This window comes from Aegilops tauschii, chromosome 2 (assembly GCF_002575655.3).
Source record: "Aegilops tauschii subsp. strangulata cultivar AL8/78 chromosome 2, Aet v6.0, whole genome shotgun sequence".
In the NCBI taxonomy this organism is placed as follows: Eukaryota; Viridiplantae; Streptophyta; class Magnoliopsida; order Poales; family Poaceae; genus Aegilops; species Aegilops tauschii.
In genome coordinates this window covers 304,376,837-304,447,169 of record NC_053036.3, presented here as the reverse complement: position 1 = coordinate 304,447,169, position 70,333 = coordinate 304,376,837, and the positions used below count along the sequence as shown (strand labels likewise).

Sequence of the window (70,333 nt, the reverse complement as noted above, 5' to 3'; positions counted from 1 at the left end):
GTACACACCTTTTGGAGAGACACACATGAATCGGAATTTATTAGAATACTCTATGTGCTTCACTTATATCTTTTGAGCTAGATAATTTTGCTCTAGTGCTTCACTTATATCTTTTAGAGCACGGTGGTGGTTTTATTTTATAGAAATTATTGATCTCTCATGCTTCACTTATATTATTTTGAGAATCCTTTAGAACAGCATGGTAATTTTCTTTGGCTATAAAATTAGTCTTAATATGATAGGCATCCAAGATGGGTATAATAAAAACTTCCATTTAAAGTGCATTGAATACTATGAGAAGTTTGATACTTGATGATTGTTTTGAGATATGAAGATGGTAATATTAGAGTCATGCCAGTTGAGTAATTGTGAATTTGCGAAATACTTGTGTTAGAGTTTGCAAGTCCCGTAGCATGCACGTATGGTAAACGTTGTGTGACAAATTTGAAGCATGAGGTGTTTCTTTAATTGTCCTCCTTACGAGTGGCGGTCGGGGACGAGCGATGGTCTTTTCCTACCAATCCATCCCCCTATGAGCATGCGCGTAGTGCTTGGTTTTTGATGACTTGTAGATTTTTGCAATAAGTATGTGAGTTCTTTATGACTAATGTTGAGTCCATGGATTATACGCACTCTCACCTTTCCATCATTGCTAGCCTCTTTGGTACCGTGCATTGCCCTTTCTCACCTTGAGAGTTGGTGCAAACTTCGCCGGTGCATCCAACCCCCGTGATACGATACGCTCTATAACACATAAACCTCCTTATATCTTCCTCAAAACAGCCACCATACCTACCTATTATGGCATTTCCATAGCCATTCCGAGATATATTGACATGCAACTTTCCACCGTTCCGTTTATTATGACACACTTCATCATTGTCATATTGCCTTGCATGATCATGTAGTTGACGTCGTATATGTGGCAAAGCCACCATGCATAATTTCATACATGTCCCTCTTGTTTCATTACCCATCCCGGTACACCGCCGGAGGCATTCATATAGAGTCATACTTTGTTCTAGTATCAAGTTGTAATCTTTGAGTTGTAAATAAATAGAAGTGTGATGATCATCATTAATAGAGCATTGTCCCGAAAAAAAGAAAAAAAAGGAAGGCCAAATAAAAAAAGAAAGGCCAAAAAAAGAGAAATAAAAGGGACAATGCTACTATCCTTTTTTCCACACTTATGCTTCAAAGTAGCACCATGATCTTCATGATAGAGAGTCTCTTATATTATCACTTTCATATACTAGTGGGAATTTTTCATTATAGAACTTGGCTTGTATATTCCAACAATGGGCTTCCTAAAATGCCCTAGGTCTTCGTGAGCAAGCGCGTTGGATGCACACCCACTTAGTTTCTTTTGTTAAGCTTTCATACATTTATAGCTCTAGTGCATCCGTTGCATGGCAATCCCTACTCCTCGCATTGACATCAATTGATGGGCATCTCCATAGCCCGTTGATTAGTCGCGTCAATGTGAGACTTTCTCCTTTTTTGTCTTCTCCACACAACCCCCATCATTATATTCTATTCCACCCATAGTGCTATGTCCATGGCTCATGCTCATGTATTGCGTGAAAGTTGAAAAAATTTTGAGAATACTAAAGTACGAAACAATTGCTTGGCTTGTCATCGGGGTTGTGCATGATGAGAGCATTTTTGTGTGAGGAAAATGAAGCATAGCCAAACTATATGATTTTGTAGGGATAAGCTTTCTTTGGCCATGTTATTTTGAGAAGACATAATTGCTTAGTTAGTATGCTTGAAGTATTATTATTTTTATGTCAATATTAAACTTTTGTCTTGAATCTTTTGGATCTGAACATTCATGCCACAATAAAGAAAGATACATTGGAAATTATGCTAGGTAGCATTCCACATCAAAAATTCTGTTTTTATCATTTACCTACTCGAGGACGAGCAGGAATTAAGCTTGGGGATGCTTGATACGTCTCCAACGTATCTATAATTTTTGATTGTTCCATGCTATTATATTATCTGTTTTGGATGTTTAATGGGCTTTAATATACATTTTTATATTATTTTTGGGACTAACCTATTAATCGAAGGCCCAGTGCAAATTGCTGTTTTTTTTGCCTATTTCAGTGTTTCGCAGAAAAGGAATATCAAACGGAATCCAAATAGAATGAAACCTTCGCGAGGATCTTTTTTGGAACAAACGCAATCCAGGAGACTTGGAGTGGAGGTCAAGAAAGCCACGAGGCAGCCACGAGGTAGGAGGGCGCGCCCCCAACCCTCGTGGGCCCCTCGTAGCTCCACCGACCTACTTCTTTCGCCTATATATACTCTTATAGCCTGAAAACATCGGGGGGGCCATGAAACCACATTTCCACCGCCGCAACCTTCTGTACCCGTGAGATCCCATCTTGGGGCCTTTTTCGGCGCTCCGCCGGAGGGGGATTCGATCACGGAGGGCTTCTACATCAACACCATAGCCTCTCCGATGATGTGTGAGTAGTTTACCACAGACCTTCGGGTCCATAGTTATTAGCTATATGGCTTCTTCTCTCTCTTTGGATCTCAATACAAAGTTCTCCTCGATCTTCTTGGAGATCTATTCAATGTAATCCTTTTTGCGGTGTTTTTGTCGAGATCCGATGAATTGTGGGTTTATGATCAAGATTGTCTTTGAACAATATTTGATTCTTCTCTAAATTCTTATATGCATGATTTAATATCTTTGCAAGTCTCTTCGAATTATCAGTTTGGTTTGCCTACTAGATTGATCTTTCTTGCAATGGGAGAAGTGCTTAGCTTTGGGTTCAATCTTGCAGTGTCCTTTCCCAGTGACAGCAGGGGTAGCAAGGCACGTATTGTATTGTTGCCATCGAGGATAAAAAGATGGGGTTTATATCATATTACTTGAGTTTATCCCTCTACATCATGTCATCTTGCCTAATGCGTTACTCTGTTCTTATGAACTTAATATTCTAGATGCATGCTGGATAGCGGTCGATCTGTGGAGTAATAGTAGTAGATGCAGAATCGTTTCGGTCTACCTGTCACGGACGTGATACCTATGTTCATGATCATGCCTAGATATTCTCATAACTATGCTCTTTTCTATCAATTGCTCGGCAGTAATTTGTTCACCCACCGTAAGATATGCTATCTCGAGAGAAGCCACTAGTGAAACCTATGCCCCGGGTCTATTTTACATCATATTAGTTTCCCGTCAACTAGTTATTTCTGTCGCCGTTTATTTTGCAATCTTTACTTTCCAATCTATACAACAAAAATACCAAAAATATTTATCTTATTATGTTTATCAGATCTCACTTTTGCAAGTGGCCGTGAAGAGATTGACAACCCCTTTATCATGTTGGTTGCAAGGTTCTTGATTGTTTGTGCAGGTACTAGGCGATTTGCTTATAGTCTCCTACTGGATTGATACCTTGGTTCTCAAAAACTGAGGGAAATACTTACGCTACTTTGCTGCGTCACCCTTTCCTATTCAAGGGACAACCAACGCATGCTCAAGAGGTAGCAATGCGGTCCGATGAGTGTTGAGGCTCGCGGCGGGTATCATTATTTTCTAACCTTCACAAATGATTTGAGGAGATATGGGTATATCTACTTAATGTAACACAAGTCTGAAACATTTGAAAAGTTCAAAGAATTTCAGAGTGAAGTGGAGAATCATCATAACAATAAAATAAAGTTTCTACGATCTGATCGCAGAGGCGAATATTTGAGTTACGAGTTTGGCCTTCATTTAAAACAATGTGGAATAGTTTCACAACTCACACCACCAGGAACACCACAGCATAATGGTGTGTCCGAACATCATAATCGTACTTTATTAGATATGGTGCGATCTATGATGTCTCTTACCGATTTACCACTATCGTTTTGGGGTTATGCATTAGAGACAGATGCATTCACGTTAAATAGGTCACCATCTAAATCCGTTGAGATGACACCGTATGAACTGTGGTTTGGCAAGAAACCTAATTTGCCGTTTCTTAAAGTTTGGGGTTGCGATGCTTATGTGAAAAAGCTTCAGCCTGACAACCTCGAAGCCAAAAATCGGAGAAATGTGTCTTCATAGGATACCCAAAAGAAACTGTTGGGTACACCTTCTACCACAGATCCGAAGGCAAGATCTTTGTTGCTAAGAATGGATCCTTTCTAGAGAAGGAGTTTCTCTCGAAAGAAGTGAGTGGGAGGAAAGTAGAACTTGATGAGGTAATTGTACCTTCTCTCGAATTGGAAAGTAGTGTTGGGGAATGTAGTAATTTCAAAAAATTTGCTACGCACACGCAAGATCATGGTGATGCATAGCAACGAGAGGGGAGAGTGTGTCCACGTACCCTCGTAGACCGAAAGCGGAAGCATTAGCACAACGCGGTTTATGTAGTCGTACGTCTTCACGATCCGACCGATCAAGTACCGAACGCACGACACCTCCGAGTTCAGCACACGTTCAACTCGATGACGTCCCTCGAACTTCGATCCAGCCGAGCTTTGAGGAAGAGTTTCGTCAGCACGACGGCGTGGTGATGATGATGTTCTACTGACGCAGGGCTTCGCCTAAGCACCGCTACGATATGACTGAGGTGGATTATGGTGGAGGGGGGCACCGCACACGGCTAAGAGATCCAAGGGATCAATTGTTGTGTCTCCAAGGGGTTCCCCCCTCCCCGTATATAAAGGAGTGGAGGAGGGGGAGGGCCGGCCCTCTCTATGGCGCGCCCTAGGGGAGTCCTACTCCCACCGGGAGTAGGATTCCCCCCTTCCAAGTAGTAAGAGTAGGAGTCAAGGAAAGGGGAGAGAGAAGAGAAGGAAGGAGGGGGCACAGCCCCTCCCCCTAGTCCAATTCGGACTAGGCCTTGGGCGGCGGCCAGCCTCTCCTCTCTCTTTCCCCTAAAGCCCAATAAGGCCCATATACTCCCCGGCGAATTCCCGTAACTCTCGGGTACTCCGAAAAATACCCGAATCACTCGGAACCTTTCCGATGTTCGAATATAGTCGTCCAATATATCGATCTTGACGTCTCGACCATTTCGAGACTCCTCGTCATGTCCCCGATCTCATCCGGGACTCCGAACTACCTTCGGTACATCAAAATACATAAACTCATAATATAACTGTCATCAAACTTTAAGCGTGCGGACCCTACGAGTTCGAGAACAATGTAGACATGACCGAGACACGTCTCCGGTCAATAACCAATAGAGGAACCTGGATGCTCATATTGGCTCCCACATATTCTACGAAGATCTTTATCGGTCAAACCGCATAACAACATACGTTGTTCCCTTTGTCATCGGTATGTTACTTGCCCGAGATTCGATCGTCGGTATCTCAATACCTAGTTCAATCTCGTTACCGGCAAGTCTCTTTACTCGTTCTGTAATACATCATCCCGCAACTAACTCATTAGTTGCAATGCTTGCAAGGCTTATAGTGATGTGCATTACCGAGTGGGCCCAGAGATACCTCTCCGACAATCGGAGTGACAAATCCTAATCTCGAAATACGCCAACCCAACAAGTACCTTCGGAGACACCTGTAGAGCACCTTTATAATCACCCAGTTATGTTGTGACGTTTGGTAGCACACAAAGTGTTCCTCCGGTAAACGGGAGTTGCATAATCTCATAGTCATAGGAACATGTATAAGTCATGAAGAAAGCAATAGCGGAATACTAAACGATCGTGTGCTAAGCTAATGGAATGGGTCAAGTCAATCACATCATTCTCCTAATGATATGATCCCGTTAATCAAATGACAACTCATGTCTATGGCTAGGAAACATAACCATCTTTGATCAACGAGCTAGTCAAGTAGAGGCACACTAGTGATACTCTGTTTGTCTATGTATTCACACATGTATCATGTTTCCGGTTAATACAATTCTAGCATGAATAATAAACATTTATCATGATATAAGGAAATAAATAATAACTTTATTATTGCCTCTAGGGCATATTTCCTTCAGTCTCCCACTTGCACTAGAGTCAATAATCTAGATCACATCGCCATGTGATTTAACATCAATAGTTCAAATCTTTATGTGGTTAGCACCCATAGTTCACATCGATATGTGACCAACACCCAAAGGGTTTACTAGAGTCAATAATCTAGTTCACATCGCTATGTGATTAACACCCAAAGAGTACTAAGGTGTGATCATGTTTTGCTTGTGAGATAATTTTAGTCAACGGGTCTGTCACATTCAGATCCGTAAGTATTTTGCAAATTCTATGTCTACAATGCTCTGCACGGAGCTACTCTCGCTAATAGCTCCCACTTTCAATATGTATCCAGATTGAGACTTAGAGTCATCTGGATCAGTGTCAAAAACTTGCATCGACGTAACACTTTACGACGAACCTTTTTTCACCTCCATAATCGAGAAACATATCCTTATTCCACTAAGGATAATTTTAACCGCTGTCCAGTGATCTACTCCTAGATCACTATTGTACTCCCTTGCCAAACTCAGTGGTAGGGTATACAATAGATCTGGTACACATCATGGCATACTTTGTAGAACCTATGGCATAGGGAACGACTTTCATTCTCTTTCTATCTTCTGTCGTGGTCGGGCTTTGAGTCTTACTCAATTTCACACCTTGTAACACAGGCAAGAACTCTTTCTTTGACTGTTCCATTTTGAACTACTTCAAAATCTTGTTAAGGTATGTACTCATTGAAAAAACTTATCAAGCGTCTTGATCTATCTCTATAGATCTTGATGCTCAATATGTAAGCAGCTTCACCGAGGTCTTTCTTTGAAAAACTCCTTTCAAATACTCCTTTATGCTTTGCAGAATAATTCTACATTATTTTCGATCAACAATATGTCATTCACATATACTTATCAGAAATGTTGTAGTGCTCCCACTCATTTTCTTGTAAATACAGGCTTCACCGCAAGTCTGTATAAAACTATATCCTTTGATCAACTTATCAAAGCGTATATTCCAACTCCGAGATGCGTGCACCAGTCCATAGATGGATCGCTGGAGCTTGCATATTTTGTTAGCACCTTTAGGATTGACAAAACCTTCTGGTTGCATCATATACAACTCTTCTTTAATAAATCCATTAAGGAATGCAGTTTTGTTTATCCATTTGCCAGATTTCATAAAATGCGGCAATTGCTAACATGATTCAGACAGACTTAAGCATAGATACGAGTGAGAAACTCTCATCGTAGTCAACACCTTGAAGTTGTCGAAAACCTTTTTGCGACAATTCTAGCTTTGTAGATAGTAACACTACTATCAACGTCCGTCTTCCTCTTGAAGATCCATTTAATCTCAATGGCTCGCCAATCATCAGGCAAGTCAATCAAAGTCCATACTTTGTTCTCATACATGGATCCCATCTCAGATTTCATTTCAGATCAAGTTACTACTGAACTTAGTAGGTCAACCAGAACACGATTCGCACCAGAGTGGTACGGTAATCCTGTCCTGGAAGTCATGTTACTAGACCAAGGCGAACCTACGAACTATGAAGAAGCTATCATGAGCCCAGGTTTTGACAGATGGCTTGAGGCCATGAAATCTGATATATGATCCATATATGAGAACAAAGTGTGGACTTTGGTGGACTTGCCCGATGATCGGCAGGCCATTGAAAAAAATGGATCTTCAAGAGGAAGACTGATGCTAATAGTAATATCACTATCTACAAAGCTTGACTTGTCGCAAAAGGTTTTCGACAAGTTCAAGGAGTTGACTACGATGAGACTTTCTCACCTGTAGCGATGTTTAAGTCTGTCCGAATCATGTTAGCAATTGCCACATTTTATGAAATTTGGCAAATGGATGTCAAAACTGCATTCCCTATTGGATTTGTATATGATGCAATCAGAAGCTTTTGTCGATCCGAAAGGTGCTAACAAAGTGTGCAAGCTCTAGCGATCCATCTATGGACTGGTGCAAGCATCTCGGAGTTGGAATGTACGCCTTGATGAGGTGATCAAAGCATATGGTTTTATACATACTTACGGTGAAGCCTGTATTTACAAGAAAGAGAGTGGGAGCTATGTAGCATTTCTGATAGTATATGTGGATGACATATTGTTGATTGGAAATGATACAGAATTTGGATAGCATAAAAGGATACTTGAATAAGAATTTTTCAATGAAATACCTCGGTGAAGCTACTTATATATTGGGCATCAAGATCTATAGGGATAGATCGAGACGCTTAATAGGACTTTCACAAAGCACATACCTTGACAAAATTTTGAATAAGTTCAAAATGGATCAGTCAAAGAAAGGGGTCTTGCCTGTGTTGCAAGGTGTGAAGTTGAGTAAGACTCAAAGCCCGACCACAATAGAAGATAGAGAGAGAATGAAAGTCATTCCCTATGCCTCAGCCACAGGTTCTATAAAGTATGCCATGTTGTGTGCGAGACATATTGTGTTCCTTGCCATGAGTTTGGAAAGGGGGTACAATAGTGATCCAGGAAAAGATCACTAGACAGCAGTCAAAATTATCCTTAAAGGACTAAGGAAATATTTCTCGGTTATGGAGGTGATAAAGAGTTCGCCGTAAAGAGTTACATCGATGCAAGCTTTGACACTAATCTAGATGACTATGAGTCTCGATCTGGATACATATTAAAAGTGGGAGCAATTAGCTAGAGTAGCTCCAGGCAGAGCATTGTAGACATAGAAATTTGCAAAATACATACGGATCTGAATGTGGCAGACCCGTTGAGTAAACTTCTCTCACAAGCAAAACATGATCACACCTTAGTACTCTTTGGGTGTTAATCACATAAGCGATGTGAACTAGATTATTGACTCTAGTAAACCCTTTGGGTACTGGTCACATGGCGATGTGAACTATGGGTGTTAATCACATAAAGATGTGAACTATTGGTGTTAAATCACATGGCGATGTGAACTAGATTATTGACTCTAGTGCAAGTGGGAGACTGAAGGAAATATGCCCTAGAGGCAATAATAAAGTTGTTATTTTATATTTCCGTATATCATGATAAATGTTTATTATTCATGCTAGAATTGTATTAACCGGAAACTTGATACATGTGTGGATGCATAGACAAAACACCGTGTCCCTAGTAAGCCTCTACTAGACTAGCTCATTAATCAAAGATGGTTAAGTTTCCTAACCATAGACATGTGTTGTCATTTGATGAACGGGATCACATCATTAGGAGAATGATGTGATGGACGAGATCCATCCGTTAGCTTAGCATATTGATCGTTCAGTTTAATTGCTATTGCTTTCTTCATGTCAAATACATATTCCTTCGACTATGAGATTATGCAACTCCCGGATAAGGAAGAAATACCTTGTGTGCTATCAAACGTCACAACGTAACTAGGTGATTATAAAGATGCTCTACAGGTATCTCCGAAGGTGTTTGTTGGGTTGGCATAGATCGAGATTAGGATTTGTCACTCCGAGTATCGGACAGGTATCTCTGGGCCCTCTTGGTAATGCACATCATAAGAAGCCTTGCAAGCAATGTGACTATCGAGTTATTTCCCGGATGATGCATTACGGTACGAGTAAAGAGACTTGCCGGTAACGAGATTGAACTAGGTATGAAGATACCACGATTGAATCTTAGGAAAGTAACATACCGATGACAAAGGGAATAACGTATGTTGTCATAACGGTCCGACTGATAAAGATCTTCGTAGAATATGTAGGAGCCAATATGAGCATCTAGTTTCTGCTATTGGTTATTGACCGGAGAGGTGTCTCGGTCATGTCTACATAGTTCTCGAACCCATAGGGTCCGCACGCTTAACATTTGATGACGATTTAGTATTATATGAGTTATGTGATTTGGTGGCCGAATGTTGTCCGGAGTCCCGGATGAGATCACGGACATGACGAGGAGTCTCGAAATGGTTGAAAGGTAATGATTGATATATAGGACGATGGTATTCATACACCGGAAGTGTTCTGGTGGGTATCGTCTACTTATCGGGTCACCGGAAGGTGTTTCGGGTACCCCGGCAATCCTATGGGCCATATGGGCCTTGTGAAGGAACACACCAGCCCACAAGGGGCTGGTGCGCCCTATAAGGCTATAGGAGGAGGAGAAGGAAAGGGGGGAAGGGAAAGGAAAGTGTGGATTAGGATTCCCACTTCCTTCCCTCACCCCCCCTGTTTCCTTCCCCTTCATGCATACATGGAAAGGGGGCATAGGGCAAGGCAGGGACCCTAGGGGACGGCGGCCAACCCTAGGGCGCCCCTGGCTACCTCCCCTCCCCTCCCACCTATATATATGTGGGGAGGGGGCGCCTCACAAACACACAACAACATCTGTTAGCCGTGTGCGACGCTTGCCTCCATAGATTACACCCTCGGTCATATTCTCGCGGTGCTTAGGCGAAGCCCTGCGCGGATCACTTCACCATCACCGTCACCACGCCGTCGTGCTGACGAAACTCATATACTTCCTCGACACTTTGCTGGATCAAGAGTTCGAGGGACGTCATCGAGCTGAACGTGTGCAGAACTCGGAGGTGTCGTGCGTTCGGTGCTTGATCGGTTGGAACGAGAAGAAGTTCGACTACATCAACCGTGTTGTCAAACCCTTCCGCTTTCGGTCTATGAGGGTATGTGGACACACTCTCCCCCTCTCGTTGCTATGCATCTCCTAGATAGATCTTGCATGAGCGTAGGAGATATTTTGAAATTGCATGCTACGTTTCCCAACATATAGCTCATGCAGGTCCCTCGTCTACGCATGCCCGGTGCTGGCAACACCGATGTGTGCATTCATCCATGATGTGTCCCCGAGTCTGGCAAGCCTGATGCGGCGCTTCGTCAACTTTGTCTTCGTCCGTCTATGCATGCCTTATGCTGGCAACACCGATGCATGTCTACGTCCATGATGTGTCCCCGTGCGTGGCAAACCCGGCGCTATGTGTCATCAACAACGTCCTCTTCCTGGCGCACCACTACTTCGACACCACTGCGCCCTTGACTAAATCGGTGCCTCCTTGCATCCGCGGCGACTTCCTCGACACCGGCAACCTCGACTTGGCATCGATCACAACGTTCTTCGCACGGATACCTCGACCACGACTACACCACCCCACGCTCTCGGCTATCTCGACAACGGCACAATGGGTTATCACCTAGCTTGAGCAACTCGTCGGCATCCTCTACAGTCAACGCGACCACAACGTGACACCGTCCACGACGCTCCCGCTGCGACTGCGAGGGGATGTCAGCCCGTCGGCTGCTATTCTCTCCAGTCTGACCGTCCGCGCCACTCCTGTTGTCTGCGACGCTACCGCTACGACTACGGGTGGATGTTAGAGATATATTTGGGTTACATGTATTTGGTAGTCTAGGATTTGTAATCTGTCTCCTACCTTATCTCCCGAAGAGGCTTCTTGCCCTCCAAGTCTTGTATTCAATATATACGCACCCTCGAGGCTCAATAATACATCCATCATAATCCGCCAATCCTCTCTATCCTTTATAACAGTATAATAAATTGAGCTATTGTTGACTTATGTTTTATGTGTTTGATCTTCTTGGTTTTATTTTGAGTGTGAAATGTTGTTTGTGCTGGGCACGAGTGAGGGAGTCCTGGATTAGGGGGTCCTCGGGTGTCCGGGCTATTTGATGTGGGCCGGACTGATGGGTCGTGAAGATACAAAGCGGAAGACTTTCCCCCGTGTCCGGGTAGGACTCCCCTATGCGCGGATGGCAAGATTGGTGTCCGGATATGTAATTGCCTTCCTTTACAAATCGACTCTGTACAACCCTAGGCCCCTTCGGTGTGTATATAAACTGGAGGGTTTAGTCCGTAGAGGCTATGGGAATTCTCATAGGCTAGACAACTAGGGTTTAGCCATTACGATCTCGAGGTAGATCAACTCTTGTAACCCCTATACTCATTCAATACAATCAAGCGGGACATAGGGTTTTACCTCCATTAAGAGGGCCCGAACCTGGGTAAACATTGTGTCCCACTTGTCCTTTGTTACCATTGATCCTCAGACGCACAGTTCGGGACCCCCTACCCGAGATCGGCCGGTTTTGACACCGACATTGGTGCTTTCATTGAGAGTTCAACTATGTCGTCGACAGAAGGTTTGATGGCTCGTTCGATCATCGACAATGATGTTGTTTCCGGGGAAACTTTCCTCCCTGGTCAACTTTTCGTGTTTGGCAGCTTCGCTCTGCGTGCCAATTCAACTGGTCACCTTGAACAGATCAACAACTACGTGCCTGGTCACCAGATCAGGTTCGGAAGCCTGAATTATATTGCTGATATCCGAGGAGACTGGATCTTCGAAGGGTTCTCGGCCTCGACCGCCGCTCCTCATCTACATGAAGGAAGCCCGTCGGATCCACCACCACGCTCCGTTCAAAGATCAACTATCATTCCTGCCCTGGCCTTAGGTCCAAGGCGGACCACCCAGTCCGAACAGGAGTATGAACACCGCCGGACCCTCTCCTACTACGGGGCTCCCTGCCGAAGACCCAGAGGTAACCATATTGATGGCAGTCCTGGAATCAAACAGGGCCCTCCCTGTCATCGGGAAGCCGGACTCACCTATGTTAACTCCGAACTCTTGAGGTCTGCATCCATTGAGCATGGTCAAGTGGCGATTTTCAGACCCAGCTCCGCAGGCCGTCAGTCACTTGTCCAGCTATCGCTCCTAAACGAGGCTCTGGACTTAATGCGGTCTCTCGCTATCACGGAAGTGTCACTTCTGAACTACGCCCAGCTTGCACAAGGGGCTGAGCACGGGAAATTTTGCGTTCCACCCACCACCCACTTAATAGCCACTGTCGAGGACTTGACTGACATGCTAGACTATGCCTCCGAAGACATCGACGGTATGGACGACAATGTTGGAGTCGAACCCCGCCCGATCTTCCTCTTCCTGCCCGACTCATTTTGAAAACACTGGAAGCTGCTGATCCCAGCGTAGCATTCAACAAAACCCGCCTATCATTGGGCGTTGGACGGGCACTTCTACTTACGACGTGTACATGGTGGATACCCCTGAAAAGAAGGACGGCGATAGCGCTCAAGACCCGATTAAGGACAAGCCTGTCGAGGCACCACCAAAACGCCGACGTCAGCGGCGCCGCTCACGATCACATCGTGAAAGGGAAAGCAATACCGGCAACAGAGACAATGACACTCCAAAAAATGCCGAAGACTCCGAGCACACCATCGAGCCTGCTGATGAGCAGGATAAGTGGGAGTATGGACAAGTCAATCCGGACAAACTTGTCGAGCATGAGGATTTGGAAGATAGTAACTATCTACCGGCCTCCGAGGAGGATGTCAGCCTCGGCAACGAAGATTTCATCGTGCCAGAGGAACCCCTCGAGCAAGAGCGCTTCCAGCGACAGCTCATCGCCACAGCGAGGAGCCTCAAAAAGAAACAACAACAGCTGCAAGCCGAATGGGATACACTCAATGACAGATGGACCAAGGTCCTGGCTACCGAAGAATACGGCTTCGAGCGCCCAACAAAAAACTAGCCGAAGCGTAGGCTACTACCACAATTTGACGACGAGGCCCTTGAGCCAATTTTGTCAAGATATAATCATGCTGACGAACCAGACCGGCCACCACGTGGACGGGACAAAGCGACCACTTACGCCGAACACCAGCCCATGCCACCTCGCCGTCAAGGCAAAGAGGTAGCGGCTCCGGGCTATACCTACAACTTACGTTAGGACTTGGACAATAGAGCCGGTCAGACTAGATCAATCTACGGATCAAGGGGACACGCTCCAACATGAGACGACGGCCATCAAGCTTGGCGCGATAAGCATAACCACACTCGGGCCGAACACCGAACACAGATGTCATCCGAACTCCATCGTGACATTGCCCGATACAGAGGCGCCGCACACCCCTTGTGCTTTACGGATGAGGTAATGCAGCACCAGTTTCCAGAAGGGTTTAAACCCGTAAACATTGAAGCATATGATGGAACGTCAGATCCCGCTGTATGGATTGAAGATTTTTTTTCTCCATATTCACATGGCTCGCGGTGACGATCTCCATGACTTTAAATACCTCCCCCTAAAGCTAAAAGGACCAGCACGGCACTAGTTGAACAGCCTCCCAGAGAACTCTATTGGCAGCTGGGAAGACTTGGAGGATGCTTTTCGAGACAACTTCCAAGGTACTTATGTCCGGCCACCAGACGCTGATGACCTTAGCCACATAGTCCAGCAACTTGGAGAGTCAGCCCACAAACTCTGGACTCGGTTCTTAATTAAAAAGAACCAAATCGTCGACTGTCCAGACGTCGAAGCCTTAGTGGCCTTTAAACACAACGTCCGTGATGAATGGCTCGCCCGACACCTCGGTCAGGAAAAGCCGAAGACTATGGCAGCTCTTACTGCACTTATGACCAGCTTCTGCGTAGGCGAAGATAGCTGGTTGGCTCGTAGAAGCAACAGTACCAGCGACCCTGGCACCTCCGAAGCCAGGGATGGCAATGGAAGGCCATGACGTAACAAAAACAAGCATCGGAACAACAATGAAGAAACTGAAGATACAACGGTCAACGCTGGATTCAATGGCTCTAAACCTGGTCAGCGGAAGAAACCATTCAAAGGAAATAGAGACGGTCCATCTAATTTGGATAAGATACTAGACAGGCCTTGCTAGATTCACGGCACCCCCGACAAGCCTGCCAACCACTCCAACAGAAACTGCTGGGTTTTTAAACAGGCCGGTAAGTTAAATACCGAACACAAGGGGAAAGATCCTCAAAGCAAGGACGATGACGAGCCCCGTCCACCGAACACAGGGGGACAGAAGAAATTTCCCCTTGAGGTAAAAACAGTGAACATGATATATGTCACACATATCCCCAAGAAGGAGCGCAAGTGCGCACTAACGGACGTCTATGCCGTAGAGCCTGTCGCCCCAAAATTCAACCCATGGTCGGCTTGTCCGATCACCTTCGATCGCAGGGACCACCCAACTAGTATCCTTCATGGAGGTTCGGCGGCCCTAGTACCCGACCCAATAATTGATGGATACCATCTCACTCGAGTCCTTATGGATGGCGGCAGCAGTCTTAACCTGATTTATCAAGACACTGTCCATAAGATGGGCATTGACCCGTCAAGAATCAAGCCCAGTAACACTACCTTTAAAGGAGTGATTCCCGGCGTAGAGGCCCACTGCACGGGCTCCTTAACATTGGAAGTAGTCTTCGGTTCGCCGGATAACTTCCGAAGCGAAGACTTGATCTTCGACATTGTCCCTTTTCGCAGTGGTTATCACGCGCTGCTCGGACAAACTACTTTCGCCCGTTTCAATGCAGTCCCGCACTATGCTTACTTAAAGCTCAAAATGCCCGGGCCGCGCGGCGTTATCACAGCCAATGGAAATATGGAGTGCTCCTTCCGTACTGAGGAGCACATTGCGTCCCTTGCAGCCGAGGTACAGAACGGCCTCATCAAGCTGAACAATTCTTCAATCATTAAGACCCCTGACACTGCCAAGCGAGTCTGGACTACTCCGCAGAACTACAGCTTGGTGGATCCAGAGCTTGAATAGCAGTTTCGTCTCCGCCGATCGCCCCATAAAACCGTGGCATATGTACCGTGTGTGCATAATTACGCACTTAAAATACCTTGGGCAACAACGGAGGCACACTGCAAAAAAGGTCTATAGTTCGGCTTGACCCTATTCGGACCATAACCTTTTCCCCTTCTTCATTTTTTCTCTCGTCCTACAGGTTCATTAAAAAACTACCTACCCTACGGTCGTGCAAGGGCCCTTTTGAGGCCCCCCTTTTGTATAGACGACCATCGACTTCTCCTCTCAAAGGATTTTTTACCGAGGAGAAACGGCGCAGACATGCGGCAGGGCACCACTGGGATCTTCAAGACTACCTTTTCTTTTAGGCCATGTATAAAGCTTCCCCTCATTTATAAATTCTCGGCATGTCAAATAGCCTTGATGTTCATGGCATTATCTGTAATAGCATGTCTTGACGTATTAATCAGGGTATAAAGGAAACAGTTGACCACCAACTTCTGTTCGGTATTGGTTTATTTTACCGTCTGTATTCCCTCCTTGCTTCAGATTGCGACATATACTTTGGTCCGCCCTAAATGTCGGGGGCTCTATCCAGCTTTTCATATTTTCACAAGTCCGAACACCCATAGGGTACTCTTCGGCGTCCCGAATATTGCATTATATGCATCAGCTCCGAATCATGTCTTTGGTCTATAGTTGGGTTGCCCGGCTCCTGTGGTTACCACCTTACGCTCTGCCAGTTCGGCTAAGGTAGTAAAGGGAGAACTACTGTGATTGTGTTTCTGGTTTGTCCGGTCAAATACCTCAGTAGAGAAAGCCGAAAACTGACTGTCATGATATGGCGAGAGCTGGTCGGCGATTCGGCGACTTACTACAAATCATTAGTGATTTACTCCGTGTTATACGAAGGGCTGGTCTTCGACCAGTCATGCGACAAAGGCATCCTAGTCAGGATTGCCGCATACGCACCAGGGGCTAGTACTTAGCCCCACTGTCAAACTCCTATGGCTAAGTGAAAGTAATAAAGCCGCATAGTCTGATTGCCTGAATCACTGCGCGGACACCTCCTTTACAGACCAAGACGTTGCATAAAGTGTGATCATGCGCTATACCTAACACCCCCGTAGCATCTATGTGGGGGCTGAAGCCGACGACTGGCAAACTTTCAGAATTAAAACGGCCGCACAGGAGGAAAATAACTCAAGATAAAGGCATAAATATATTACAAGCCTTGGTTCACAAAACAAAGTTCTGATAGCCCAGATACATTTACTCAAACATAATGTCCTTTGAGCATTGGCCCTCTACTATTTGGGCACCTGCTAGGACATCTTCAAAGTATCTCTCCGGCTTGCGGTGGTCCTTGCCTTTAGGCGCGCCTGCGATCGCCACGTCAGTGGCCTTCATCTTTGCCCAGTGCATCTTGACACGGGCAAAGGCCATCCGCGCACCCTCTATGCACGTGGAGCGCTTCACAGCTTCAACTCGAGGCAGCGCATCGACGAGTCGCCTCACCAAGCCGAAGTAGCTGCTAGGAATTGGTTTGGCTGGCCAAAGCCGGACTATGAGATCATTCATGGCCAAGCCGGACATCCTATGCAGCTTCGACAGCTGCTTCATGTGGTTGTTCAGAAGCGTTGGATGCTCCGGCGCCAGGAACTGTGACCAGAACAACTTCTCTGTCGAGTTCTCCTCCTGGGCTCGGAAGAACTATGCGGCGTCAGCGGCACTCCTCGGAAGATCCGCAAAGGCATTTGGAGAACTCCACAGTCGAGTGAGCAAGGCATATCTTTGACCCCCAAATATACTCTGCAAGAGAAAGGGCTTACCACCCGCTATCTGTTCGGCCTGCCGGATCTCTTCACGAGCACTTTGGGACTCGATCCGCGCCTCTTTTGCCTCCTGGAGGGCTTTGACGAGTTCGGTCGCTTGGGCCAAAGTCTTCTCCTCCAGGGCCTCGCACTTGTCGATGGCGTCCTTCAGCTCTTGCTCCACTTCGGCCACCCTATCTTCATGCTGGCGGCGGGCGACCTGTTCGGTCTTTAGTTTCGCAGCCGCTTTGTCAGCGGCTGCTTTATTCACCTTCGCCTCCTCCTTGGCCTGGACAAGGGCGCTCTTGAGGGTCTCGACCTCGGCCGCGCCAACTGCGCTCATAATCACATCAGTACATGAGTTAAACTTTGAATTTACATATCACTTCAGATATATGATCAAACTCTTTAAAATACGCACATACCTTGCGTCTCGTCGAATCGCTTGTTGATGCAATCTATTTCATCATCAGCCAGCTTCAGTTTCCGATTGAGTTCAGAAACTTCAGCGGCCTGGGCGGTTGCCGCCAACAGGGAAGCCTATTATGTAATAGAACAGTACGTCACCTATTCTGAATACTATGTGATCCTCTGTCCGGCTTTTTCAAAACTGGATAGAGTCTCAGGGGCTACTATCTATGCACCGGTATATTACTTTGTAAACAAAAGCGTCTAGAGCATTACGTTGCATACCTCGAAGCCTGTCAGTAGGCTGGTAAACGCTTCATTCAGCCCGCTCTTGGCGGACTGAACCTTCTCTACCACCACACCCATCAGGGTGCGGTGCTCCTCCATGATGGAAGCACGTTGTAGTGCTTCCACTAGAGTATTCGGCGCCTCCGGATTAGTGGAGGCTGTCGTCCGAGCTGATGCTCCCCCTCCTTCGAAGGGGGCTGCTCGCCTGATTCCGGAGCCATGTTGGTCTTCGGAATGATGTTCGGTTGGGGGCCGGATTGATCAGGGCCCCCGCCGTCGGTCACCATGGGGGTCGCACCCCCCATGTCTTCGGCAGTCGAGGTATCACCCTCGGGCGCCTTCTCGGCAGCCTCGCTCGCCCCTCCGCGGCCAGGAGAGGTCCTTCGGGACAACACCTCGGTGTCATCCATGGTGATTGGCGAAGGGGCTCGCGGTGGCGAGTTGCTCTCTGCCATCTCGGGCGGCAGAGAACTCCCCTCAGATAGCGAAGGGTTGGGGAGGTCGCGAGCAAGGCTGAAAGGCACACGGTGTAATAAGTTATATTATAGAAACATAAAGGACCGAAGACATATAATAAACCCTTTGGTACTTACGATTCGGCCAGGGGCTTCACCCTGGGAAGTCTCTTGGGGATGGGTTCGGCTTTCTAATCCGAACCATCTGAGAGGGCCATCTTCCCCCTCTTGGGCGCCTCCTCCTCCGGGTCTGTGGAGGTCGCCCTCTTCTTCTTCCTCCCCCTAAGAGGGAAGTCGCTTTCCGCTTCCTCCTCCTCTTCTTCCTCGTCTCGCTCATGGGAAGAGAGGACTTCGGTCTCTCCGGACACTGCGTCCGACGGACCCTTGTGGCGGAGGCCGCCTCTGGCCTCCTTGCCCTTCTTCTTCTTGGCCTTCTTCTCCGGTGCCTGAGGGCACCGGGACTAGCATCTTTGTCAGCTGGGGTGTGGTCGGGTCTTCAGGCAGCGGTGCCGGACACTTAATCCGCTCCGCCTTTACTATCCAGCCCTGTACGAAGGACAGAAAACTCATTATGTCTAAAACTTATTGACCGAATAGATATTCAGGAAAATCATACCTACCGGTGTGGCCGGATTCTCGATGTCAAGACCAATGTCTTCTTCGGCCATGTTTTTGGGCCTTGAAGAGCAGCTTCCAGATGTCTTTGTGCGTTGTGCCTAAGAAGTACTTAAGGTCTGTGGATCTTCCAGATTGAACTCCCACATGTGAGAGGGCCGGAGTTGACAGGGAAGAATCCGGCGGAAGAGCATCACATGAATCACGTTAGTGAGACTGGTGTTCTTGCCTATCATATTTGTGATGCGCTTTTGCAGCATCAGCACTTCCGCCGTGGATCCCCAGTCCAGACCCTTAGTGGTCCATGAGGTAAGTCGCATAGGAGGTCCGAATCTGAACTCAGGAGTGGCTGCCCACTTGGCGTTGCGGGGTTCGGTGATATAGAACCACTCCCGCTGCCACACCTTGACAGTCTCCACGAAGGCTCCCTTGGGCCAAACGGCGTTGGGGAGCTTGATTACCATGGCGTCGCCGCAGTCCGCATGCTGCCCATAGACCACCTTCGGCTTCAGATTGAAGACCTTGAGCCATAGGCCGAAATGTGGGGGGATGCAGAGTAGCGCCTCGCACACGACTATGAACGCCGAGATGTGGAGGAAAGAATTCGGGGCTAGATCATGGAAATCTAGCCCGTAGTAGAACATAAGGCCCCAGATGAAGGGATGGAGGGGAAACCCTAGCCCACGGAGGAAGTGGGGGATGAATACAACCCTTTCGCCGGGCTCCAGAGTGGGGATGCCTTGATCCTTGGCAGGGAGCCTGTGCGCGATGTCCGTGGACAGATATCCCGCCTCCCGGAGCTCCCTGACGTCCTTCTCGGTGACGGAGGAGGCCTCCCACTTGCCCTTCGAACCAGATCCTGACATGGCTGGGGAGGCTGGTGGCGGTGGGAAAGATTGAAGTTTGGGCACTAGAGCTTGAAGATGGGAAGGCAGGAGAAGGAAGAAGGTGTGGGGAAAAAGAGGAACCTTTACCTTATTATATAGGCAGTGAATATCAAATGCCCCCCTCAAGCCTTAAAACTCGCATGTTCCTAAGGGGGCGTGCGAATGGCACGGTTGGATTACCCAAAACCGTACGATGAGGATCCCGTAATGGGCGGACACGATCTCTGTTTTGACAAGACGTGCCAATGGAGGCTATGCCTCGAAACACTGAAAGAACATGCGGTGCCCCCATGTTTGGTTTTGGTAATTGATGACAATCTCTATGGAATAATGGTTGCCTTGAGTTATATTTGAAGGATTTGTCCATAGGCATCTCTTGAAGTCCATGTGTTGGTTTCAAGGAGTTTATGTGGTGACCAAGGTGTTATTAAGGAATTATCCAAAGATTGGTCATGTGAGATTGAGCTTATTGCAAGCATGTCTTGAAGAAGAAGATTGTGTGATCATTCATGTTTACCTTCAGGACATCATCCAAATGAAGAGAGTTGGAAAGAGTCAAGGTTGATCAAGACTAAGTCAAGAGTGAATCAAGTTGATCAACACACAAAGCGCACAAGATGTACCGAGGGATCAAGCGATCCCATGGTATGGTAAGCATTGTCAATTACGCTTTGTGTACTAACCCATGGTCTTCGTGAGAGTTCTTTGTGGGGTTAGGTTGCGGTGTGCAAGTTCAAGTGAAGTGGGCAAGTTCAAGTAAAGCATCACGAAGAGATCAAATGCTTGAAGCCATTGTGGTGACAATGGACTTGTGAAGATGTGCGGAAGGGTGGCTCACCCATAGTGGAGTATGGGGGAGCAATCAACTAGTCTTCATCGAGCCAACGCAATCAAGAAAGGTGGTCCATCTTGAGGGAGTCAAGATCATCATCATCTAGCTCAAGTGGACCATGTGCAAGGCAAAGGTTTGCTCTTGATAGGTTTTCTATTTTACCGGTCTCATGATGGTAGTTGGGAGACCGGGTTATAGGATCGATTGTCGTACTATCAAGGGGGGCTCTCAATGAGTAGCTTGATCGTATCGTTCATAGAGAGCTCAAACCATTGCATCCTTGCATCATCTTTATTGGTTCTTGTTTGGTTCTTCTCTTTGTGAGTTTTGGAGCTTATGGTCATCTTGATGACAAGCTCGAGTTCATCGAAAACGGAGTTCACTCGCATCTTCTATGATGTTTTCGATGTTGGAAGGTTATGCCGGTTCTTCTCGGTTGGAGGTTTCACTCCTCTATTTGTTGGCATACCTCCCCTGCCTCTTCTTACTATAACCAGTCGTTGTTTTAATGCTACTCGTCGTCTTGTATCCAACAAGCTTGAGTTTGCTCAATTCGGAGCTCATATAAAGAAGTGTTGGCAGTTCTGTTTTTCTCCCTGCGGTAGTACCGCGGTGGCAGCGGTAGTACCGCTTGTAGCGTCAAGCGATAGTACCGCTCCAGTACCGCTCTACTACCGCCTCGATTTTGGGTCTGCTCTTTTCATGTCGGGTTCAGCGGTAGTCGCGCGGTAGTAAGGCATGGTAGTACCGCCTATAAGCGGTAGTACCGCTCCGGTCGAGCGGTAGTACCGCTACTGCATTACTGCCACCGTACTCTGCTCTGTCCTGCCTCCTTCTGTCCCGTGTTCTGCTCCTCCAGCGGTAGTACCGCTGGGGTGAGCGGTAGTACCGCTTATCGGCGGTACTACCGCCCCAAGGTTCTTGGTTTGTTGCTCCTTTTCACTGCTTCTTCCGCCCGAGCGGTAGTACCGCTCGTGGAGCGGTAGTACCGCTCGTGTGCGGGCTGAGCACATAACGGTTGGATTTTCCCCCTCCTATAAAAGGGGGTCTTCTTCCCAATGAACCTTATCCTTTGAGCTCGTGTTCTTCCCCCATTGTTGACCTTCTTCGAGCTTGCTAACTCTCAATCCCTCCATGGATTCTTGCTAGTTTTTGAGGGAAAAGAGAGAGGAGATCTAGATCCACATTTCCACCAATCACTTTCTCCTCTATGTGAGGGGAACCCCTTGGATCTTGATCTTGGAGTTCTTGGTGTTCTCCTTCTTGTTCTTCCTCTCATTTTCCTCCCTAGCATTAGTTGCTTCGGTGGGATTTGAGAGAGAAGGACTTGGGCACTCCGTGTGCCCTTGCCATTGCATTTGGTGCATCGGTTTGAGTTCTCCACAGTGATACGTGGAAGTTACAAGTTGAGAAGCTTATTACTCTTGGGTGCTTGGTACCCTTGAGCTTGTTCCTCTTGGGTGCTTGGGCGCCCTAGACGGTTGGTGGTGTTCGGAGCTCAATCATTGTGGTGTAAAGCTCCGGGCAAGCGTCGGGGTCTCCAATTAGGTTGTGGAGATCGCCCTGAGCAATTTGACAGGTTCCGGTGACCGCCCCCAAGGGTTGCCAAAGTGTACGGGTTCGGTGACCGCCCCCAAGGGTTGCCATTTGTACGGGTTCGGTGACCGCCCTCAAGGGTCCCTTAGTGGAATCACGACATCTTGCATTGTGCGAGGGCGTGAGGATATTACGGTGGCCCTAGTGGCTTCTTGGGGAGCATTGTGCCTCCACACCGCTCCAAACGGAGATTAGCATCCGCAAGGGTGTGAACTTCGGGATACATCGTCGTCTCCGCGTGCCTCGGTTATCTCTTACCGGAGCCCTTTACTTATGCACTTTACTTTGTGATAGCCATATTGTTTCTTGTCATATACCTTACTATCACCTAAGTAGTTTTTCGTGCTTAGCATAAGTTGTTGGTGCACATAGGTGAGCCTAGTTGTTGTAGGTTTTGTGCTTGACAAATTAACCGCTAGGTTTATTCCACATTTGTTCAAGCCTCAACCGTAATTATTTTAAAGCGCCTATTCACCCTCCCTCTAGGCGACATCCACGATCTTTCAAACGCGAAGCGGGAGGTGTGAAAACGGTTCGAAATGTTAAGAGGCCAGACGTGAAGTTTCGCCGAAAAGTTTTCAGTGAGAAGACACTGCCTTATTTTGATATCTTGCTTTCGTGCCTAAGGGAATATGGTTCCTTCGTGCAGAGAATTATTCTAAGATGCTCAAGAGAAGGAACCCGGCTTGCAATGCCGAAGACAATCCGCGTGCCGAACATATCGTCATTGAAGACTGGTTCATGGACTACTGAGGGAGTCCTGGATTAGAGGGTCCTCGGGTGTCCGGCCTATTTGATGTGGGCCGGACTGATGGGCCATGAAGATACAAAGCGGAAGATTCCCCCCCATGTCTGGGTAGGACTCCCCTATGCGTGGATGGCAAGATTGGTGTCCGGATATGTAATTTCCTTCCTTTATAAACCGACTCTGTACAACCCTAGGCTCCTCCAGTGTGTACATAAACTGGAGGGTTTAGTCCGTAGAGGCTACGAGAAATCTCATAGGCTAGACAACTAGGGTTTAGCCATTACGATCTCGAGGTAGATCAACTCTTGTAACCCCTATACATGTCGAATACAATCAAACATGATGTAGGGTTTTACCTCCATTAAGAGGGCCCAAATCTGGGTAAACATTGTGTCCCACTTGTTCTTTGTTACCTTCGATCCTCAGACGCACAGTTCGGGACCCCTACCTGAGATCGGCCGGTTTTGACACTGACAACGAACGTCATATATTTACCGCGCCTGTTGGAGCTACTCGTGCGTGCCATCTTTTGTAGCGGCCGCAGGAGCCAGCGCCATGCTGCGTGTAAAAAAAAGGCTATTTCGGCGCGCGCCACGCGTTGTAGCACATAGTTGAAGTAGTATAGAAATGATCCTGATGTGGGTTTGCAAAGGGAAACACTTACCATCAACCGGCGGATAACATGGCCGCGTCCGCCACCTTCCGTGCATGACATGCGTCCCGCATATCATCTTTCAATGAACTCGCTTCTGCAACAGGAGCTATGCTTCTGAAACATATGTGGTGTTGCAATATTCTATAACGGGTCTACGTTTTGCAACAAAACTTTTCTTGCGAATTTTTTGTGCAACAAGACCTCAGTTGCAAAAACAAATTTACAACAAAACCTCAGGCTATGTTTGGTAGCAAAGTATTAGAAAAACTGCAGTATTGAAAACCACAATATTTTTGTCAGTGGGTACAAGATACCACAGTTTGGACATACGAAAGTATGTTGAGGTATTGAGATTACTGTGACCTGTTTGGTTGTTCCCGCAAAACACAGTATTGATGCGTTCAAACACTCAGCTACCTAGCCGTTAGCAGTGCAAGCACACACCTGCTGGCTGGAGTTGATCAACATGCTCAGCTAGCTAACATACGGGCCATCCCATCAGGAGGTCGGAGGAAGAAACAACCAGCTCATATGTCCCCCTCACTCCTTCCCGCCGGCTGAGCCGAGCTGAGCCATTGTTCCATGCACTCGCCTCTAGCCCCCACCCCGTGCTAAAAGTACCAGGTGTAGTTTGTTGTGGTAATGTTTGAACAGGGATACCTGAATCTGAATTGTCTGAATGAAAAACAGCAAAATCGCTATGGTATGATTATTAGATTTCAGACAAATCATGTGGGGTGTAGCGGCCGACGACAACAGAGCAGCCGTCTCTTTGCTTTCACATGGCCGCCGAGGAAGATTTCTCCAAAGACGACAGGGCGGCGGCGGCGTGGGAACGAAGCCAGAGCAAGTAGCGAGTTAGTTGAGCAGAGTGCGGAAGGATAACGACGCCAGTCCCTTCTTTTCGCCTTCTCTGTTTTTTTAAAACAGGTCTGGGGTTCTTTTTATTATACAGAGAAAAAACTACAATTTGTCAAATACCACAATATTAAAACAACAGTTTTAAGCGGCAATCAAACAACTCATTGTAAATAAAACTATGGTAATATAAAAAACTGCAATATTCTTAAAATATTTAGAAAATACTTTGCTATCAAACGGGGCCTCAGTTGCAAAAAATGCAACAAAACTATTGTTGTAAAAAAAATCCGCAGCAAGACCTGTGTTGCAAAAATAATTCCACAACAAAACCTGTGTTGCAGAATGGAGGCACCTTCGGCCTGTGATGCAGTAAATTGGACGGCTCGCGACCCGGCCGGCGGACGCGTAGCACGCCCGATTGAGTTTTCGCGACTTTATTCCACCTCCCGTTCAACACACCCGCAGCTCCAAATCCGGAGACCGACGACATCATGGCCAGCGCGCCAGCCCCGCCGCCCCGCCGCGTGGTCGTCTGCGGCGGTGGCGTTGTCGGCGCTTGCACGGCCTATTTCCTCTCCACCCACCCCGCCTCCCCCACCGTGCCGACCCTTGTCGAAAAGTCCTCCCCCGCTTGCGCTGCCTCAGGCAAGGCGGGCGGTTTCCTCGCCCTCGACTGGAGCGACTCCACCCCCGCACTCTCGGCGCTGGCGCGCGCATCCTTCGGCCTCCACCGCCGCCTCGCCGCTGCCCTCGACGGCGCCAACGCGTACGGCTTCCGCCCCGTCCACACCCTCTCCATCTGCCTCCCCTCTCAGCCCGCCGAGCCCCTCTCACCCCACCCGCTCCTCCCTTCCTGGGTCGACCCCTCCGCCTCCGCCGCGCCGCCGCGCCAGCTCGGAACTCCGGACACCACCGCGCAGGTCCATCCGGGCCTCTTCACCAAGGCCGTCCTCGCCGCGTCCGGCGCCGATGTGGTCATCGGCGAGGTGGAGCGCGTGGTAGTCAGCGAAGGGCGTGTCGTCGGCGTTGCGGTGAAGGGGCGCGGCGTGGTGGACGCGGATGCCGTGGTGCTCGCGCTCGGCCCTTGGTCTGGGCGTTTCGAGATGGTCAAAGAGGTGTTCGACGTGTCCGGGCTCAAGGCGCACAGCATCGTGCTCCGGCCGCGCAACCCCGACAAGATCACGCCGCACTGCCTGTTCCTGAGCTACCAGCCGGAGCCCGGCGCCAAGCTGCTCGACCCGGAGGTCTACCCGCGCCCCACGGGTACGCAGTTCTTCAAGCTGAATTATGTGTGCATCAAACTGAACGGCACCCATGTTTACACATGTATAGTTGTTGCTGTTTGTCCTTGAACAGGGGAGGTGTACATTTGCGGAATGAGCAAGGACGAGGATGTTCCAGATGATCCGGCAGCGATTGCCGGGGAGCCGGACTCCATTGCAATGCTTCACAAGATCGCTGGGAGGGTGTCCAGCCAACTGAAGACAGAGGAGGGCGCAGAGGTAGTCACGGAACAGGCCTGCTACCTCCCGTGCACCAATGACGGGCTGCCGGTCATCGGGGAGATGCCTGGGGTGAAGGGATGCTACGTCGCAACCGGGCACAGCTGCTGGGGCATCCTCAATGCTCCTGCTACCGGTGCAGCACTCGCCGAGCTCATCCTTGATGGACAGGCCAAGATTGTTGATCTTGCGCCCTTCAGCCCGGCAAGATTTCTCAAGAAGAAGAGCAGGCGCGGAGTGTAATGGCATGCGCGGTTTGCTTCGATCTGATGTTCCAAACTTGGCAACCGAATAAAAAGCTATCCTCGCTTGTAACCTGTCCGAGGGGATAGCAAATAATGTACGGATAATAAAACCTTCAACACTTGCTGTCTGAGTGTTGTGGAGATGGATAGATCCTGTTTTATCTGATGCTGTAGTGATCTAAATGCTCTTATATTTATATATGGAGGGAGTACCAAATGTACCAACGAACGTTTTGCATGAGAACATCTTTGAATGCAGACGTGAACTGCCAGTACACTCCCTCACTACTGCATGATCATGAGAAGAATGATACTGTGAAATTTACATCAAACACTAAGGGCTCCTTCAAAAAAATTCGAGGATTAAAATCCTTCGGAATTTTTCCTATGTTATTGTTTGATTCATAGGATTGAATCCTATTGGAATTTTTCCCAATTATTTTTTTACTACTTCCCATAGGATTTCTAGCATTCAATCAAACTCTTCGAAACAATCCTTTGTTTTTCATATAATCTCATATAATGCAATCAAACAATCGAAAATCCTGTAGGATTGAGATGAGCATGACATTCCAATCACATTTTGAGAATCCTGCGAATCAAAGAGGCCCTGAAACATAACGTCACACTATTATGTGTAATGGCGGTTATCAGATATCTGTGTCGTACGATACAACCTGCTCCAGAATCCCGGGATGCAGTTCCCAAAATGAACAAGCTTTTGCCAGTGTTACATGATGTTCATCACATCACTTAGAGCTCTAACCAGACTACTATTATCAAGTTGTTGATCTTTCTAATGTTTTCAGTCCAAGTATAGGGTTGCCTTCATCACTGCATCAAATGAGGTTTGCAGCCTCCAATCTTTCTGTTTCCTGTTCAACGGCCTCCCTTTCCCAGCTCGGTTCTCGTTGACGTCCGCGAGCTTCCAAACACAGTGTTCTGCCTGAATGTCTACTGACTCAAGCATGAAGATACCATCCATCTGATCCGAAATAAGGCCATCACCTTCAGCATGGTATTGTACCCTCATTGCCATATCTTTGAAGCGATCCAGATCACCCGGCACCTTCAGAAGTCGCTCTGCTCCTGGTGATGAGATCTGAAACACAAGATTAATTCTTTGTACGTGGTTGCAAAATTCAGGAGCAACCATTGTGTAAGAAATTTTGGCAGGCTGACTTGCCTCAAGAGCCAGGTCGAGGGGTATTTCGCCTCTTTCAATTATCTCATCCAATTTCTGCTTATAGAGTCTATTGAAATTCTCTATTTCCTCTATACCAGGGCACCCATACCTGTAGAAATTTCTCACACAGGGAAGGAAATAAGATTGCCATTTTGCCCATATCAATTTCAATATGAACAGCCTATTCAGATCAGGTTAGATGAAGAGAAACATTTTTGTGGTATCGATCTACTCAACATTCAAGATAACTAATGCAACAAGGCACAACGCTGAAATGAAGACAGGCTGCAACCATCTACAATAACCAGTAGGTGATAGCCATAGGCATTTTGACATGATTTTTTTTAACTAGTCTAAGTGAACAGGCACGAGACAGAAAAGTAGGTATTACTTGATATCCGAAAAATAACTTGAAATGTCTAGTTTACAAACATCATGGTGCAGGCAAAAAATCGGAGACTGAACTCTGAACGAAAAAAAAGAGGAGTTACCTATATTGTCATGGTACGTCATGGTGGAATGACAATGCACAAAATTAAAGGGGTTACTGAAGATTATGTGAAACACACAATTGCCAGAATGTCATCGCTTTTAAATTTCTGCCAAAGGACACCAAATACGATATATGCTTGCCTGTACCATTATCTTTTGTTTCTCATTGATAGCACAGCATACAACCATGGATTTTCACTATAAGGGTACCCATATCCTAACTAATTCAATATGGAGAAAATGTTTTCAGGTTTTCAGTAAAGTATGAATATCAAAACCACAAATGTTTGTAGGTACAGCTCTCTGCTTAGAAAAGCCACACTCAATCATATCAATATCGGAAAAGTAAAATAACCCGCATTTCGACCAAAGAGAAGCCGAACATGACTTGTGGCTGAACTCTACAGAGCTAGCTGTGAGATGTGACTGGATTTCACATTAATTCAGCCTTGAGGCAACTGCATTGGATGACCATTTCAGCAGACAATTCATTCACTGATGTGATTTTACACCGACAGTCTAATTTGTTCATTGTGCAAGTGCACCATTACAGTGAGAAAATGAAAGCCAGCAAGCGATGCCTGCCTCCAACTAGACAGACAGTTGTAAACTGACGAACCTGTTGGTGAGCTTGTCCAGCCGCACGTAGACGTATCCCTTGGGCGACACCTTGAAGGCGAACATGGCAATGTCATCGCCAAAGTGCTCGCCAAGAACCTCCTCGGCCGCCGCAAGAGCGCGCGCGCCCCACTTGACGTCCCGCAGGGCGACGCCGCCGCCGTTGCCGCCATCACCGATCTGAAACGTACCAAGGAGTCAAGAGCAGGCCGGACAGCATTTGGGCGAGCGTGCTCCAGGCGGAGTCGCGGAGCCGAAATACCTCAGCATCGGCCCCTTCGTCTTCATCCTCTTCCCACTCCGCCATACACTCCTCCTCCTCCTCCCCCGAGCCCTCGTCGCCTGGGCCAGGGCCCGCTGTACTCGCCACGAAGCGCGTCTGCGCCGCAGGTACGGCCCCCCCGCATGAAGTAGGAAGGATGCTCCTGGGGCAGGCGGCGTAGGAAGCGCGCGGAACGGCGCTGCGGAGGCAGGACGAGGAAGCGGCAGCCACGGCGGCGCAGGGACATTTGGTCGAGCATCTGGCGCGCAGGGAGCGGAGCGCCCGGGCGAGAGCGTGCGCCATCCTCGCACGAGTTGGTTGAGTTTGCGTTCGCTTCGTGGCGATGTCTCGGTTTGGGTCGGACCATTGGACTTATGATGGGTCGTCGTCGGTTCGGCTTCACTTATTGGGCTTTGCAACTGTTTGGAAGTTATGCTGAGTACAAGACCCATAACGGCCCAATCACTTCTCTCCTCCATCCATAAAGAGAGACTTCATTGCTCCATGGCCGACACCGCCTGACCTCTTCCTCCTCGCGACCGGCGGCCATGGCGTCCAACACCGTCAAGCTCATCGGCAAGTGCTCTGCTCCTCTCACCTTTAACCCTAAAAGAAGACAGTAAAACCACCTGCTCTCCCGTACATCTTTTCTCTGATTCAGCGATTTGCTGCTCTTACCGAAACTGACTGCTCACCCTCTCCTCTGATCTTCTACCCCGTCTCCGGCTCGGCCACCAGACATCGCAGTGAACTTCACTGGTAGGTCCTTCTCCCTCCACCCGTAACACCTTAAAGCTGACATCATTTTTGTTCTTGGTGAGTTACTGATTCACCTTTTGTGTCATGCTGCTGCGAAGATGGCATGTTTAAGGGCATCTACCACGGCAAGCAGTGCCACTCTGCCGACCTCCCCAGCGTCCTCGCGCGAGCCTGGGCTGCCGGCGTCGACCGCATCATTGTATGACTACCTGTCTGCTGTGCCTCCTGTTTGTTCTGCTCCGGTTGATTTGTCTGAATTTCTTATGCTATAAGCACAATTCATCATTTGGTCCTACATCAGGTCACCGGAGGGTCTCTGAAGGAGTCCAGGGAAGCGCTTGAGATCGCCGAGACCGATGGTATGCCCGGCTGCTATGATGGTGTATATTGGCTGACTGGTGCAGGCACAGTGTTTGATGGAATGCGCCTGAGGAATTTCTTATTTGTGCGTGTGTATGCAATGCAGGGAGGCTATTTTGCACCGTGGGAGTCCACCCAACGAGATGCGGGGTAATATTGGAATATATTTCTTGCTTTGGTCGTGACTGATTTTGGGATGGATATGTGCATTTGTGCTTTGGTTGCCTACATTTACTACTTTTTGGATGATTTAGGAGTTTGAGGAGAGTGGAGACCCGGAAGGGCATTTTCAGGCTCTCTTGGCTTTGGCAAAGGAGGGCATCGAGAAGGGTAAGGTGTGTATATGGATCATATGGTTGCTTGTTTGAGAATTTACACAGTGCTTGAACTGCACAACAAAAGGATAGGCATATGCTCTAGTGATGGACTTTCTCGTAACCTTTGGATACCCTTATCTTTGCTTACAAACAATAGGACCCTGAGAATCTTGTCAATTAGGAAAGGACCCCAATTCATTCATTGCTTACTGAAATATGGAACATTATTAAGTATCCTTATGTGCTGATGTCCTTGTGTGGCATCCATTGTATGATGATATACCAATACAGTTAACAAACTCACAATCTGATAATCTTTCGTTGCAAAGGAAATCGATTAATTTCCATGAAGATATGATATTTTCTGCAATAATAAACTAGTTGGTATTCTTTGCAAAAGAAAAAGAAATTCAGTAGTTACCATGCCCTTTTCTGCTCTTTGGACACTATACTTGCAAACTCTAAGTGGATTCAGTTTCTGCAGGTTGTAGCAGTCGGCGAATGTGGTTTGGATTATGACAGACTTCAGTTCTGTCCTTCAGATATACAAAAGAAGTACGGTCCTGCACAATCGCAAAGACAACCTGACAATTACTTGGCATTTTCTGAATGATTTTTCATTTTAGGTACTTTGAGAAACAATTTGAATTGGCTGAAGCAGTAAAACTACCGATGTTTCTTCACATGCGTGCTGCTGGTGAAGACTTCTCTGAAATCGTATCACAAAATCTGTACAGGTAATGTTTATTCTGTAGACCACAATGACAAAACACAACTGATGATCATGGTAAAAGAGCACTGTTTCATACATCTTTGTTCTGAGATCAGAAGAAAACAGTCGATGGATTATTATGTTTTAGTTGTATCCCTTCGTGAATTAAATTATACATGGTTATTTCCTATATTTATGTCTGTGAACCACATTTCTGTTTGTTAGGTTTCCAGGTGGGGTTACACATTCCTTCACTGGTACTGCAGAAGAACGTGACAAGCTTCTTTCTATCGAGAATATGTTTATAGGTCATTTCCCTCCCTTGGTCTCACAAACCTGCATGCGAAGCAACATAATAACTGAAAAACTTCAGAATCACAACATTCTTTCATTAGTGGCAAAAGCTATTTAGGTTGGCTTAGTTGCTTTTCTGATGGAAAGCCTCCATCTGGGCAATGTCACTTGAAGTTAAATTAGCATTTGATATTCTGTCTTTATTGTAATAACTCTATGATGCCTTGTACTCCCTCCGTTCCTAAATATAAGTCTTTCTAGAGATTTCAATATGGACTACATACGGAGCAAAATGAGTGAATCTACACTCTAAAATATGTCTATATACATCCGTATGTAGTCCATATTGAAATCTCTAGAAAGACTTATATTTAGGAACGGAGGGAGTAGTTTGTAAATCATAACTCTTCATGGACCACTGCAGGTATTAATGGCTGCTCTTTGAAGACTAAAGAAAATCTTGAGATTGTAGGAGGTATTCCTGCAGAGAGGATGATGATAGAGACAGATTCTCCTTATTGTGACATAAAAAATACTCATGCTGGAATCCAGTTTGTAAAATCGATCTGGCCATCCAAGAAGAAAGAGAAGTATGAACCTGGTTTAACAGTTAAGGGTCGCAATGAGCCTTGTTTAGTAAGGTATGTGGAAGCAGTTGTGCATAATCTGCAACAAGATTCTTGCTGAAGCAAATGTTTGGACTGATCTCCCAAGCTTCAACTTTGTATGTCAAGTTTACTTGCACCTGGAATGATTATTTTGCTTTTGCTTCACCCAATACCGCATTGGTTTTCTGAAGTAGACCAATCCTTATGCTATTTCTGTTCGAAACAATAAACTACTCCCTCTGTAACTTTTTATAAGTCGTTTTTAGAGTCCATGACAGTGTCAAAAAACGTCTTATATTATGTTACAGAGGGAGTAGTAAATTAGATGTGTGCTTGAAATGCTGTCTTTATCAAATCAAGTTCTGACCACTTGCAATTAAAGTTTTATGCCCTGCAGCAAATTGTTTGTTTAGCCTTGTGCCTTGATGTAGAACCAAACTATTCTTTGTTGCTCTGCTCCTTTACTAGGATATTTGAAGCATTTTATTACATCTCATTATCACGATCTGTAATCAACTGTTCGTGGACCGGAAACTGACTTCTCGTATTCTTTTGCTGTGCAAAATTTTTGTACTGTGACTCTTACCTCCAGATTTTTTTTTTGACAAAAATAGAGATTTCTCCATTACAGGCAAGTCCTTGAGGTAGTGGCTGGATGCAAAGGTATTGCTGATATAGAAGGCTTAAGTAAAACTCTGTACCACAACACATGCAGGTGAGCCGTCACTAACTAGGAAACATCATACCTTCCCTCTAGACACTCTAATATGGCTAGGTTTTCTTATGTTACACAGAGCTTTGCTACTAACGTTATCTCCAGTTTTTAGATGCTATCATTAAGTGATCTTTCTACCCTGCAGGCTCTTCTTCCCTCATGACATAGATGCTTCTGCAGATGCACAGCTTGAGAGTGGTGGTGTTACTGCAGAACAGAATAGCTGATAATGCAGAGTGAATTGTTTTGAAACATTTCGTTTTTGCTTGCTCTTCGGTTTTGTGGTGTCTATGAAATATTTATGGTGTCCTAAAATTCTTCTAATTTGACAAGCTTCAATTTCGAAATGGCATCGTATGTTCTTTCATGCCTTAGAGATTAAAGTACAGATTATTTCCACTGTACATATATGTGCCAAAATGAATAGCCTGCAATCACTCAAATCGCCTTTTGTGTGGAAACAAGTCCAGAGAGAAAGGAGCCAAGAGCCTAAAAGCAAAACTGACAGTAGCGAACACCCTGGGTATCATTCCAATTTATTTCATAAAAGGGCACAACCAATTACTCAATCCAGTACTCTATATTATACAATATACAAAACACTTCTGCGTAATTCCAGATATGTGCTAGGAGTTGATCCAGATATTTCTGCAACATATATTTCCAGAGTCTAATAATCTAGTGTCCGTGGCTGAAATCCCACTTCTGCGTCAAAATTTTTGCTCAGAGCAGTACATCTTGAATTGGAACGGCATAATTTTTGAACCGGTGCACCAAGCTTACAACTCAATCATCTCTACCTGTCTATTAGTAGCTACTAATAGCTGGCAGTTGTCTGTAAGTTGCTCTTTTCCACCTCGCCTTCAAATTGTCCTGAAGTAGTACTGTTTTTGTCGATCTCTGGCTCAGAACCACCTGAGGCAGTTTGTTCTTGCTGGGACTGCACTGTGCTAGGAGTTGATCCAGCTGGAGGGTTCTGTGCCGCCAGACTAAGTCGGAGTGGCCTCCCATCTAGTTCCTGCATTCAGTAAACATGTCAACCAACCACTGTTTTCACCAGTGAATCCATGTCAAATTAACATGTTGGTGAGATCTTAGGGTACCCATTGGCCATTGTGCATAACTTATGATTATATACATGATTACTGATCTATCCATGCATAGTGTACAAAGATAAGTTATACTTTGGTCAGTTCATGTTATCAGTATTGACTCATTTTTCTCTACGAAATACTTACAACTATAACAAGAAACACCTGGTAACCTTGTTCCTACATTTCATAGTTCAGTTTTCAAGTACTCTCCGTTCTTATCATGCATGGCTTCGTTCTACTTATGCTATTATTATTACCATGGTAATCCAATGAAGTGATGTGGTGGGAATTATTTGTTCTAAGGTTGCAAGAAAGACATACCACTCCGTCCATGGCCTGCAAGGCAGCCTTTGCATCTTCTATTGTCTGAAAGGAGACAAAGCCAAACCCCCTGGAACGACCCGTGTCACGCTCGAAGATTACCCTGGCACCAACCAAGCCAGGCTGCCTCTCGAATGCCGTCTTGAGTGCATCAGCCCGCACACCCCACCCCAGGTTGCCGGCGTAAACCTTGTATGTCCCATCGTCAACAAGACGCAAGCTAGTCCTTGCAACCGCTGCCGATGCCACTGCCCTCTCTCCTCCTCGCGGCACTTCTGGGAAATTCACCCTGACTGTCCTGCCTCCCAGCAGCTGCATTGACACATATGCATTCAGGACCAAGAACAGGAACGCACTTTTGTGTGGAATGGAGAAGAATTGATGATCCAACTAGTGCGGAACTCACAGCTCCGTTGAACATCTGGACGGCCTTGGCAGCCTCCTCGGCGGTGGCCATGGTGACAAAGGCAAAGCCACGACTCCGGTCGGTGATTTTGTCATAGATTATCTGCAGGAGCGCAATCATCAGGAATATGTCCCCGGAAGACCAGAGATAGGCACAAACTGAAGATAGGACTTGGATTGCATTTAGCTTGCGAGTACCTGGACATCGTCGACGCTGCCGGCCTCGGAGAATGCTGCAGTGAGCTCAGCGGCGGTGAAGGTGTAGGGCAGGTTGCCGACGTAGATTCGCCCGGGCTCTTGTCCAAGTGCCGGCCGGTTTCTCGGGGGATAGTAACCGCGAACTGCCTGGACCTCGGGTTCTGCCTCCTCTCCCTCTCCCTCTTCCTCCACGTACTCCTTTGGACCCTCCTCAGAGTAATATTCTCCGTCAGAAGAGAAGTCTTGGCCGGAAGCAGCGGAGGCGGAGGCGGGCAGGAGAATGGGGTGGCGACGGTGGGAGGAGACTAGGCGGAGCCCGACGCAGTGCCGCTGGAAGTTGTTGAGGTTGAAGTGAGAAGGAGGGAGTGGGATGGCGGCGGCAATGGCGGTGGGGTGAAGGAAAGAGCGGAAGGCGGCGACGGCGGTGGCCATGGCCGTGGAGGAGCGAGGAGCTTGGTGCTGTGGCGTGTCAGTGTTCGGTCGCTCTTGTGGGTAATTTCCTTATCCCCTACTCCTTTTTTTTTGAGAAGGGCTTATCCCCTACTCCTAGTCCTACCTATCAGGCCGGGCTTAAACGGGCCGATACCTATTGGCGGGGCTGCGGGCCTCTTGAGAAACGCGAGAGCACAAAGACTCCGGCCCACTAAAGACCCCCTCTCCGTGTCCGAGGACAACTCTTCTCACCAAGTGGCGGCGGCGGCGGCGGCACCGTCACCGTGACGAACTCTGCTTCTTCCTCCACAAAAAGCAGAGCCCGCCGCCCCGAGACTCCCAAAACACTTCTTTTCCCAACCAAATCCACCAAATTTCGTGCGAGAAATTTTGCAATGGCGTCGGTAGCGTCCGAAGTCGATCCCGCCGTGGAGCCCCGCATCGTCGTTGAGGAGTCGTCCAGCGCCGGAGGCAGCCGAGAGGAGGCGCCCCCAGAGGCTGCGGCGGTAGAAGCGGTGGTCGAGACAGAGCCGGCCGATGCGGAGGAAGAAGGGGAGTGCGGGTTCTGCCTGTACATGAAAGCCGGAGGTTGCAAGGAGGCGTTCGTGTCGTGGGAGGAGTGCGTGCAGGCGGCGGAGAAGGAGGGCTCCGACATGGTCGAGCGCTGCTTCCAAGTCACCACCGACCTCAAGAAGTGCATGGACGCCCACGCCGACTACTACGCCCCCCTGCTGCAGGCTGAGCAGACCGTCTCCGACCAAGCCGAAGCCGCCATCGCTGCTGCCACCGCCGATACAAACAAGAACAACGGAGAGGAACCCGCTCCCTCCCCGGACACTGATTGGGTGGTGGTTGAGGAGGCTACTTCCTCCACGCCCGGCGAGGGGGTGAAGAAGGAAGAAGCAATCGTCGACAAGGCAGAGTCATCGTCTTTGGGTAACTAATAACTGGGGGGGGGGGGGGGGGGGGGGTGTTAGATTTTTCAGCTCATGATAACTTTTTATTCAGTTTGAGTTATGATCTGATTGAGGCGCATGAGGCTACTTTTTATCCCCTTGTGGGGAAATAAGGTTGTTCTTCCAATAACTGTTGGACATGATACCGAATTTACTGAAGAATTTCTGGATGCTTTTATATGATATACTAGGTTACATACTCATCATGTTTGTTCTTGATGCATTGGCATTGTATCTCTAGAACTACACCTGGTGAGCACGATGACGACAAGATACACAGTTTGCTTTAGAATTTCTTGATGCTTTTCTGTTACATATGGGTTACATACTCACCACGTTTGTTGCTTGATGCATTGGCATTATAACCTTGGTCATGCCCTGGTGACTGCGATGTCTAACAAAGTGGCCTTCGATTGCATTGGACCTGCCATGCTGAGTAAGTTTGAAATAGGTTTCAGCTGGTTACTGTCATTGACATCAATATGGTTTGCCTTCATTTACCATTAAAATTTAGGATTTTAGACTTAAATCAACCTTTTCTTTGTGTCAAAAGATGGCGGATCTTTTAACTAGTCACTTGGCCAAAGCAATAGTAAGAAACTTGGAATGCTGTATGGCCAAACTCCCCAAAATAATCAGTTGCATGAACAAAACAGCAGTTATTTACATTGTCTTATGTGAGGGTTTTTTCGAATAATTGTTGGACGTGATATAGTTTGCTGAATTTTTATCTGATGCCTTTATATGGTACATGTGTCGCTTGATGGATTGACATTGTATCTCTGGTTTATTTAAGTCATAATCATCATGGCAAGATACTTGCAGTGACTGTCTTGTACATCGTCTCTGAGTTGTATGGGGAATTTGAAATAAGTTCCAGTTTGATTGCTGTCATTGACATAAGTATATATCTTTCGTTCCATTATTGTGAATGAACAAAACAGCGATTATTTAAATACTGCCGCTATGTAATGTGATACTCAGAGTTATTTTATTTCTGATTTTTTTTAGCTTTCTATTACTAGTTTGACCTCAGAGTTGCTATAGGACTAATAATACAGGTGGCGAAAGAAAAGGACCATCTCAGGAGTAAGGAGTGGAATAAATTTATTGCCATTGTGTTTGATTGGATTAACTGGTATACTATGTTCGTTAATGGGTGTAATTACGTCATGCTTGGGTAACTTCAGTTTTTTTATCTGTCAGTAGTTATATTTGGCTTACAAACGCATAGTCTCTTCTGCAATCTCTAAAAGAAGATCATAATGTGGTTGATCCAAGGTTCAAAGACGCGGGTGACCTAATTGGTATCATGGTCATTATGGGTTTGTTGGTGTTTTGATGTGCTACTTCCAATGTATTAACCTTACCAAATGCCATGACCATGTTGTAATTGTTGCTATTTTGGCATATTCCTAGGTCTGTCGCTTGAATTTTTTTCTTAGGTTGCTTCAGATGTAGTGCTATTTTCTTCAGTAGCTTCAGATGAAATACCCAACATTTTTACTCCGGAAAACCTATGCTTGGATGCGGTCAGGTCTACTCGTTCTCTGGTTCTGGAGCCATTTGGATTTGGACCCAACTTGTGCTATCTATCTACACAGACTATACTATCTGCTAGCATTAGATTCTGAGTGCGTGTTTGGTAGCCCTCCAGCTTCTCAACTCCTCAACTCCAGGCGAGGAGTCCAGCCGAACGCTCCAACTCCTGGAGTTACGGGAGAGAAGCTGGCGATTTGCTACGTGCAAATTTGCTGGAGTTGTGGAGTTGGTAATCTGGCGCTCCACCAAAATTGAGAAGTGGGAGTTGTGAAATATTACACCGAGGGTGCCACCGCGAAGTGAAATCGCTGATACCGGTTCGATCGAGCGTCGCTTGTTTCCCAGTCGCTGCCATCCCCCGACTAGCTACACCCGACCAGGCCTATGGCCCAGTCCATATTTCCATAGTGTTTTGCATTGACAGCCTGCTTCAGACGGGCCACATGGGGGCAATTTTATGGGCTCCGGCTCGCTCACTCGCGCGAGCGAGAAGCCGCCACGCCGAACGGATCGCTCGCTCCCGGATCCCTCGAGAGAAGCTGGCGCTCGATTTCCGGCGCAGGAGTTGCGGATTTTTGGGCACGGAGGGCTACCGAACAGGCCCTGAACACTTTTAATTCTTAATCCTGAACATCACTTTGTTTTACAAACAAAACACCTTTATATAAACAGGACGAAATTTGTGCAAACATGGCGGATTTCATATCAACCAGATGATATTCATGCAAATACGCCGGTCGACATCCAAGCCCTTATTGTTCCCTTCTTGAGACGCCACCTCCATCCGCCGTTTTCATGAGCATCGGCAATAAGACCGATGAAGTGAAGCTGCGGTCTTCGGCGAGGAAGAGCGGATTTCATATCAACCAGATGATATTCATGCAAATACGCCGGTCGACATCCAAGCCCTTACTGTTCCCTTCTTGGGACGCCACCTCCATCCGCCGTCTTCATAAGCATCGGCAATAAGACCGATGAAGTGAAGCTGCGGTCTCCGGCGAGGAAGAGTGAACACGGGAGATGGGCTGACCCACATGGGACACAAGGCCCTACCGCCTCTTGTGGGCTACTCATCCTTGTAGTCCACGCCACATCTGTTGCCGATGGATGTGAGATCCACGATGAAAATGGTGGCGCCCGCGTTGTCGTCGTCCCACCAGGCCGCCTGATAGTTCGGCAGCGGCGTGTAGGAGGCGCAGCTGGGGTTGTTCTCCTACGCGACAGCGTGCGGCTGCGCCTCCACGGCGGCCACTTCGCTCCACGACGAAGTTGAGGCTCGCTGCGGCTATGGCCACCACGGCCTCCTCGCTCGCGCGCTCGCCGTCGATCTGGCCCTGTGCCAATCGGTGCTGCTTCATGAGAAACAAGTTGTACTGTTGTTCCTCCTGTGCCTGCTGGAACGCCGACATACGCGCCGATGCAGGCTGCACCTCCACCATGGCGGCGTTGTAGTGTGCCTACGCTTGCTCCATGGTGAAGCCGGTGTGCACAGGCGCAGCTCCAGCTCGATGTCGTCGGAGCCCGTCTCCATCGTGTGGTCGTCGGGGAGCTCAGGCGAGCTGGCCGGCAAGCCGCCCTGGATCCGCCTGACACGGTTGCTCTGCGTTCTTGAGCTGCTGCCCCTGCTCCCGACCTGCCTCGCCTCCGGCCTGCCTTGCGGCACTGGCGGTGCCCTCTTTCCGAAGCCGAAGGGAAGCCAACTCGCCATCGGCGACTGCTTGGGCCTGCCTCGCGGTCTCCCAGCGGGTTGCCGACTCGCCAAGTGCCACTTTAAGGCCGACAATTTCTTGCTGGAGCCATGCGCACTCTGTCTCGAATGCGTCCTCATGCCGCTTCAGCTCCCTGCCGTGCTCTTCGGTGAGCGCCGAGCGGTTCGCTTCTATCTTCGCGTCAGCGTCCGCTTGGACCTTCTTCTCCTTGGCCTCCAGCTGAGTGTTGGCCTAGTCGACGTGCTTGGCGTGGGCCTCCTGGGCGTCGGCTGCCTGGCGCCCCAGCGACTCCAGGCACTCATGCTCGGTGGCCTGCTCGGCGGACGCCCTTGCAAGGTCCTCCTCACGGGCCGCGAGCTCCCCCTCACGGGTGACGAGGGCCCCTTGCCGCGTACAAAGCAGTTGCGCCTGCACAACGTGTTGATCCAGGAGCTCCTTCAGCCGGGCCTTCGCCTCCTCACGGCGCTTGTCGGCAACGCTGCACCGGCGCCACCCTTCAGCAAGCCTTAGACGCTCCTTGGCAAGCCGCGCCTCAGCGTCCTGGAAATCCGCCCCGAGCCGGTCGAAAGCGGCCTTGTGTCACATAGGGCTCCGCGCCTAAGCAGAGTGTGGCTGCTCATGAGCGTGAGGGCCTGGCCCAGACTTGACCCCTCACTACCATTCGTCGTCGCGGCCTAGGGGCCCCAGGCGCCGATCACCAAGGGCAGGGGGCTCGCCGAGATTTCTCCCGCACTCGGCTGCCGCGCCGCGCCACGTGAGCCCGCCAGACCCGCCTCAGGGGTCTCGTGAGTGGGCGCGACCTGGGGGCTCACCTCGGCGCTCCCCGCGTCGTGCTCCTCCCCGTCACGAGAGGCGCTTGGCAGGAGAACGGGCACCTCGGCCTACTCCACCGCGACACCTTCTCTCATGGTAGGCTCCGCAAGGGACGAGCCCCCGCCTCCGGAGGGAGGCGCCCGAGCCTCTCCCATCTCGGCATCGGCGGCCACGCCCGCGCCCGGCTTTGGAGGGGCTACCAGCTCCCCCTCGACCTCCATACGCCCCGTCCCGGCGCCAGGACGGCGGGCAGCCACCCAAGCACCTGCGGTAGGCGTCGGCCCCCCTTTCGGGCTGGGGGCTGTTCGCGGTAAGAAATACAGTGAAATTGTCTTTCCCATTCTTTCCCCTGATCCTGCTACGAAGAAAGATGCTCATTTTTTAAAATATCTCATATATGTGGGCTGATGTAGGGTAGAAGCCTATACACCGATCTTTCACGAAAAGAGTGGATCCCGTGATAAACACGAAGAACACAAGGGGATATCACGAGGGAAAACACAGGAGGAACACTCAAACCAACGAGATTAGGTCACACATATGCTAGATCCGAGTACACATAGAGATCACACAGTCCGAATCCAACAAAGGATGATACATAGGGAACCGGTTCTTCTCCGAGAGGAGGTTTTGAGGTCTTCCCATTAGGGGTCTTGAATCCAAGTGGATCTTCTCCGAAGAGGTGACGATCCCTCACGATGGAGTAGATCTGGATGGATGAGCGAAGCTCTATCTCACATATGAGCTAACACAACGCTAACCTTAACTAGGAGGAGCTGGAGGAGTATATATAGTCTAGGTCCACGAAGGGGTAAGTGGGAGAGGGATACATGGGCCTCGGGCCCGATCTCTGTACGCACACAAGTACCAGACGTTCGCTAGGGACCGGTCGTCCGGTGGCTCGCGGGCTTCCGGGCGTTCGGTGGTCGCCGGACTTCCGCTATTTCCGTTCTATGAAGGTGACGTCGGACGTCCGGTGGCCTCGGACTTCCGCTAATTTTGGCTCGGGTGGAGTGGCGCTGGATGTCTGGCCCTGGCCGGTCGTCCGCTGGCTGGAAGGTGTGGCCGGTCGTCCAGTCCTGGTCGGACGTCCGCTCGATGTAGCTTGCGTTGGCTGGGACTTGGGCAGGTTGGCCTTCAGGTGGCGGACGTTCGGTCCCGACCGGTCGTTCAGTGGTTGTAGCTTCCGTGGCAGCTGTCGGCGTTTTGGGAACAGGGGTCCACAGACTTGCCTGCCTGCGGCCCACGGCGTGGCTCCGTGAGCGGGACCGTATGGCCCATCTTCACCAACAAGCACTCAAGACCCTCGCGAGGGGCCAAGCCTCGCGAGGCGAACGACACAAGACCTCCTTGGGAGCGGCCTCACGAGGCTGGCTTGCGAGGGGCGGAGAGATCAAGGCGAGGTAAACCTCGTGAGGTTCTCGTGACGTGAGCCATGACAATCAAGGCCAGGCGGGCGCCAGCACGCGCAGTGTCCTTGTTTCCTCTTTGGTGCTAAGGAAGCAAGCGCAGGCGAGGAGTACCGGGGCGTCAAGCAAAGGTTTCCATATCGGTGCAACGAGAGCAAGACCAGCGGGATGGCAAGACGGAGGTCACCATGGAGCCCAAGGCGGCATCACCACCAGAGCCTTTTGCAGGCGAAGACTGCTTTTGTCAGGATAAGCTGTACTAGCTGTCCCCTTCCAAATTGGCCGTTCTTGGCTCCCTTCCCGCTCAATATTTGGGGAGAGAACCAGGGCCTCTATACATAGGATTAATCACCACAGTAGGAGGCAACTCGTCTCGAACTCGTTCAGTTCATCCACACACCCACCAAACACAAGAACACCTCGCCTCAGGAGGCTGTTCTTCCCCTTTTACTGTTCATCATCAGCCCAAGAGGCAATCCACCACCACCATACTGGAGTAGGATATTACACCACAAGGGTGGCCCGAACCAGTATAAATCTTGTGTCCTTTGTGTTGCGAGTTCGTCGAGTTAGCCCTCGGGATCTTAGCGAAGCTAGGACGTGGATCGGTAGGGGGAGATCTTCGCGCGCACCCCAGTGTTCGAACCTAGAGGGTTTTGCCGGAACCCGAGATCCGACATTTGGCGCGCTAGGTAGGGGTGCGCCGAAGCTTCCCTTCCGTCGCTCCGCGCCCCGTTGCTTCATCGTTTCCATGGCGGACGCTCGCCGAGCTCGTGCTGAGCGACGGGCTGCCCTCGCCGCCCGCGTCGCCCAGACGGCTCCTGTCGGTGGGCCACCCCGTCGTTCTCCGTCGCCTGCCGCCAATGCCGCCACCGGCCCGGCGAGGAACGAGCAGCAAGCATCCTCGCTGCACCCCTCGGTGCGGCGGGACGGCCGCACAGCCACTCCATCGCTGACCCCGGCCGGTTCGTCATCCCACGCTCGTCGCGCTCCCGTGGACGCGCAGGCCGCTCTGTGCATGGCGCGCGAGCTCCTGCGCTACCGCCCCGTCGACGACCTCTACGAGGACTGGCTCAACTGCATCGCCGAGCTTGTCAGCGCCGCAGGAGGCTCCCCTGCGCCGTCCCTCTCGCTGCCTCGCCCTCCGCCAGCTACGGGCGACGTAGCTCACGGAGCCCCTCCACCACCTCTGCACCAAGATGGCGCCCTGGCGCCAAGGCACGCGGCTCCGCGGCGCGACCCACCGCGTCCGGCGCCCGCACGCGGAGAAGGAAGCTGCCAAGAAGTCCCTCGCCCGCAAGAGAACGCTCCACCACTTCCCGCACCGCCGCGTCAGGATCGCTTGCCGTGGCAGTGCGCGGGCACCAAGACCACGCTCCACCTCCAAGACGGGCCCCAGTGACCACGACCGGTTGTCGCACCTTCACCCCAGAGCTGTGTAGCGTCGCCTGGCCGGTCAAGTTCAAGTCAGACCTGCCTCCACGCTACGACGGCACCCCCGACCCCGCGGAGTTCCTGCAGCTCTACGAGCTGAGCATCGAGGCGGCCAACAGCGACGAGAAAGTCATGGCGAACTAGTTCCCCATGGCTCTCAAGGATGGTGCTCGTTCGTGGCTCCTGAACCTGCCTCCAGGCTCGATCTCCTCCTGGGACGAGATGCGCGACCGCTTCGTCGCCAACTTCCAGGGCACTTGCGACCGCCCACCGGCCGGGGGTGACCTACGCCGCGTCAAGCAACAACCAGGAGAGACCCTCCAGAAGTACATCCAGCGCTTAAACAACGTTCGCCTCAAGATCCCCAAGGTGATGGACGAGGCCATCATCTCCGCGTTCTCTGATGGCGTCCGCGACGTCAAGATGAAGGAGGAGCTCGCCATCCACGAGGAGCTGTGCACGTCTCTGGAGCTGTTTAACCTGGCGACCAAGTGCGCAAGAGCTGAGGAAGGGCGCCTCTCCCTCCTCGAGCTCCCAGCTGCGGACCCGGAGGAGAAGAAGGCCAAGGCCAAGGATGTGAAGCGCAAGGGAGCAGCCGTGCTCGCGGCGGAGCCGGACACCAAGCGCGGCAAAGACCAACCCGAGTCATCCAAGGGCGGCCGACCGTTCTGCGCCTTCCACAACCTGCATAGCCACAAGACCAGCGACTGCCAAGAACTCAGAGCCATTCGAGAAGGACGCTTTGGTTGACGCCCCGAGCGCAACGACCGGGGCTACGGCCGAGGAGGAGGACGTGGTGGCGGACGCTGGGATGACCGTGGCCCGCGCCAGGAGTGGCGTGACCGGCCCCGTGAGGACCGCTGGCAGGATCAGCCTCGCGAGGGAGCCTGGAGGGATCAGCCTCGCGAGGATCGTCCTCAGGGCAATGCTGGGCTCCCTCCGCTGCCGCCACCACCAAGAAGGAACGACGGCCACCATCAGGACGAGGGGGCTGGGGGCTTCCAGGAGCCGCGTGCCATCGCCTGTATCCTGGGCGGAGCTCAAGCCCCGGCCTCACAGCGCGTCTTCAAGCAGTTTGCTCGCGAGGTGAACGCAGTCCTCCCCAAGCTTGAAGCCACACGCCCGCTCAGGTGGTCCAAGTGTGCCATCACCTTCGGTTCGGCAGATCAGCTCAAGTGTGCGGCCACTGCTGGCGTTCTCCCCATGCTCTGTTCACCCGTCATCAGAAATGTACAAGTCACCAAGACTCTCATCAACGGCGGCGCAGGGCTTAACGTCTTGTCCGTCGACACCTTCGAAAACCTTCAAGTGCCCTACGACCAGCTTCAGCCTACCAAGCCTTTCTCAGGAGTGATCGACGGTTCCACCACACCGATAGGGCAGGTCCGCCTCCCTGTCACCTTTGGAGAACGCAACAACTACCGTACCGAACTCATCGACTTCGACGTCGCCCACATCCGTCTGCCGTACAATGCAATCCTCGGGTATCCAGCCCTTGCCAAGTTCATGGCGGTGACCCATCACGGCTACAATGTCCTCAAAATGCCAGGAAGTGGCGGAATCATCACGGTCCCATGCGAAGAAAGAGATGCGGTGTGCTCCCTCGAGCGTGCCTTCCAAGCCGCAGCGATCGACGACCCCGACAGCAAGGGCGAGCGCCCTCCTGAGGCCACCCCCAAGAAGAAGAAGCAGCTGCTCCGCGCAGGGCCTCAGGCAAGCGGCACCACGTCTGGATCGGCGCCCGCACCTGGGGCGCCTCCCTCCATCGCATAGGAAAGCGCGCCCGGCGCCCTCCTCGGGCTGGGCTCGGGGGCTCTCTTCTGGAGGGCCTCAGACCTTGCCAACATCACGAGGGAGGCACTTGGGCACCACTTGGAGGCGTGCTTCACGACACGTTTCCCTCAGGAGAACACAGGGCGAGGAGCGCCCACCGCTCAGGAGTTCATCCCCAAGACCACTCAGGAACTGCAAGACGCGAGGGCCATGCGCGAAAATCGTCGTTCACCTGGCGTAGCCTCCCATCCAGGCGAGGATGCCGGGCTGCGCGTCTGCGTCGACGTCTCATGGCTCAACAGGGCCGCGTCTCAGGAGCCCTTATGGCCTTCGCGCGTGGGACGCTGCGAGGGTCCACCGCACAGCTACGTTCGCATGCCTTTTGGCCTGCCGAGCGTGGCGTCTGCCTATCAGCACAACCTGCGGCGCGCCCTGGCGACTCAGGAGGCCAGGCACCACGCCGTCCCGACGGAGATGGAGACGGTCCTCAAGGAACCGCCTGGACCTCCAGAGCCTCCCGAGGCTCAGGGCCTCGGCGGCTCGTGAGGAACAACCCCTTCGCCGCGTACCTTCAGCTGCCCCAACATCCCTTCATCAACAAAACCAGGTGACATTTTCCAAGTTTATTTAGCTGGGAGTGCCCTCAGGGCTGCATCATTTCCAGGCCACGTGGGTCCATCCCTGCGGCATGTATCCCTTTTTATGTCTTTAGCTTACCTTGCTAGGGGCGCCCCTCGGGCTGCATCATCCCCAAGCCGCTCGGGCCTGACCCAGTGGCATGTATCCTTCCTGCGTTTACTTAAGCCAGTATGCTTTCCATGCTTAGTCTACCTATGACTATTACCTGCTCGATCGTCACCCACCATGGGAGCCGCGCGCCGGCCGTCTTTCTTCAGGATCCTTCGCGTGAGTAGGTTAAGCACGGCGTCTGTGCTCGGGCCCGTCCCTGCAGCGTCGATAAATCCAGCGGCTGAGCTCTGTCTAGCGGGCCGGCCCCGTTCACGTCACCTCCTAGGGCCGTTGGTGCTTGGCCTTCTCACGCGATAACCTCAGGAGATTCGTTCGGCGCAGGTTGTCTGACCACCTCGCAGGACCAGCGCAGCGAACAAAAACCAAGACCAGGTGCAACCCGCCTTGAGGTAGGGCCTCGTGAGTCCCGCACTGGCTCACGAGTGCCCAGATACACCTCGTCTAGCCCTACCGTGCAAGCCACGTGTCAGGGCGGGGCTATACACGCCCCGGGGGCTCTCCGTAGTAGGGAGTCCCCTCCCACGCACTAGTGGAAGCACCATGCTCCGCGCTGGCCGTCGACACTGCCGAGGAGCGGCTATGCCCGTGCACAAGCGGAAGCACTACACTCCGTGCTGGTGATAAACAACTGAGGGCGGCCTCACGGCCGTACCAACCTCAGGGAGCCCCAGAGCTCAGTGTCCGGCCTCACCGCAACGCCTTCCCTCGGTAGAGTCGCGCGAGGGGGTTGGGCACGGGGGCTGCGCTCGGGTCACGCCCAAGCGTACGCCACCTAGCCAGGTCCCCCGAACCTGGTCGTCGCGCGCCCCTCCCGAGCCGAGCCTCGGCGAGGGCAAAGGTATGAAGGTTGTTTGCACGTCAAGGGGGACTCCTGAGCATCGCGACTCAGGAGCCTAACTGGTCACATAGCCCCTCACTCCTTGGGTCCGTCCTGGTCTCCGGTCGGCCCAACGGTGGTTGAGGTATGCGCAGGGTCGGGCTCTGCCGACGTAGAACACCAAACCTATCCCCGCGTCTCCTTCCTATAAGCTGTTTGCGCGTCGAGGGGGACTCCTGAGCATCGCGACTCAGGAGCCTAACTGGTCACGTAGCCCCTCACTCCTTGGGTCCGTCCTGGTCTCCGGTCGGCCCAACGGCGGCTGAGGTATGCGCGGGGCCGGGCTCTGCCGACGCAGAACGCAAAGCAAATAAGAAGAAAAATCACAAAATCTCAAAGCAAATATTACAAGACATATTGTTCTCACAATATCAAACGCAAGTTTAACGCCTCCACGAGGCATGGTGCATGTTGCAGGAATAAAACAGGAAAGGAGCCGCAGGTCATCCCTGAACACCATCGACGCCCGCGAGAGGCACTCCTCCCTTGATGATGTCGCCTTCGTCTTGGTCACCGGCTGGAGCTGCAGGAGTGGCGGCACCTCCGGTCGAAGGCGCGGAAGCAAAGCCGCGGAACTTCTTCAGCAGGGCCTCCACCTGACCTTTCACGGTTGTGGCGGCAGCCGTGAAGTGTTCATCAGCCACAGGCTCCAACAGCTCGTCAAGACGAGCGCTGGGGTCACGAAGGTGCAGATGGCTGAAGACACGCGTGAGTGTAGCTGAAGAAAGGACATGAGCCTCTGCCTCTGCCATGGGACCGATGCCGTCCACGACTTCCTTGAGCGCCTTCACCAAGTAGGGAAGCAGCTGGGCGGGGCCATCCTCATCGGTGGTCAGCGGCCTCTCCAAGCCCTTTTCATAGAGTGACTTTAGAGCCTTGCGGGACCTCTTCTCGAGAAGCGCGAAGGCCGCGTGGTCCTCAGCCAGGACCTTCGCCTTGGCGTCAAGATCGACCTTCTTCGCCTCCACCTTCCGCTCCAGCTCCTCCAGCCGGCCGCGTTCAGCGGCCTACGTCTTCGCCAACTCCCCCAGCTCGGCGTCGCGGTTCTTGATGGCGTCCTCCCGGGCCCTCATCTCCTCCTCCTTCGCCCGGCGGCCACGAGCTTCTTCTGCGTGCTCATCATGCAGACCCTTCAGCTCGTCCTCCAGCGCCTGATAGCGGTCGTGGGAAGCCTCGGCGTCCTTCAGCGCCGCCTCGCGATCGGCTGCAGCTTGTGTGGCAGCTCGCTTCTCCTTCTCGGAGGCCGCCGCGGCCTGGTTGAGCGTCGCTCGGACCGCCACGTCAGACTGAAGCCAGCCGGAGGCCAGCTCCAGGCGCCCGGCTACCAGGCGCGGATCCGCGCCCAGGAGATCTTCCCGCAGCTGGGTCATCTCTGAAAGGGCACGCTCCAAGACAGCAGAGGAGGCAGAAGAACCTGGGAACAATGGCGCGACAGGAGAAGGAGGCGACGCCGTCACCAGGGTCTGGGAGACCAAGGGCTCTTGAGCCTTTGGGACCTCGGTAGACGAGCTGGACATCAGCACTTCCGGAGCCAGCGGGACCTCGGGGGCTGACTCCTCGTGACGACGCTCCTCCTGGTCTCGCGAGGGTGACCGGGCCGGGGAGGTGCGAGTGTTGTTGCCTCCTTTCTTCGCGGAGGGGGGCGCGGCCGCTGCATCCTCCTTCCTCTTCTTCGCCGAAGGCAACGGCCTGGTCAACCAAGGACGAACGTCAGGAGGCAGCAGTATAAGCATGGACAAGGCAAAGCTCGAGCACTTAATGGACCACCGCGGCGTAGTCCACCCTCCGCTTGGTGAGCTTGAAGCCAGAGAGCCTCGAGGCTTGAGGTACGGGTGCGCCGGCTCCAGGGCTAAACCGCTAAGGACTAGGAACCACACTAGCCGCAGCCCTGCTGCAGCAACGTCACCGCCCTTTCCTACCTCTCGACAGTTGCTTGAGCGCTAAAGGGGACCTCCTGAGCATCGCGCCTCAGGGGCTCTTACTGGACCTCGGGCCGCTCACCTCCTGGCCTTTACCACGACACGCGACCTGGCATACCAGCGACGGCTGCAGCCTACTTGGGGACCGGGACCTGTCAGCATAGAGCACCAAGTCGTCGCGAGGTCGGAAAGGGGAGACCGAGCTGAAGCAGGACTCGCGCTCGCGCAAGTTCATAATAAGGACAATATTGACAAAAGACATTATAGACCCTTTACACGCCCCCACGGGGCACTCCTTGATTCCTCGTAGGGAAGAAAGACAAGAACTTAGGGAATCCTATCTACACACGCCCTCTGGATGACGCCATCATCAACAGTGGGCCACCAGAAGCCGGCGCCAACCTCATCCAGGTCAGCGGCGGCGGCAGCCGGGCGCTGCAGCCCTGTTCCGGGCTCGGCGAGAGCTTGGGGGCACGTAGCTGTCGTCGCTCGTCTCCGGAGTCTCGTAGAGCTCGGGAGAATCGTTGGACTCCCAAGTGTCGCTGCGGCTTCCAGAGGAGCCACCGGCGACGCAAGCAGCGGGCCCTGCCCCTGCGGCAGCGATAGCCTGATGACCTCTCCCGGAGCAGCACTCCAGACGGCGACCTTCTGCGTCGAAGACCTTGAAGAACAGCATGGAGGCGCCATCGTACTCGAAGTGGATCGCGAGGGCGCCCTCCGCACGACACACTCGGGCGACCTCACCCCAGCCTCGGGTCATGAAGATCTTCCCCGAAGAGACGGCCTCAACCTCCGCTCCGGTCGCCGGCGTGTCGCAGCCGGTGTGCTGCAGCCAAAGCTCAAGGGGCCCCCTCGGCGGCATCTCAGCAGAGAAAAAGGAAGGGAAGCGGATCCAAGTGCTCGGGGGCATCGCCGCCCACAGCACGAGCTCGCGCGAGGAGTCCGTGGCGTGGACTCCAGGAGCGGCGACGCGCGCCACCGCGGCACGGCGACCATGGCCGCGGCCCGCGCGCCGACGCTCGTCGCCTCTCCCACCTGAGCCCCCGACTTGGGCGTACAGGGGTAATGGATACCCAGGAGGAGGCAGCTCGCACCAAGGCCTCGTCACCACCTGCATCGCCGCCGTGCTGCGGCGATGGACCGGCCTCTTCTTCGGCGGGAGCGACACCGGCCCGTCGAGGGGAGTCTTTCCTTTCTCCGCGGCAGAAAACCTCCGGATGGGTGCCATTGGTGTCGCAGCTGGCAATGGAGCAAGGGGGAAGAAGCAAGCGGAATGGGAAGAGATGGGCGACGGGGGCTACGACCCCCTCCCCATTTATAGTAGGAGAAGGCCAACCAGCGCCCCCCACGATCACAGGTAATGATGGTTTTTCCTTGCATGTCGCAGGGACTTGTCAAGTCGGGCAGTTGCCGAGGCTGCGTGGGGAAGCGGAGACGCCCACGTCCAATCAACTGCCACGCGTCGACCAAGGCCACAGGCTATTGGGGCCCGCGGCGCTCCGCACTTGCCCTTTGGCTTCGCCTCGAAGCCAAGTCCGAGCGCGCCTTGGACCCGGGGGCTACTGTCGGCGTTCTGGGAATGGGGGTCCCCAGACTTGCCTACCTGCGGCCCACAGCGTGGCTCCGTAAGCGGGCCCGTACGGCCCATCTTCACCAACAAGCACTCAAGACCCTCGCGAGGGGCCAAGCCTCGCGAGGCGGACGACACAAGACTTCCTCAGGAGCGGCCTCACCAGGCTGGCTTGCGAGGGGCGAAGAGATCAAGGCGAGGTAAACCTCGTGAGGTTCTCGTGACGTGAGCCATGACGATCAAGGCCAGGCGGGCGCCAGCACACGCAGTGTCCTTGTTTCCTCTTTGGTGCTAAGGAAGCAAGCGCAGGCGAGGAGTACCGAGGCGTCAAGCAAAGGTTTCCATATCGGTGCAACGAGACCAAGACCAGCGGGACGACAAGACGGAGGTCACCATGGAGCCCAAGGCGGCGTCACCACCAGAGCCTTTTGCAGGCGAAGACTGCTTTTGTCAGGATAAGTTGTACTAGCTGTCCCCTTCCAAATTGGCCGTTGTTGCCTCCCTTCCCGCTCAATATTTGGGGAGAGGACCAGGGCCTCTATAAATAGGATTAGTCACCACAGTAGGAGGCAACTCGTCTCGAACTCGTTCAGTTCATCCACACACCCACCAAACACAAGAACACCTCGCCTCAGGAGGCTGTTCTTCCCCTTGTACTATTCATCATCAGCCCAAGAGGCAATCCACCACCATCACACTGGAGTAGGGTATTACACCACAAGGGTGGCCCGAACCAGTATAAATCTTGTGTCCTTTGTGTTGCGAGTTCGTCGAGTTAGCCCTCAAGATCTTAGCGAAGCTAGGACGTGGATCGGTAGGGGGAGATCTTCGCGCGCACCCCAGTGTTCGAACCTAGAGGGTTTTGCCGGAACCTGACATCCGGCAGCAGCTCTTCTTCTTTTCCTTCGCACTTGGTGTCCTCGCCGTCTTGTCCATTGGATGTAGATGTTCCGTGGCTTTCCTCCAAGTACCTGATCACACATAGTGTTTCCGCTTGAGGTAGCAACCATGTCTCATGCATAGAAAGTGGTAGTTCAGAAAGGAGCGAGTTCACCTTATCTTTGATAGCCTTTGCTCGTGCTCTTGTCATTGGTCCAAGTGGTGTCGTGGGAGACGTAGGTAGGTCCATGGGGATGACCTTGGGATGCTCCGCATCATGTCCCCTCCCTTGGGAAAGATCTGACCTCGGATCGAAATCTTCATCACCATGGTAGGGCGAAAGATCCTTGACGTTGAAGACGTCGCTCATGTTGTACTTGTCGCGCGGGAGGTCGATCTTGTAAGCGTTGTTGTGGTAGTGTGCTAGCACCTTGAAGGGTCCATCGGCTCGTGGTAGAAGTTTGGAATTGCTTTCGTTCGGGAAGCGTTCCTTGCGAAGGTGTAGCCACACAAGATCTCCAATGTTGAATATCATGGGTTGGTTGTTGACGTTGATCTTGGTCGCGAGTCGTTGTACTTGACGCTCGATGGTGTGCCTTGTATCTTCATGCATCTTCTTGAGATAGTTCACTCGGGCACTCGTATCCATGTTGATGCGCTCTTGTAGTGGTAGAGGAAGAATGTCCAATGGGGACAACGGGTTGGAACCGTAGACGACCTCGAAGGGGGACTTTCCGGTAGTCGAATGTCTTGCGCGGTTGTAGGTGTACTCGGCGATGGGTAGGCACTCTTCCCACTCCTTGATGTTCCTCTTGATCAATACGCGTAGTAGAGGGGAGAGTGTTCGGTTCGTCACTTCCGTTTGGCCGTTGGTTTGTGGATGGTATGCCGTGGAGAATAGTAGCTTGATTCCGAGCTTGGCGCATAATGTCTTCCAAAAGTAACTCAAGAACTTGACATCGCGGTCCGAGACAATCGTCTTTGGCACTCCGTGTAGGCGCAAGATTTCTCTACAAAAAAGATTTGCAATATGTGAAGCATCGTCTATCTTGTTGCATGGTATGAAATGTAGAATCGGTCCACAACAACAAAAACAGAATCCTTTCCATTTCTAGTTCTAGGCAAACCAAGCACAAAATCCATGCTAATATCTTCCCATTGTTGGTACGAAATTGGAAGAGGCATATAGAGGCCATGAGATTGAGCTTTAGACTTAGCTTTGCGACATGTAGAGCATCGGTTGGTGAAGCGGTTGACGTCGTGGAACATCTTGGGCCAAAAATAGTTCTTGGAGAGCGTAGCAAATGTCTTATCGCATCCAAAGTGTCCCATTAGTCCGCCTCCATGAGATTCTTGCAAAAGCAACAAACGAAGAGAAGACTCGGGGATGCAATGTTTGTTAGCTCTCATAAGATGATCATCTTTGATGTAATAGCGTTCCCAAGATGGATGCGTTAAACACTTTGCATAAGGAATAGCAAAAGTAGGATCATTCACATACAAGTCTTTTATGTGCTCAAAGCCAATGACATTCAATTCAAGTTGAGTAACAAGCATGCATATACGGGAAAGCGCATCCGCCACAACATTGTCTTTGCCTTTGATATACTTGATGACGTAAGGAAAAGACTCGATGAATTCACTCCATTTAGCATGACGCTTGTTCAACTTAGTTTGACCCTTAAGATACTTGAGCGTTTCATGATCGGTGTGAAGAATGAACTCATGTGGACGGAGATAATGTTCCCATTCGCGCAAAACTCACACTAACGCATATAGCTCTTTGTCATAGATGGGGTAATTGAGTTGCGCGCCGGAAAGTTTCTCACTAAAGTATGCTACGGGGCGCTTCTCTTGCATTAACATGCCTCCTATGCCATAACCACTAGGATCACAATGGATCTCAAAAGGTTTGTTGAAGTTTGGTAGAGCAAGCACGGGAGCGTGAGTAAGCAAATTCTTAAGCTCATTGAAAGCGGTGTCTGGGATGTCCCCCGAACAAACGGTGCATTTTTCTTAGTCAAAGCATGCAAAGGTGAAGCAATGGTGCTAAAATCCTTCACGAATCTACGGTAGAAACCGGCTAGACCAAGAAAACTACGCACTTGTTGCAAGTTAGTTGGTTGGGGCCAAGTTTTAATAGCATTGATCTTGGATTCATCTACATGAACACCCTTAGAAGATACTACAAAGCCCAAGAAAACAAGCTTATCAACGCCAAAAAGGCATTTGTCCATGTTAGCGTAGAGACGCTCTTTTCTAAGATTGCAACACGGTTCTAAGATGGGTGACATGAGCTTTGAGAGATTTGCTAAAAACAAGGATATCGTCGAAGTAGACAACAACAAACTCACCAATACAAGGTCGAAACACATAATGCATAAGACGTATGAAAGTACCGGTTGCTTCCGATAAACCCATAGGCATAACTAACCACTCATACAAACCAAACTTTGTTTTGAAAGTGGTTTTCCATGCATCACCCTCTTGTATGCGTATTTGATAGTAGCCACTTTTAAGATCAATTTTTGAGAAAATAGTGGCACCGCTAAGCTCATCTAGCATACCATCAAGGCGTGGAATGGGGTGCCTATATCGAACGGTGATAGCATTGATAGGTCTACAATCGGAACACATGCGAAAGCTACCGTCTCTTTTTGGCACAAGAATGACCGGGACAGCACAAGGCCTCAAACTTTCACGCACATGTCCATGGTCTATGAGATGTTGTACTTGCCTTTGTATTTCTTTGGTTTCTTCGGGGTTGACGCGATATGGGGCCTTGTTTGGAAGAGGTGCTTCGGGGATGAGGTCGATGCGGTGCTCGATGCCTCGTAGTGGAGGTAGACCCGGAGGTAGCTCGTCGGGGAAAACATCTTGGAATTCCTGCAAGAAGATAACACCAAAGGTAGATTGTGAGAGGTGTTAGTTTTTGGTGCCTCATCCTTGCACAAAAGGACATGGTGCATGACACTTGATGGGTTCTCATACACTTCTCTCATCTCACGTTTGGTGGCACATAGGACTAAGTTCTTCCTGACGCTCATTGTGGAGGCACTCAATTTGGGCTTGTGGCGCTCACTCTCTTTTTGGTGGTTCGCTCTCTCACTATTCTCTCCACGATGGGTGGCTTGCTTGTCGGCGATCACTTAGCTTGGGGACATAGGTCGTAGAACATACTCCTTTCCTTTCATCTTGAAGCTATAGTGATTCGTTCGTCCGATGTGGATGACACCGCGGTCAAATTGCCATGGTCGTCTAAGGAGTAGGTGGCAAACGGACATCAGAACGCCATCATACTCCAAAGTGTCTTCGTAAGCTCCGTTCTTGAAGGAGACTTGTACCCTATGCTCGACTTGGATAGTGCCGGAGTCGCTTAGCCATTGAACCTTGTAGGGGTGCGTGTGCTTCATCTTGACCAATTGGAGCTTGGAGCATAGTTCTTCACTTGCTAAGTTATGACAACTCCCTCCATCGATGATGACCTTGACGGACCTTTCATTGATGCCGACCTTGGTGTGGAAGATATGGCATCTTTGGTCTTCTTCTTGTTGATGTTGAAGAGTCAAGACCTTGGAGACGACGAGGGAGGGGCTCGGATCTTCGTCACAGAAGACTTGATCATCTTCATCTTCGTTCACTTGCCGGTGCATGGCCACTTTCTCAAGGCCTTCCATTTCCCCTTCACTCATGGAGTCATAGGTTCCATCGTTGTTAAGGATCATGGTGCGCTTGTTTGTACACTCAAAGGACTTGTGGCCTCGGCCGCCGCATGTGAAGCATTTGAAGGAACTTGTCTTGATGGTCTCATCGGTTGGGTTAGATGATGATGAAGCTCTCGGCTTGAAGTTGCTTGTACTAGGAGGACGACTTGAGGTTGTCGAAGTTTTCTTGTAACTTGACTTGTCGCCGTTGCTTGTAGATGGCTTGGTTGAGGTAGAAGGTGTTGGAGTCGTTGAAGCTTGAGAGTTGGAGAAACCATAGGACTTGGATGAGAACTTGGCATATTTGAAGTCATCTTGCACTTGACATTCCGCCTTGGTAGCTTGATGCACTAGCTCGATGAGGTTCGAGTATGGTTGGAAGTCGGCGATCTTCTTGATAGGGTGATTGAGTCCATTCAAGAAACGTGCCATAGTTTGCTCATCATCTTCCGTGACATTGGCTCGTATCATGGCAATCTCCATTTCTTTGAAGTACTCTTCAACGGTCTTTGTTCCTTGCTTGAGGAGTTGGAGTTTCTTGAAGAGGTTGTGGTTGTAGTAGGTTGGCACGAAACGTGCTCTCATGACATCCTTCATTTGCGTCCAAGTTGTGATGGGTGGTTCTCCTCTTGCCTCGCGGCGCTCGATGACTTGTTCCCACCAAATGAGGACGTAGTCTTGAAACTCAAGAGATGCCATCGCGATCTTCTTCTCTTCCTCATAGTTGTGCAAGCGGAAGATTTGTCAACCTTCAATGCCCATGAAAGGTACTCTTTGGGGTCATTGCTTCCGGAAAAGTTGGGCATGGTGAACTTTAGCTTGCCGTAGCGTTGCTCTTCATTGTGTTGGGGTCGGGGATGATGACGTCCTTGACGAGGAGGATTGTCTCCCTCAACTTGTTCTTGTCTTGGAGGATTTCCATTGTCGTCTTGCTCTTGTTGAACTTGATGTTCTTGGTGAGCTTGTGGAGTAACTTGTCGAGCTTGACGATGCACGCGAGCTTGATATATTCGTTCTTCAACTTCATCACGAAGCGCTTCTTGTTGCTCACGAGCTTGTCGGTTGCGCGTGGCTACGGCTCAACTTGAATCTCAGAGGGCACGTTGCGCCTCAAGTGCTTGAGCTTCACGTAGTTGTTGTTCTTGGCATTGTGCGTCGGCATCTGTGCATCTTGGTGTTGGCGCGCTCGCTCTTCCTCTTGTTGTTGGCGTAGACGTTGCCGTTCTTGTGCTTGCGTGAAAGTAGCTTGGTTTTGACGGTGTTGATGTTCTTGCGCGCGAGCTTGCTCTTGAGAGTCGGTGTCGTGTAGAGGATTGTGGTTTGCTTGACGATCTTGACGCACAGCTCGACGAAGAGTGTTCGATGTCGGGGTACTTGAGCCGGAGATGGTGTCGTCGGAGTGTCGACTCGAGCGGCTCCGTCTTGAGTAGGACGACGAGGTAGACGAGCAATTGACCATCATGGTTCGAATATCCTCTTTGAGGGATGCCATGGATGTGTTGAAGTAGTCTCTTGTACGTTGCTCGGATTGTCGTAAGTCGGATGCTAGGTTGTCGATGCGGTCGCCCAAAGCTTGTTGCTCTTGATGCAAAGCTCGTTGTGTTCCAAATAGGTGTAGCTTGGTGACGTAGTTGTTCGGGTCGTCGTCTTGTTCAAGGAAGAGTGGGTTTGTAGAAGAACTTGGCCTATCCATCATTCCAACGAAAATATGTGAGTGGGAGAAAGAGAAGAACTTATACCAAATGTACCTTGACTGATGTTGAAGATGGATCAATGATCACTCAATGTGTAACAAGGAAATAGCACAACTGGTACCAATTCTTGTCGGTTCTCACACCTACACAAGTAAAAGCTTATGTTGGAGCTTGGTTAGGATGGTGGCACCAAATTTGATGCAATTTTTAGTGAGCTTCGGTAATGTTGGAAAAGGTTCACAAATTTGCAAATGCAACAACTAGACCAATAGCAAGATAGGTTTCACGGAAACACACACACAAATAGATAAGTGGGGTCGTGCAACCAAGGAATGAGCCAAAATGTGGATTCCACGAAAATGCTTTTGTTGCACAACACTAGAGAGACGCTAGCACGATTGCACAATAGGCGGATACGAAACTTGTGCACAACCTACTAAGCAAAAATGCAACGACTTCTATCCCAAGTATGCTATATGTATGGTATTCCGATGATATGATCCAAGATGATCGAGTATGAAAATCTTAATGTTGTATGATACTATGGTTCTTGCTTATAAGCACTTTGCTTATCTTTCCTTTTTGCTTAAAAGCTTGTTTGGCTCTTTCTCTTTTGAGCTCTTTTCTCATGCAAAACTTCACGGACCAAGATAGCAATTGTGTATATGCGATGACAACCTTGTGACACAAGAGATAATATCAAGACATGCACCACGATGGTATGGTATGTATGCGATGGGAAGTATGAGCACTAATGTGCACAAGTCACGTTGCCGGCAATACTCAAAGGCTAGTCTCAGTGGGTAAGTTACGCAAAAGTAAGGCTATGGGGTTATCAATGGAATGCAAGGTAGGACATGTTGGGGAACACAGAATTTCAAAAAAAAATCCTACGATCATGCAAGATCTATCTAGGAGATGCATAGCAACGAGCGGGGAGAGTGTGTCCACGTACCCTCGTAGACCGAAAGCGGAAGCGTTAAGTAACGCGGTTGATGTAGTCGAACGTCTTCGCGATCCAACCGATCAAGTACCGAACGCACGACACCTCCGCGATCTGCACACGTTCAGCTCGGTGACGTCCCTCGAACTCTAGATCCAGCTAAGGCCAAGGGAGAGTTTCGTCAACACGACGGCGTGGTGACGGTGATGATGAAGTTACTGACGCAGGGCTTCGCCTAAGCACTACGACAATATGACCGACGTGGAAATCTGTGGAGGGGGCACCGCACACGGCTAAGAATCGACTTGTGTGTCTATGGGGTGCCCCCTGCCCCCGTATATAAAGGAGCAAGGGGGAGGCCGGCCGGCCCTCATAGGGCACGCCCAAGGGGGGCAATCCTACTCCAAGTAGGAGTCGGATCCCCCCTTTCCTAGTCCAACTAGGAGAAGAAGGAAGGAGAGGGGAAAGAGAAGGAAGGAGGGGGCGCCGCCCCCTAGTCCAGTTTGGACTAGGCCCATGGGGGGGCGCGCGGCCTGCCCTTGGCTGCCACTCTCTCTCTCCTAGGCCCAATAAGGCCCATTACTTCTCCGGTAGTTCCGATAACCCTTCCGGCACTTCGATATTTATCCGGTGACCCCCGGAACTCATCCGGTGTCCGAATAACATCGTCCAATATATCATTCTTTATGTCTCGACCATTTCGAGACTCCTCGTCATGTCCATGATCACATCCGGGACTCCGAACAACCTTCGGTACATCAAATCACAAAACTCATAATACATATCGTCATCGAACGTTAAGCGTGCGGACCCTACGGGTTCGAGAACTATGTAGACATGACTGAGACTCATCTCTGGTCAATAACCATTAGCGGAACCTGGATGCTCATATTGGTTCCTACATATTCTACGAAGATCTTTATCAGTCAAACCGCACAACAACATACGTTGTTCCCTTTGTCATCGGTATGTTACTTGCCCGAGATTCGATCATCGGTATCATCATACCTAGTTCAATCTCGTTACCGGCAAGTCTCTTTACTCGTTCCGTAATGCATCATCCCGCAACTAACTCATTAGTCACATTGTTTGCAAGGCTTATAGTGATGTGCATTGCCGAGAGGGCCCAGAGATACCTCTCCGACAATCGGAGTGAAAAATCCTAATCTCGATCTATGCCAACTCAACAAAAACCATCGGAGACACCTGTAGAGCATCTTTATAATCACCCAGTTATGTTGTGATGTTTGATAGCACACTAAGTGTTCCTCCGGTATTCGGGAGTTGCATAATCTCATAGTCATAGGGACATGTATACGTCATGAAGAATGCAATAGCAACAAACTAAACGATCATAGTGCTAAGCTAACGGATGGGTCTTGTCAATCACATCATTCTCTAATGATGTGATCCCGTTCATCAAGTGACAACTCATGTCCATGGCTAGGAAACTTAACCATCTTTGATTAACGGGCTAGTCAAGTAAAGGCATACTAGTGACACTCTGTTTGTCTATGTATTCACACATGTACTAAGTTTCCAGTTAATACAATTCTAGCATGAATAATAAACATTTATCATGATATAAGGAAATATAAATAACAACTTTATTATTGCCTCTAGGGTATATTTCCTTCAGTCTCCCACTTGCACTAGAGTCAATAATCTAGTTCACATCGCCATGTGATTTAACACCAATAGTTCACATCTTTATGTGATTAATACCCATAGTTCACATCGCCATGTGACCAACACTCAAAGGGTTTACTAGAGTCAATAATCTAGTTCACATCGCTATTTGATTAACACCCAAGAGTAATAAGGTGTGATCATGTTTTGCTTGTGAGAGAAATTTAGTCAACGGGTCTGCCACATTCAGAGCCGTATTGTATTTTGCAAACTTTCTATGTCTACAATGCTCTGCACGGAGTTACTCTAACTAATTGCTCCCACTTTCAATATGTATTTAGATTGAGACTCAGAGTCATCCAGATCGGTGTCAAAGCTTGCATCACGTAACTCTTTACGACAAACTCTTTATTACCTCCATAACCGAGAAATATTTCCTTATTCCACTAAGGACAATTTTTGACCGCTGTCCACTGATCCACTCCTGGATCACTATTGTACCCTTTCATGGTGAGGTACAGCATAACATACTTTATAGAACCTATGACTGAGGTATAGGGAATGACTTTTCATTCTCTTTCTATTTTCCGCCGTTGTCGGGTTTTGAGTCTTTACTCAACTTCTTACCTTGCAACACAGGCAAGAACTCTGACTTTGACTGTTCCATTTTGAACTACAAAATCTTGTCAAGGTATGTACTCATTGAAAAAACGTATCAAGCGTCTTGATCTATCTCTATAGATCTTGATGCTCAATATGCAAGCAGCTTCACCAAGGTCTTTCTTTGAAAAACTCCTTTCAAACACTCCTTTATGCTTTCCAGAAAATTCTACATTATTTCCGATCAACAATATGTCATTCACATATACTTATCAGAAATGCTATAGTGCTCCCACTCACTTTCTTGTAAATACAGGCTTCACCGCAAGTCTGTATAAAACTATATGTTTTGATCAACTTATCAAAGCGTATATTCCAACTCCGAGATGCTTGCACCAATCCATAGATGGATTGCTGGAGCTTGCACACTTTGCTAGCACCTTTAGGATTGAAAAAACCTTCTTGTTGCATCATATACAACTCTTCTTTAAGAAATCCATTAAGGAATGTAGTTTTGACATCCATTTGCCAGATTTCATAAAATGTGGCAATTGCTAACATGATTTGGACAGACTTAAGTATCGCTACGAGTGAGAAAATCTTATCGTAGTCAACACCTTGAACTTGTCGAAAACCTTTTTTGCGACAATTCGAGCTTTGTAGTTAGTAACACTACTATCAGCGTCCGTCTTCCTCTTGAAGACCCATTTATTCTCAATGGCTCGCCGATCATCGGGCAAGTCAATCAAAGTCCATACTTTGTTCTCATACATGGATCCCATCTCAGATTTCATGGCCCCAAGCCATTTCACGGAATCTGAGCTCATCATCGCTTGCTCATAATACATATCTTCATCGAACGTTAAGCGTGCGGACCCTACGGGTTCGAGAACTATGTAGACATGACTGAGACTCATCTCCGGTCAATAACCAATAGCGGAACCTGGATGCTCATATTGGTTCCTACATATTCTATGAAGATCTTTATTAGTCAAACCGCACAACAACATACGTTGTTCCCTTTGTCATCGGTATGTTACTTGCGCGAGATTCGATCGTCGGTATCATCATACCTAGTTCAATCTCGTTACCGGCAAGTATCTTTACTCGTTCCGTAATGCATCATCTCGCAACTACCTCATTAGTCACATTGCTTGCAAGGCTTATAGTGATGTGCATTACCGAGAGGGCCTAGAGATACGTCTCCGACAATCGGAGTGAAAAATCCTAATCTCGATCTATGTTAACTCAACAAACACCATCGGAGACACCTGTAGAGCATCTTTATAATCACCCAGTTACGTTGTGACGTTTGATAGCACACTAAGTGTTCCTCCGGTATTCGAGAGTTGCATAATCTCATAGTCATAGGAACATGTATAAGTCATGAAGAAAGCAATAGCAACAAACTAGATGATCATAGTGCTAAGCTAACGGATGGGTCTTGTCAATCACATCATTATCTAATGATGTGATCCCGTTCATCAAGTGACAACTCATGTCCATGGCTAGGAAACTTAACCATCTTTGATTAACGGGCTAGTCAAGTAGAGGCATACTAGTGACACTCTGTTTGTCTATGTATTCACACATGTACTAAGTTTCCGGTTAATACAATTCTAGCATGAATAATAAACATTTATCATGATATAAGGAAATATAAATAACAACTTTATTATTGCCTCTAGGGCATATTTCCTTCAGGAGATACAATGGTGTCGTCGATTTTACCGTCTGTGTCGAGGATGAGCGGTGGTGTCGTCGAAGTTGTTCCATTCCAAGTTAGCCTAAACACCCAAGGAAACGGAGAAACCACACTCAAGTTCTCAAAGACCAAAACGTGTCAAACTTGTGTCAGAGTTGGAAACGAGTAGTCGGTGATTGTTGCGAAAAGTGGTTGAGGTATTGGAGTGCGTATGCGGAGGTGGAATGTGGATCGGAGTGCGTATGCGAAGGTGGTGGTGGAAAGGTGGAGGTGGCCGAACTAAAATTATTCAGTTTCGTCAGGAAATGTCGGACGTCGGTTGGTGGAGCGGTCGTTCGGTCGGCGGATGTCCGGTGGCTGGCGGACGTCCAGTGCCTGGCCAATTTCGGGCATGGGATGAAGAACTACGGTTTGAGGTGGAAGTGGCGAAATTGGTCCAATCTGAGCGATTTTGTGGATGAAAAAGGTGGAGACGAAGGGGGAAAGCTAGATCCACTCAAGGCAAAGCAAATCCATGGATCAAATCAAACAAAACTTCATCAAAAAAAATTGGGGCTATTTTTGGTGGGGATTTTCGAAATTGGGGAAGAACGCAACAAAATCAAGCTAGAAAACAAAAAGGGAAGGCTCCGAAATCGTGATCAACGTGGCTCATGATACCAAGATGATGTAGGGAAGAACCCTATACAGCCGATCTTTCACGAAAGGAGCAGATCCCGCGATGAACACGAAGAACACAAGGGGAAATCACGAAGGGAAACACAAGAGGAACACTCAAACCAATGAGATTAGCTCACACATATGCTAGATCCGAGTACACATAGAGATCACACAGTCCGAGTCCAACAAAGGACGATACATAGGGTAACCGGTTCTTCTCCGAGAGGAGGTCTTGAGGTCTTCTTGTTAGGGGTCTTGAATCCAAGTGGATCTTCTCCGAAGAGGTGACGGTCCCTCACGATGGAGTAGATCCGAATGGATGAGCGAAGCTCTATCTCACATATGAGCTAACACAACGCTAACCTTAAGTAGGAGGAGGTGGAGGAGTATATATAGTCTAGGTCCACGAAGGGGTAAGTGGGAGAGGGATACATGGGCCTCGGGCCCGATCTCTGTACGCACACAGGTACCGCACGTCCGCTGGGGACCGGTCTTCCGGTGGCTCGCGGGCTTCCGGACGTCCGGTGGTCGCCAGACTTCCGCTATTTCCGTTCTGTGAAGGTGACGCCGGACGTCCGGTGGCCTCGGACTTCCGCTAATTTTGGCTCGGGTGGAGTGGCGCAAGATGTCCGGTCCTGGCCGGTCGTCCGCTGGCTGGAAGGTGTGGCCGGTCATCCGGTCCTGGCCGGATGTCTGCTCGCTGTAGCTTGCGTTGGCTGGGACTTGGGCAGGTTGGCCTTCAGGTGGTGGACGTCCGGTCCCGACTGGTCGTTCGGTGGCTGTAGCTTCCATGGCAGCTCTTCTTCTTGTCCTTTGCACTTGGTGTCCTCGCCGTCTTGTCTGTTGGATGTAGATGTTCCGTGGCTTTCCTCCAAGTACCTGATCACACATAGTGTTTCCGCTTGAGGTAGCAACCATGTCTCATGCATAGAAAGTGGTAGTTCGGAAAGGAGCGAGTTCACCTTATCTTCGATAGCATTTGCTCGTGCTCTTGTCATTGGTCCAAGTGGTGTCATGGGAGACGTAGGTAGGTCCATGGGGATGACCTTGGGATGCTCCGCATCATTCGCCTTCGCCAACTTCTTCCTCTTCTTCCGATCATTTACGGACCTCCTTTACAAACGACAAATCAACCCTGAGCTCGGACAAGGAACGCGTGCATAAGACATGGGAATGGCGCGCGGGGACTTACTCGTCTTTGGAAGTCCATTTCCTCTTCCTCTTCTCGGGATGCAGCTCGTCGCTGCCGTCTTCGAGCATCGCCCCGGCTCCACCTTCCGGATCCGCGGAGCAAGCCACGATAGACCCGACCACGTCGTCGCTCTTCTCGAGGTCCTGGGAAGCCTCAGCTCCCTTGTGGATCTCTTCCGACGGGGGCTCGACCTCCTTCTGGCGGGGGCCCACCTCCGCCACGAGTGACCCGTCCGCTACAACATCGGGGCCTTCTTCAACCCCCGCGCGAGCTGGCCAAAGGGACACTGCCGTGGGCTGCGAGCTATTGGGATCATCCCCGAGGTCGTGGATAAGCTGGCGACGGGAGCGCGGCGGCACCCGGTTGGCATCCTCCTCCGTTGCCTCCCCAGAGTCCTCATCACCATCGCTGCCCCCGGAGTCCAGCGCCACCTCGAGGGGGTTCTCGCGGGGGCCTTCGGCACGAGCCCCCGCCAATCAAAGATGAGCATCTCCGTGATGAGCTCCGCCCTCTCCTGATAGCGGAACAGCAGGAGCGTGTCCTCGGGTTGGTCTGCGCCAGGGCTGTTGAGAAGAGTTACCAGGGCCCCATCCAACACCTCCTGCTTTAGATTCTCGGAGTTCAGCCTCATGAAATCCTTCGCGCGCGGTGTACTCCCATACGGGGCACGAGTGCTGTTGGAGCGGCGCGATGTGTCGCCGCAAGTACTCCCTAACGACCGATGCCCCCAACAGGCCCGCACCCCGGTGCGCGGCCATCCGCTCCTGGTCTGGTTCGATCCTTGGGTGGGTGAGCTTCTCGTGCCCCCACCCGGAGTTCTTCTCGACCGGATCCGTCGGAATCCTTAAGAGCGGGCTCGCTCGACGCGCTGCCGATAGCCCTCCACCTTTTTCGTGACCCTCAGGTTGATGATGTTGTTTTCCATTCCCTTGACGATGTGGAAACAGATGCATCCTAAGCGCTGGTCCGCTGCGGTCAGCCACAGGCTGAAGAATTGGCAGAAGAGCGCCATCGAGGGCATCACGCCCACAAAAGCTTCACATTAAAAGGCAAATATGGCCAGGAGGAGGATGGAGTTAGGTTGAAGGTGGATGGCGTGGATCCGATAATGGGAAAGGAAGACATAGAAGAATCGAGAACGGCAACACTAGCCCGGCAAAGACGTTGTGGAGGAAGAAGGGGTATGTTGTCACCCCCAGCTCGCACCGTGCGCGGGAGCCCAGCAAGATCTTGGTCGCCAGTCCCTCGTTCTGATCGCTGGACACCAACTGGAGCACCCTGTCCAAGCCCTCTCTGCCGGTGATGGTGGAGCGCTGCAACGCCACCCCAATGGCGGGCACGATGGGAGTCGGGGACGCTGCTTTCCCCTTTTTGCCGACGAGCACCATCAAAGCGCGGCGGAGTTGCAAACGAGGATGAGGGAAGATGCGGAACTCAAAGATAGGCCGTGAGGAGCCGTGTGCGAGAAGGAAGGTGCTGGGAGACGGACGCAAGCAAGGAAGGCAATGATGGCCTCACGTCATGCGCGGGCAGGCTTTATGTCAGCCTGGGTGGTTGCCGAGGCATCGTGGGAGAAGTGGGGGCATCCCCCATTCCATCGTGCGCCACATGTCGTGCCTGGCCCGCGGGTGGTTAGGGCCTGCACCATTTCGCCCCCTAATAGGCGAAGAAGTGCACACCGCGGTCCCGGCGGCTACTGTCGGCCTCGTGGAACCCAGTGTATCCAGGCCTGTCAGAATCGGGGCTCTAGACACCCAAGAAAGGTTTGAACTCTAGGGTGTGCTCGCTAAACCTCGCTAAGCCCTGCCTCGCGACCCTCAAACTCACGACGATGCTCCGGTGTGCTCGAGTGATGGGAAAGATGAACGACAGCCACGGCAGTTTACCCAGGTTCGGGCCACCTCGCGGTGTAAGACCCTACTCCTGCTTGGTGGTTAGATTACCTCGCGAGTGAGGACGAGTATGAGTGTACAAGGAAGGGTGACCGGCCTCGGGAGGATGTGATGTCTACTACGCAACCTTCTTCTTGTAGACGTTGTTGGGCCTCCAAGTGCAGAGGTTTGTAGGACAGTAGCAAATTTCCCTCAAGTGGATGACCTAAGGTTTATCAATCCATGGGAGGCATAGGTTGAAGATGGTCTCTCTCAAACAACCCTGCAACCAATTAACAAAGAGTCTCTTGTGTCCCCAACACACCCAATACAATGGTAAATTGTATAGCTGCACTAGTTCGGCGAAGAGATGGTGATACAAGTGCAATATGGATAGTAGATATAGGTTTTTGTAATCTGAAAACATAAAAACAGCAAGGTAGCAAGCGATAAAAGTGAGCACAAACGGTATTGCAATGCTAGGAAACAAGGCCTAGGGTTCATACTTTCACTAGTGCAAGTTCTCTCAACAATAATAACATAATTGGATCATATAACTATCCCTCAACATGCAACAAAGAGTCACTCCAAAGTCACTAATAGCGGAGAACAAACGAAGAGATTATTGTAGGGTACGAAACCACCTCAAAGTTATTCTTTCGGATCGATCTATTCAAGAGTTCGTACTAGAATAACACCTTAAGACACATATCAACCAAAACACTAATGTAACCTAGATACTCCAATGTCACCTCAAGTATCCGTGGGTATGATTATACGATATGCATCACACAATCTCATATTCATCTTTTCAAACCAACACAAAGTACTTCAAAGAGTGCCCCAAAGTTTCTACTGGAGAGTCAAGACGAAAACGTGTGCCAACCCCTATGCATAGGTTCATGGGCGGAACCCGCAAGTTGATCACCATAACATACATCAAGTGGATCACGTGATATCCCATTGTCACCACAGATAAGCACGGCAAGACATACATCAAGTGTTCTCAATTTCTTAAAGACTCAATCCGATAAGATAACTTCAAAGGGAAAACTCAATCCATTACAAGAGAGTAGAGGGGGAGAAACATCATAAGATCCAACAATAGTAGTAAAGCTCACGATACATCAAGATCGTATCACCTCAAGAACACGATAGAGAGAGATCAAACACATAGCTACTGGTACATACCCTCAGCCCCAAGGGTGAACTACTCCCTCCTCGTCATGGAGAGCGCCGGGATGATGAAGATGGCCACCGGTGAGGGATCCCCCCTCCGGCAGGGTGCCGGAACAGGGCCCCGATTGGTTTTTGGTGGCTACAGAGGCTTGCGGCGGTGGAACTCCCGATCTATTGTGCTCCCCGATGGTTTGAGGGTATATGGATATATATAGGGGAAAGAAGTCAGTCAGGGGAGCCACGAGGGGCCCACGAGGGTGGAGGGCGTGCCTGGGGGGGTAGGCGCGCCCCCTGCCTCGTGCTCTCCTCGTTGATTCCCTGACGTGTACTCTAAGTCTCCTGGATTGCTTCCGTTCCAAAAATAATTCTCCCGAAGGTTTCATTCCGTTTGGACTCCCTTTGATATTCCTTTTCTGCGTAACACTGAAACAAGGGAAAAAACAGAAACTGGCACTGGGCTCTGGGTTAATAGGTTAGTCCCAAAAATAATATAAAAGTTTTTAATAAAGCCCATAAACATCCAAAACAGATAATATAATAGCATGGAACAATCAAAAATTATAGATACGTTGGAGACGTATCAACATCCCCAAGCTTAATTCCTGCTCGTCCTCGAGTAGGTAAATGATAAAAACAGAATTTTTGATGTGGAATGCTACCTAACATAATTCTCAATGTAATCTTCTTTATTGTGGCAAGAATATTCAGATCCATGAGATTCAAAACAAAAGTTTAATATTGACATGAAAACAATAATACTTCAAGCATACTAATAAATAAATCATGTCTTCTCAAAATAACATGGCCAAAGCAAGCTAACCCTACAAAATCATATAGTCTGGCTATGCTCTATCTTCATCACACAAAATATTTAAATCATGCACAACCCCGATGACAAGCCAAGCAATTGTTTCATACTTTTGATGTTCTAAAACTTTTTCAATCCTCACGCAATACATGAGCGTGAGCCATGGACATAGCACTATCGGTGGAATAGAATGGTGGTTGTGGACAAGACAAAAAGGAGAAGATAGTCTCACATCAACTAGGCATATCAACGGGCTATGGAGATGCCCATCAATAGATATCAATGTGAGTGAGTAGGGATTGCCATGCAACGGATGCACTAGAGCTATAAGTGTATGAAAGCTCAACAAAAGAAACTAAGTGGGTGTGCATCCAACTCGCTTGCTCACGAAGACCTAGGGCATTTTGAGGAAGCCCATCATTGGAATATACAAGCAAAGTTCTATAATGAAAGATTCCCACTAGTATATGAAAGTGACAACATAGGAGACTCTCTATCATGAAGATCATGGTGCTACTTTGAAGCACAAGTGTGGTAAAAGGATAGTAGCATTGCCCCTTCTCTCTTTTTCTCTCATTTTTTTGTTTTTTGGATCTTCTATTTTTTATGGCCTCTTTTTTTCTTTTTTTATATGGGCTTCTTTGGCCTCTTTTATTTATTTATTTTTCATCCGGAGTCTCATCCCGACTTGTGGGGGAATCATAGTCTCCATCATCCTTTCCTCACTGGGACAATGCTCTAATAATGATGATCATCACACTTTTATTTACTTACAACTCAATAATTACAACTCAATACTTAGAACAAGATATGACTCTATATGAATGCCTCCGGCGGTGTACCGGGATGTGCAATGACTCATGAGTGACATGTATGAAAGAATTATGGCTTTGCCACAAATACAATGTCAACTACATGATCATGCAAAGCAATATGACAATGATGGAGCGTGTCATAATAGGTGGAAAGTTGCATGGCAATATATCTCGGAATGGCTATGGAAATGCCATGATAAGTAGGTATGGTGGCTGTTTTGAGGAAGGTATATGGTGGGTGTATTATACCGGCGAAAGGTGCGTGGTATTAGAGAGGCTAGCAATGGTGGAAGGGTGAGAGTGCGTACAATCCATGGACTCAACATTAGTCATAAAGAACTCACATACTTATTGCAAAAATCTATTAGTTATCAAAATGAAGTACTACGCGCATGCTCCTAGGGGGATAGATTGGTAGGAAAAGACCATCGCTCGTCCCCGTCCACCACTCATAAGGAGGACAATCAATAAATAAATCATGCTCCGACTTCATCACATAACGGTTTACCATACATGCATGCTACGGGAATCACAAACTTTAACACAAGTATCTCTTGAATTCACAACTACTCAACTAGCATGACTCTAATATCACTATCTTCATATCTCAAAACAATCATAAGGAATCAAACTTCTCATCGTATTCAATGCACTTTATATGAAAGTCTTTATTATATCCCTCTTGGATGCCCATCATATTAGGACTAAATTTATAACCAAAGCAAATTAGCATGCTGTTCTAAAGACTCTCAAAATAATATAAGTGAAGCATGAGAGTTCATATATTTCTTCAAAATAAAGCCACCGTCGTGCTCTAAAACGATATAAGTGAAGCATTAGAGCAAACGACAAACTACTCCGAAAGATATAAGTGAAGATCAATGAGTAGTTGAATAATTATGTAACTATGTGAAGACTCTCTAACATTTAATAATTTCAGATCTTGATATTTTATTCAAACAGCAAGCAAAACAAAATAAAATGACATGACGCTCCAAGAAAAACACATATCATGTGGTGAATAAAAATATAGCTCCATGTAAATTTACCGATGGATGAGGACGAAAGAGGGGATGCCTTCCGGGGCATCCCCAAGCTTTGGCTTTTTGGTGTCCTTGGATTTACCTTGGGGTGCCTTGGGCATCCCCAAGCTTAGGCTCTTGCCACTCCTTATTCCATAGTCCATCGAATCTTTACCCAAAACTTGAAAACTTCACAACACAAAACTTAACAGAAAATCTCGTGAGCTCCGTTAGCGAAAGAAAACAAAACACCACTTCAAGGTACTGTAATTAACTCACTCTAAATTCATATTGGTGTAATATCTACTGTATTCCAACTTCTCTATGGTTCATACCCTCCGATACTACTCATAGATTCATCAAAATAAGCAAACAACACATAGAAAACATAATCTGTCAAAAACATAACAGTCTGTAATAATCTGTATCAAACGTATACTTCTGGAACTCCAAAAATTCTACCAAAATAGGAATACCTAGATAATTTGTTTATTGATATGCTTAAATTGGAATCAGTATTTTATCATGTTCTGGTGATTTTTAACAATTGTTTTCGTGAACAGAAAGTTTCTGGAATTTTCAGCAAGATCAAATAACTATCATCCAAGAAGATCCTATAGGTCTTACTTGGCACAAACACTAATTAACACATAAAACCACATCTAACCAGAGGATAGATAGATTATTTATTCCTAAACAGAACCAAAAAGCAAGAGACTAAAATAAAATTGGGTTGCCTCCCAACAAGCGCTAACGTTTAACGCCCCTAGCTAGGCATGATGATTTCAATGATGCTCACATAAAAGATAAGAATTGAAACATAAAGAGAGCATCATGAAGAATATGACTAGAACATTTAAGTCTAACCCACTTCCTATGCATTGGGATTTTGTGAGCAAACAACTTATGGGAACAATAATCAACTAGCATAGGAAGGCAAAACAAGCATAACTTCAAAACTTTAAGCACATAGAGAGGAAACTTGATATTATTGCAATTTCTACAAGCATATGTTCCTCCCTCATAATAATTTTCAGTAGCATCATGAATAAATTCAACAATATAACCAGCACCTAAAGCATTCTTTTCATGATCTACAACCATAGAAAATTTACTACTCTCCACATAAGCAAAATTCTTCTCATTCGGGATAGTGGGAGTATCATAAGAGACTTGAATACTATAAATTGTTTCCACATTAAAAGAGTAAGGTTCAAAAAAGGGGAATCATAATCATGACAAGTTTTATAAATATAGTCATCACTACTTTTTATAGCATAAGTTTCATCACAATAATCATCATAATTAGCAACTTTGTTCTCATCATAATCAATTGAAACCTCTTCCGAAATAGTGGATTCATCACTAAATAAAGTCATGACCTCTCCAAATCCACTTTCATAATTATTATAAGATTCGACATCCTCCAAAATAGTGGGATCATTACTTCCTAAAGTTGACACTCTTCCAAACCCACTTTCATCAATATAATCATCATAAGTAGGAGGTATGCTATCATCATTATAAATTTGCATATCAATACTTGGGAGGCTAAAAATATCATCTTCATTAAACATAGCATCCCCAAGCTTGGGACAAACATTAATTGCAGCAAAAATATTCTCAAAAACATCATCATCATCAAACATAGCATCCCCAAGCTTGGGCCTTTTCATAT

General features: G+C 49.3%; 5 protein-coding genes across 6 annotated transcripts; 3 read left to right on the top strand and 2 right to left on the bottom strand.

Moving 5' to 3' along the window:
- The first annotated feature begins 25,079 nt into the window (after window positions 1-25,079).
- On the top strand, window positions 25,080-26,704 carry LOC109757739 (D-amino-acid oxidase). The gene is made up of 2 exons (XM_020316565.4): window positions 25,080-25,945; window positions 26,039-26,704. The coding sequence occupies exons 1-2, from the start codon at window positions 25,174-25,176 to the stop codon at window positions 26,425-26,427; spliced, it is 1,161 nt and encodes a 386-aa protein (XP_020172154.1). The 5' UTR covers window positions 25,080-25,173; the 3' UTR covers window positions 26,428-26,704.
- A 336-nt stretch (window positions 26,705-27,040) lies between these two features.
- LOC109757738 (uncharacterized) lies at window positions 27,041-29,348 on the bottom strand. The gene is made up of 4 exons (XM_020316564.3): window positions 28,988-29,348; window positions 28,727-28,905; window positions 27,616-27,724; window positions 27,041-27,531 (listed from the first exon to the last, which is right to left on the bottom strand). Exons 1-4 carry the CDS (start codon window positions 29,288-29,290, stop codon window positions 27,235-27,237), a joined length of 888 nt encoding a protein of 295 aa, XP_020172153.1. The 5' UTR covers window positions 29,291-29,348; the 3' UTR covers window positions 27,041-27,234.
- Window positions 29,349-29,431: 83 nt separating this feature from the next.
- LOC109757736 (uncharacterized) lies at window positions 29,432-33,119 on the top strand. Of its 2 annotated transcripts, none has more exons than XR_012202559.1 (12): window positions 29,432-29,563; window positions 29,726-29,746; window positions 29,845-29,945; window positions 30,048-30,105; window positions 30,213-30,256; window positions 30,361-30,441; window positions 30,908-30,978; window positions 31,050-31,160; window positions 31,361-31,443; window positions 31,854-32,153; window positions 32,669-32,752; window positions 32,898-33,119. XR_012202559.1 is itself a non-coding variant. In XM_020316561.4 (12 exons), the coding sequence occupies exons 1-12, from the start codon at window positions 29,536-29,538 to the stop codon at window positions 32,977-32,979; spliced, it is 981 nt and encodes a 326-aa protein (XP_020172150.1). In that variant the 5' UTR covers window positions 29,432-29,535; the 3' UTR covers window positions 32,980-33,119. The 2 variants fall into 2 exon arrangements, 1 of the variants encoding a protein (XP_020172150.1); XM_020316561.4 differs by having other exon boundaries at window positions 31,854-32,070.
- A 136-nt stretch (window positions 33,120-33,255) lies between these two features.
- LOC109757735 (RNA-binding protein CP33, chloroplastic) lies at window positions 33,256-35,292 on the bottom strand. The gene is made up of 4 exons (XM_020316560.4): window positions 34,771-35,292; window positions 34,574-34,675; window positions 34,168-34,479; window positions 33,256-33,770 (listed from the first exon to the last, which is right to left on the bottom strand). Exons 1-4 carry the CDS (start codon window positions 35,200-35,202, stop codon window positions 33,570-33,572), a joined length of 1,047 nt encoding a protein of 348 aa, XP_020172149.1. The 5' UTR covers window positions 35,203-35,292; the 3' UTR covers window positions 33,256-33,569.
- A 121-nt stretch (window positions 35,293-35,413) lies between these two features.
- LOC109757737 (uncharacterized) lies at window positions 35,414-36,336 on the top strand. Its single transcript, XM_020316562.4, has one exon. The coding sequence runs from the start codon at window positions 35,598-35,600 to the stop codon at window positions 36,144-36,146; it is 549 nt and encodes a 182-aa protein (XP_020172151.1). The 5' UTR covers window positions 35,414-35,597; the 3' UTR covers window positions 36,147-36,336.
- Window positions 36,337-70,333: the final 33,997 nt, after the last annotated feature.

Coding starts and splice junctions, on each gene's coding strand:
- LOC109757739 (XM_020316565.4), top strand. CDS start 25,174: ATGGCCAGCGCGCCAGCCCCGCCGCCCCGCCGCGTGGTCGTCTGCGGC. Junction 25,946..26,038: donor GGTCTACCCGCGCCCCACGG/GTACGCAGTTCT, acceptor GTCCTTGAACAG/GGGAGGTGTACATTTGCGGA.
- LOC109757738 (XM_020316564.3), bottom strand. CDS start 29,290: ATGGCGCACGCTCTCGCCCGGGCGCTCCGCTCCCTGCGCGCCAGATGC. Junction 28,906..28,987: donor ACGAAGGGGCCGATGCTGAG/GTATTTCGGCTC, acceptor GGTACGTTTCAG/ATCGGTGATGGCGGCAACGG. Junction 27,725..28,726: donor CTGGACAAGCTCACCAACAG/GTTCGTCAGTTT, acceptor AAATTTCTACAG/GTATGGGTGCCCTGGTATAG.
- LOC109757736 (XM_020316561.4), top strand. CDS start 29,536: ATGGCGTCCAACACCGTCAAGCTCATCG. Junction 29,747..29,844: donor CATCGCAGTGAACTTCACTG/GTAGGTCCTTCT, acceptor GCTGCTGCGAAG/ATGGCATGTTTAAGGGCATC. Junction 32,071..32,668: donor AATGAGCCTTGTTTAGTAAG/GTATGTGGAAGC, acceptor TCTCCATTACAG/GCAAGTCCTTGAGGTAGTGG.
- LOC109757735 (XM_020316560.4), bottom strand. CDS start 35,202: ATGGCCACCGCCGTCGCCGCCTTCCGCTCTTTCCTTCACCCCACCGCC. Junction 34,676..34,770: donor GCAGCGTCGACGATGTCCAG/GTACTCGCAAGC, acceptor GCGCTCCTGCAG/ATAATCTATGACAAAATCAC. Junction 33,771..34,167: donor TGCAGGCCATGGACGGAGTG/GTATGTCTTTCT, acceptor TACTGAATGCAG/GAACTAGATGGGAGGCCACT.
- LOC109757737 (XM_020316562.4), top strand. CDS start 35,598: ATGGCGTCGGTAGCGTCCGAAGTCGATCCCGCCGTGGAGCCCCGCATC.